The 70391-nt window shown below is 35.9% G+C and overlaps 1 protein-coding gene across 2 annotated transcripts; it reads left to right on the forward strand.

The window, feature by feature from the left end:
* Positions 1-31187: 31187 nt before the first annotated feature.
* On the forward strand, positions 31188-40559 carry LOC134847675 (uncharacterized). Of its 2 annotated transcripts, none has more exons than XM_063864841.1 (11): positions 31188-31364; positions 31584-32210; positions 32723-32984; positions 33418-33477; positions 33614-33720; positions 34179-34264; positions 37311-37421; positions 37707-37843; positions 38374-38524; positions 38791-39066; positions 40196-40559. In XM_063864841.1, exons 2-11 carry the CDS (start codon positions 32051-32053, stop codon positions 40469-40471), a joined length of 1626 nt encoding a protein of 541 aa, XP_063720911.1. In that variant the 5' UTR covers positions 31188-31364; positions 31584-32050; the 3' UTR covers positions 40472-40559. The 2 variants fall into 2 exon arrangements, with proteins under 2 accessions (XP_063720911.1, XP_063720912.1); XM_063864842.1 differs by having other exon boundaries at positions 31587-32210.
* Positions 40560-70391: the final 29832 nt, after the last annotated feature.

Consider the following 70391-nt stretch of genomic DNA (forward strand, 5'->3'; position numbering starts at 1 on the left):
CATCTTCTCGTGGTCGGCAAGAATTAATTTAACTGGCTTAGCACGGTTCGATGGTGAGTTGATGTGGGTCACTCTGACGTCGTACATCGATTTTTGCATTGGCGTCCAGAAAGACCTGCACGCGATATCGAGACGAGCGCCTTCTTCAATGTTTCCGCGAATAGTAATTTTTTCCTCATCGGTCAGGGAAATTAGCGGAGGCTCAATGCTTACATCTTTACATACACTATCAAGAACATCAGCAAAGAGATCCCGGAAGCAGTTATGGCGCATAATCACAAAGCCACCTAGATTACAATTTAATGAGTGGTCAATGCTGTTATTTTGTCCACATTCACACTTCATGGCCATGTTGACAAGTGGCCACTCATATCGCAAATTCAGACAATCTCTTTTCCTAATGACCCTTTTGGCCTGATTGTTGTGATAAACCTTTTAAATAGATTTGGTATGTTTGATGTTTGTGGAGCGCCCTCTGAGGGATTTTAGAGACAGGTTTGTCAAGTGGCTTTTTGTGGGGAGGTTGGAAACTGGAACTGGCTTGAAGTGTCTGGTGGTGCACCGCTGGACCTACTGAGCTCGGGTGAGATTGTTCCTTGCTTTTGATTTTTATAATTCGATTTTAAAATTTAAATTAATTTAATTGTCTTTAATTTTTTTTATTTGCTGATATATAAAATTCCCACTAACCGCTTATCATGGGTTAATTCAGTCCCTCAAATTCCAGTCAAAATCCTTTTTTTTAACCTTTACGCTGCGTCAAGATGAGGAAAAACAACAAAGAGTGTACAAGCAAAGATTGCTTAAAAACTCCAGGACTGATAAATTGGATTAGATGTGATTGTTTTTCTAGTTGGTATCATATCAGTTGTGTAAATTATTCTCTTAGCGACTCTAAGAAAACCTAATGGTTTCAGTGTCCATTATGCGTTGATGTAAAATCTGTTAATAAAGCAACAATAGTAAGGATTAAGTGCTAGAAAATTATGTTAATACAGCTATCTCAAACGTCCGAGTACTCAAGAGAGTACCAAAAACTCGCGTGTTCCCAGGCGGAAAGTCTGTCGGACAAAATAAATGACATCGTCTACAATGTAGAAGCTGTTACAAAATGGCTAATTTTTTAACGTCGTTCTTGTTTTTTTTGGAGCAACAGATAAGATGTGGACGCATACATACCACAAGCATGAGCTCTTTGATAAATAAAAAAAAAACGAGTAAATGACGTGTCACTTTCAAAACCCCATCCCCAAATTGCAAGCCCGCCTCAGAGTGACCTCGAACAGAGAATAACGTTCATAAGTAGTAAGCTCGATGAAGGAAATGTATGCTCGATGAAGGAGGAATAAGGCTTGCTGCTTCGGATGACAAAATTGCTCCTTTTTCAACTGATAAAATCAAAAGTTGTTGTCTAACTACCCTCCGCGAGCCAAATTTGCAGCTCCAAATCCAGAAAATTGGGATAGATTTTTTTTGTAACCGATTTCGATCTATACAAAGCGATAATGTCCTTTCCGAACGGATCAGCAGCAGGTCCTGATAAAACATTTCCTCAAATTTTCAGAGATCTTGTTAGTAAGTCGAATGGCAGTGCACGACTTAATTTTCTGAAATCGCTTTCTAAGCTGATAAACCTCATTGAAGATGGCAAAATGCCCGAACCCCTAAGAACTATTTTTTTTTGGCTTAAAGCTTATCGCCCTCATAAAGATAGACGGAGGGTTGAGACCGATTGCCATAGGCAACACCCTGATACGTATCGCGTCTAAATGCGCTGGAAGCAAGGCCCTCTACGAGCGACAAAATTTTTTCGTAAACGTGCAGGTAGGATGCGGTACCAAACGAGGAGCAGAAATAGCTGCACACTCATTTCGAAACCTAATTGAACGAGACGAAAATCCAGAATGCACTGTTCTTTTAAAACTAGATTTTAAGAATGCCTTTAACTCTCTAAATAGAGAAACAATGCTGAATCATGTTGATTCAAATCGCCCCGAATTGTATAATTCAACCCATTGCGCGTATGGTAAACCTAGTTACTTTTTTACGAAACCTCTGTCATAACGTCAGAAGACGGAACTCAGCAAGGTGATCCTGAAGCCCCAAACCTTTTTGCGGAAACAATTCATAGACTAGTCAAACAATTGGAGTCGAAAATTAACATTTGGTATTTAGATGACGGAAATTTAGCCGACAACTATAAGGTAGTACTCCGGGACCTTAAAAACATTCTGAAATTAGAACAAATTTACGGCCTGAGCTTGAACACTGAGAAGTGCGAACTTTGTTTTTTGGGACCGACTACTATTACACAGTATAATTCATTTTTAACACAATTTCAAAAAATTTGCCCCAAAATAAAAACAAAAACAAAAGAAGAACTCCTCCTTTTAGGATCTCCAATTGGCAAAGTTTGCCGAAAAGAATTGCTCGACGAAAAAATTAAGGAGCTTGAAAAAATCTCGGATGTCATTGACAAACTAGACGCCCATTATGGTTTTTAATTTCTGAAAAATTGCTTTAGCATGCCAAAACTCCTATATTTTTTTGCGTACGAGACCTTGTTTTTGGAAAATGATTTTTTGGAACGCTGCGACAATTTTCTGAGAAATTCGTTATGCAAGGTCACTAACGTGAAAATGGATGATAACCAGTTTTTACAAGCAGTTCTTTTGGCAGCCAAAGGTGGCTTGGGCGTTTTTTGCGCTCGTCTACTCGCTTTACCCGCTTTCTTAGCCACAGCAGTAGGAGCAAAAGATGCCTTGAGCAAAATCTTTGGTTTGGAGCATGTGGATAGAACCTATGATGATGCGCTTAAACGGTGGTTTGAACTTGGAAAAATTGAAATGGCTCCGGAAAATTAAATCCAAAAAAAATGGACGGAGCCAATTTATGACAGCGAAATTTGATTTTACGACTCAAACCATCGGATGTAAAGATTTTACGCTTTCCTAGATAAATTTGGCTCCCAATGGTTGAACTTCATCCCGTGCAAAAATTTAAGTTTAAAACTGTCGAACCAACAACTCAGAATTGCGATAGAACTTCGATTAGGCTCAAAAATACCCGAACGGCATAATTGCCTGTGCAGAAAAGACGTTACCAAGGATGATTGGCATGGTCTTTCTTGCCTCAAAAGTGCTGGGAGATTCTCTAGGCATTCAAACCTGAATGCCCTTATAAAGCACAGTTTTACTTCCACTCACATTCCGTCTGTTTTAGAACCACGACTATCTACACGACCAATCAGAAGCGACCAGACGGATTGACGCTCCTTCCATGGGCTCTTGTTAAGCAGCTCTTGTGGGATGTAACGGTGATAGACTCCTTAGCTCCCTGTTGGATTAATGCCGGTTTTGTTTGTAACCCTGGTACGGCTGCCGCTGAAGCGGAAGAGCAAAAAAATGACAAATTCAGGGCGCGGCCGGCCCCAGCACAGAAATTTTTTCGACCAAGCTTTGTATGAACCTAAGCATATGCACCGAGGAACACAGAGCAGGCAGCTTTTTAAAACAGAGAATCTCCCTGGCAATACAGATTGCAAACTTGCGTACTTGGAACAATAAATGACAAAATAACTTTCGAGGAAAATTTATAAAACAGTTATATTTGTATATTATATTTTTCGTGATGAGTTGCGTGATCTTATTGAAGAAACGTAACACTTATCGACTTTAATTGAAAAGGACTTAAACAATTGTCATCTTCTTAAATCATTTCCATATCTAGAAAATTCCAAGGATTTTGACTGGAATACGTGTTGAAGGGACTCCTGACTGTAACCTCGATTACTATGATACTTTTGACCTTCTGATTACCTTTATAAAAGAAAAACAAAAAAAAATTGATTGTTTCAAATATCTTTAATTCAGTAATTTTTTCCGCTTTGGTCAAGAAGAACTTTCTAATAACGCCTAAGAGACTTGGAATGATGCTTTAAACAGTTAGACATTTGCGAATTTTAAAAGTAGTACTTTTTAAAGCTATCATATAAGAGTAGTAGTAGTAGTAGTAGTTCGAAAAACGAAAAATTTTGTAACCCGGAAAAAAAAAGAATTTTCTATTGGAGAAAAGGAATAAAGTAAAGTATAAAATTAAGCACTTTACAAAAGTGAATCACTGAGAGAGTGCCTCCAAAGTACAGCCATTATTTCTTCGCTGAACTGCAAGATCCAGTCTCTGTTTAAGATGTTTAAGAGCGAGTTTCTCACCTGTCGCGTCCTTGATCTTACCTGCAAAGTCTTTGATGAATTCAATCGATGTTCTCCCAATCCCGCCTAACGTTTCTATGGCTATGGGTTCAAAAGTAACAGTTGAAGGGAGATCCGAGTAATGATTCTTTTTTCGCTCTTCGGCTTCAGAAGCAGCGCTGGAGCCAGGAATGATCCCTAGATGCACATTCGAGTTAGCCAGTCGGCTAATGCATGTGAAATCCCACCCTAGAACCCGTTCTCTAGACCAAGGCGTCAGAGTCAGCCCATCAGGTCTTCGACCATCTTTACGTAATAAACCTACTGGTTCAAGAGAAGATGGGTAGCCTGCTGCTTTAATTGCTTCTTATATAAGAACATAGCAATTAGTATGCCTGGTGAAACGGTGTTTGATCTTTGGACACACTAGTGCATGATTTGCGTCGGTGTGTGCCATTCCACCGGATTGGCACCATCGAAGATCGTATCCTTCGACGAGAAGAAAACGGACAAAATGACGTTAAAGACGAATTCGTGATGAAAACGAGGGTAGGAATTTTCTGGAATTCACAATTTTTATAATTTCGATTTTCAGCAGATTATTTCTGAGAAAAGCGGGAACGGCCATTTTGACCAGAAAACGGGATAAGAACACAACGAACGAGAACATCGAACGAACAAGTCAAGAAAAACAACAGCAAAAAACGGAGTAACTATCATGACTATCACACACAAAAAGGCAATTAACTGAGGCAGGTAAGAAGAAAGGAGGCTTCAGTGGGACAGCCGGAGTAGATCTGTACCCTCTCGTGCCACGAGATTGAGGAGATAAGATTGTTATCTCAGGAGGAGAACGGAATATGAGGTCTGGTGCCCAGAGACTCAGTAGACTGTAATATACACTTTTTAGCTGCTGTGATCCCCTGAATGGTTGAATTAACTTCGGTTTTATATAGTCTTTCAGAGCATGATTAGCTAGGAAGAGGAAAAGATCAATCCATCCCCAATGGATTTAGTATTTTACTGTCACTAAAAACATAGTAAATATTGGATTTTGAGCCGCGTTTTTAATGGTAGTCACGTATTCTGGAGATCCGAGAACCAGCTATGGGCAACGAAAGCTGGTCAAAGGTCGTTTGACTGATGGCCTAAAAATGGAAACTTTTCACTTAGCCCTAAACAGACCAGAAAACTAACTGGCTAGGTTTAGACGGTGAAAAACGAGTAGAATTAAGGTGCGTTTCTTTGCTCCGTCACTATGCAGTGTTTGGGCGAATGTTACATAAACGTTTTTATGGCGCTCCTGTGTGGGCCTGTTAAAGGCATGACAATCATAATCAGCAAACGTTTCAGTAACTAACACTCCGATCCGGGCGTATTACCGAATTAGAGGCCTTAAGATCTTGTATGGTATTAGGCGGGAGGTACCGACCCTCCACCTCTTACGATTTAGCTTTTTAACTTAGTTAAGACCAAAAATTCCGGGGCCGGAGGGTTAGGTGGGAAGTCATGAGCCCGCTTGTCACAAGGCCCTGGGACCAAAAATAATGAAAGAGAAACCGTAAAACAAAAACGGAGGATAAGCAACAAAAAAGCCAAAAACAAATTTATTTGAAAATAAAAAAGTACAAAAACCCAAAAAAAATTCAAAAACAGTAAAAAATGTAAAATGACAGTTTATGTACAATTTCCAGACGAGATGTGATCTGACCTTCCTACTTGTTGTTGTTTCAGATTAATTTATATCATTTCTGATCGAAGAATTGAGTGTTTTGGTGGTTGACTAGGTACCCTCCCTTGAGTGTTGTTTGAGTATTTAAGCACGTTTATGATAACTTTGCCGGTGACTGGAGGGTAGGTGGCAAGCTGAAAGACGTGTTCCAGACTCAACAAGAGGCAACAGGACAACATCCACAACGACTGCTGGGTATCGTTAACACAGTTTTGGTATCGTTCGGGTTTTGTTTCAATAAAACTTAAGTGGTGGGGGGCACAATTGGCGCGGTCCGATTGCACCCTCCATTGATTGCGAATTTCCGAGTTAAAGGTCCTAAGTCGGGTGTTTTGGTGTAAAGGAGGGTATAGTAATATTGATTATCGACTACTAATAGGTTATTATCTTTGTTAAATATTACTTATCTCCCATTTGGAATTACTCTATGAGTATAAAAAATAAGTCATAACTCAAGAATTATAAGTTTGACCGGTTTATTTCTCAAAAACGGGAATAAGATCTGTTTTTGCAATTATTTCAAATAATTGAAAGATTAAATTTCTAATTGTCTCAAATTAAGCAGTGGATAAAGTAAATTCTTTTCTATTCGGTTCCAAAGCAAGCTATTGACTTAAAAATAATTTAATAAGAAAATGCGCTCGGTTTTTTTGAGTTCAACCACTTTCAATCTTATAGTTTCACTTAAGTGAAACATTATTCAAACTTTTTTTATACTTTTCAGGTTATCAATTCCAGAAAAAAAAAGATTTGAATCTAGGTCTTTTTAAGTTTCACCTGAAAACAAAAAGATGCAAGTGAGGCTTAATCAATAGTATGCATTAGGAAAGCTCGTTTATTTGTCAAGCCTTATAAACCGACAAAATTCCGATAAGTCCAAGTACTTTTGAGACCTAAAATAAATAAATTGATTTTTAAACTGAGAGATCTTAGATTTTGTTAGATTACTCAGAAGAAAGTGGCCGTGAAAAAGCACTGGTATAGAATGCTGATAAAGTTGTTGATTAGGAGAATATTAAAACTTGATTCAACATGATCCATCATAGAAGTACATAACTGAACCCAATAGTACTCCTCAAAGATGTAGGGTAATACTTTAAAGATGAATTACTAATTCGAGTTTTCAACTATGCAAGCTTTAGGCATTGAAAAAAAATTGATTGTTTCAAATATCTTTAATTCAGTAATTTTTTCCGCTTTGGTCAAGAAGACCTTTCTAATAACGCCTAAGAGACTTGGAATGATGCTTTAAACAGTTAGACATTTGCGAATTTTAAAAGTAGTACTTTTTAAAGCTATCATATAAGAGTAGTAGTAGTAGTAGTAGTTCGAAAAACAAAAAATTTTGTAACCCGGAAAAAAAAAGAATTTTCTATTGGAGAAAAGGAATAAAGTAAAGTATAAAATTAAGCAATTTACAAAAGTGAATCACTGAGAGAGTGCCTCCAAAGTACAGCCATTATTTCTTCGCTGAACTGCAAGATCCAGTCTCTGTTTAAGATGTTTAAGAGCGAGTTTCTCACCTGTCGCGTCCTTGATCTTACCTGCAAAGTCTTTGATGAATTCAATCGATGTTCTCCCAATCCCGCCTAACGTTTCTATGGCTATGGGTTCAAAAGTAACAGTTGAAGGGAGATCCGAGTAATGATTCTTTTTTCGCTCTTCGGCTTCAGAAGCAGCGCTGGAGCCAGGAATGATCCCTAGATGCACATTCGAGTTAGCCAGTCGGCTAATGCATGTGAAATCCCACCCTAGAACCCGTTCTCTAGACCAAGGCGTCAGAGTCAGCCCATCAGGTCTTCGACCATCTTTACGTAATAAACCTACTGGTTCAAGAGAAGATGGGTAGCCTGCTGCTTTAATTGCTTCTTATATAAGAACATAGCAATTAGTATGCCTGGTGAAACGGTGTTTGATCTTTGGACACACTAGTGCATGATTTCCGTCGGTGTGTGCCATTCCACCGGATTGGCACCATCGAAGATCGTATCCTTCGACGAGAAGAAAACGGACAAAATGACGTTAAAGACGAATTCGTGATGAAAACGAGGGTAGGAATTTTCTGGAATTCACAATTTTTATAATTTCGATTTTCAGCAGATTATTTCTGAGAAAAGCGGGAACGGCCATTTTGACCAGAAAACGGGATAAGAACACAACGAACGAGAACATCGAACGAACAAGTCAAGAAAAACAACAGCAAAAAACGGAGTAACTATCATGACTATCACACACAAAAAGGCAATTAACTGAGGCAGGTAAGAAGAAAGGAGGCTTCAGTGGGACAGCCGGAGTAGATCTGTACCCTCTCGTGCCACGAGATTGAGGAGATAAGATTGTTATCTCAGGAGGAGAACGGAATATGAGGTCTGGTGCCCAGAGACTCAGTAGACTGTAATATACACTTTTTAGCTGCTGTGATCCCCTGAATGGTTGAGTTAACTTCGGTTTTATATAGTCTTTCAGAGCATGATTAGCTAGGAAGAGGAAAAGATCAATCCATCCCCAATGGATTTAGTATTTTACTGTCACTAAAAACATAGTAAATATTGGATTTTGAGCCGCGTTTTTAATGGTAGTCACGTATTCTGGAGATCCGAGAACCAGCTATGGGCAACGAAAGCTGGTCAAAGGTCGTTTGACTGATGGCCTAAAAATGGAAACTTTTCACTTAGCCCTAAACAGACCAGAAAACTAACTGGCTAGGTTTAGACGGTGAAAAACGAGTAGAATTAAGGTGCGTTTCTTTGCTCCGTCACTATGCAGTGTTTGGGCGAATGTTACATAAACGTTTTTATGGCGCTCCTGTGTGGGCCTGTTAAAGGCATGACAATCATAATCAGCAAACGTTTCAGTAACTAACACTCCGCTCCGGGCGTATTACCGAATTAGAGGCCTTAAGATCTTGTATGGTATTAGGCGGGAGGTACCGACCCTCCACCTCTTACGATTTAGCTTTTTAACTTAGTTAAGACCAAAAATTCCGGGGCCGGAGGGTTAGGTGGGAAGTCATGAGCCCGCTTGTCACAAGGCCCTGGGACCAAAAATAATGAAAGAGAAACCGTAAAACAAAAACGGAGGATAAGCAACAAAAAAGCCAAAAACAAATTTATTTGAAAATAAAAAAGTACAAAAACCCAAAAAAAATTCAAAAACAGTAAAAAATGTAAAATGACAGTTTATGTACAATTTCCAGACGAGATGTGATCTGACCTTCCTACTTGTTGTTGTTTCAGATTAATTTATATCATTTCTGATCGAAGAATTGAGTGTTTTGGTGGTTGACTAGGTACCCTCCCTTGAGTGTTGTTTGAGTATTTAAACACGTTAATGATAACTTTGCCGGTGACTGGAGGGTAGGTGGCAAGCTGAAAGACGTGTTCCAGACTCAACAAGAGGCAACAGGACAACATCCACAACGACTGCTGGGTATCGTTAACACAGTTTTGGTATCGTTCGGGTTTTATTTCAATAAAACTTAAGTGGTGGGGGGCACAATTGGCGCGGTCCGATTGCACCCTCCATTGATTGCAAATTTCCGAGTTAAAGGTCCTAAGTCGGGTGTTTTGGTGTAAAGGAGGATATAGTATTATTGATTATCGACTACTAATAGGTTATTATCTTTATTAAATATTACTTATCTCCCATTTGGAATTACTCTATGAGTATAAAAAATAAGTCATAACTCAAGAATTATAAGTTTGACCGGTTTATTTCTCAAAAACGGGAATAAGTTCTGTTTTTGCAATTATTTCAAATAATTGAAAGATTAAATTTCTAATTGTCTCAAATTAAGCAGTGGATAAAGTAAATTCTTTTCTATTCGGTTCCAAAGCAAGCTATTGACTTAAAAATAATTTAATAAGAAAATGCGCTTGGTTTTTTTGAGTTCAACCACTTTCAATCTTATAGTTTCACTTAAGTGAAACATTATTCAAACTTTTTTTATACTTTTCAGGTTATCAATTCCAGAAAAAAAAAGATTTGAATCTAGGTCTTTTTAAGTTTCACCTGAAAACAAAAAGATGCAAGTGAGGCTTAATCAATAGTATGCATTAGGAAAGCTCGTTTATTTGTCAAGCCTTATAAACCGACAAAATTCCGATAAGTCCAAGTACTTTTGAGACCTAAAATAAATAAATTGATTTTTAAACTGAGAGATCTTAGACTTTGTTAGATTACTCAGAAGAAAGTGGCCGTGAAAAAGCACTGGTATAGAATGCTGATAAAGTTGTTGATTAGGAGAATATTAAAACTTGATTCAACATGATCCATCATAGAAGTACATAACTGAACCCAATAGTACTCCTCAAAGATGTAGGGTAATACTTTAAAGATGAATTACTAATTCGAGTTTTCAACTATGCAAGCTTTAGGCATTGAAAAAAAATTGATTGTTTCAAATATCTTTAATTCAGTAATTTTTTCCGCTTTGGTCAAGAAGAACTTTCTAATAACGCCTAAGAGACTTGGAATGATGCTTTAAACAGTTAGACATTTGCGAATTTTAAAAGTAGTTTTTTTTAAAGCTATCATATAAGAGTAGTAGTAGTAGTAGTAGTTCGAAAAACGAAAAATTTTGTAACCCGGAAAAAAAAGAATTTTCTATTGGAGAAAAGGAATAAAGTAAAGTATAAAAGTAAGCACTTTACAAAAGTGAATCACTGAGAGAGTGCCTCCAAAGTACAGCCATTATTTCTTCGCTGAACTGCAAGATCCAGTCTCTGTTTAAGATGTTTAAGAGCGAGTTTCTCACCTGTCGCGTCCTTGATCTTACCTGCAAAGTCTTTGATGAATTCAATCGATGTTCTCCCAATCCCGCCTAACGTTTCTATGGCTATGGGTTCAAAAGTAACAGTTGAAGGGAGATCCGAGTAATGATTCTTTTTTCGCTCTTCGGCTTCAGAAGCAGCGCTGGAGCCAGGAATGATCCCTAGATGCACATTCGAGTTAGCCAGTCGGCTAATGCATGTGAAATCCCACCCTAGAACCCGTTCTCTAGACCAAGGCGTCAGAGTCAGCCCATCAGGTCTTCGACCATCTTTACGTAATAAACCTACTGGTTCAAGAGAAGATGGGTAGCCTGCTGCTTTAATTGCTTCTTATATAAGAACATAGCAATTAGTATGCCTGGTGAAACGGTGTTTGATCTTTGGACACACTAGTGCATGATTTCCGTCAGTGTGTGCCATTCCACCGGATTGGCACCATCGAAGATCGCATCCTTCGACGGAAGAAAACGGACAAAATGACGTTAAAGACGAATTCGTGATGAAAACGAGGGTAGGAATTTTCTGGAATTCACAATTTTTATAATTTCGATTTTCAGCAGATTATTTCTGAGAAAAGAGGGAACGGCCATTTTGACCAGAAAACGGGATAAGAACACAACGAACGAGAACATCGAACGAACAAGTCAAGAAAAACAACAGCAAAAAACGGAGTAACTATCATGACTATCACACACAAAAAGGCAATTAACTGAGGCAGGTAAGAAGAAAGGAGGCTTCAGTGGGACAGCCGGAGTAGATCTGTACCCTCTCGTGCCACGAGATTGAGGAGATAAGATTGTTATCTCAGGAGGAGAACGGAATATGAGGTCTGGTGCCCAGAGACTCAGTAGACTGTAATATACACTTTTTAGCTGCTGTGATCCCCTGAATGGTTGAATTAACTTCGGTTTTATATAGTCTTTCAGAGCATGATTAGCTAGGAAGAGGAAAAGATCAATCCATCCCCAATGGATTTAGTATTTTACTGTCACTAAAAACATAGTAAATATTGGATTTTGAGCCGCGTTTTTAATGGTAGTCACGTATTCTGGAGATCCGAGAACCAGCTATGGGCAACGAAAGCTGGTCAAAGGTCGTTTGACTGATGGCCTAAAAATGGAAACTTTTCACTTAGCCCTAAACAGACCAGAAAACTAACTGGCTAGGTTTAGACGGTGAAAAACGAGTAGAATTAAGGTGCGTTTCTTTGCTCCGTCACTATGCAGTGTTTGGGCGAATGTTACATAAACGTTTTTATGGCGCTCCTGTGTGGGCCTGTTAAAGGCATGACAATCATAATCAGCAAACGTTTCAGTAACTAACACTCCGCTCCGGGCGTATTACCGAATTAGAGGCCTTAAGATCTTGTATGGTATTAGGCGGGAGGTACCGACCCTCCACCTATTACGATTTAGCTTTTTAACTTAGTTAAGACCAAAAATTCCGGGGCCGGAGGGTTAGGTGGGAAGTCATGAGCCCGCTTGTCACAAGGCCCTGGGACCAAAAATAATGAAAGAGAAACCGTAAAACAAAAACGGAGGATAAGCAACAAAAAAGCCAAAAACAAATTTATTTGAAAATAAAAAAGTACAAAAACCCAAAAAAAATTCAAAAACAGTAGAAAATGTAAAATGACAGTTTATGTACAATTTCCAGACGAGATGTGATCTGACCTTCCTACTTGTTGTTGTTTCAGATTAATTTATATCATTTCTGATCGAAGAATTGAGTGTTTTGGTGGTTGACTAGGTACCCTCCCTTGAGTGTTGTTTGAGTATTTAAACACGTTAATGATAACTTTGCCGGTGACTGGAGGGTAGGTGGCAAGCTGAAAGACGTGTTCCAGACTCAACAAGAGGCAACAGGACAACATCCACAACGACTGCTGGGTATCGTTAACACAGTTTTGGTATCGTTCGGGTTTTATTTCAATAAAACTTAAGTGGTGGGGGGCACAATTGGCGCGGTCCGATTGCACCCTCCATTGATTGCAAATTTCCGAGTTAAAGGTCCTAAGTCGGGTGTTTTGGTGTAAAGGAGGATATAGTATTATTGATTATCGACTACTAATAGGTTATTATCTTTATTAAATATTACTTATCTCCCATTTGGAATTACTCTATGAGTATAAAAAATAAGTCATAACTCAAGAATTATAAGTTTGACCGGTTTATTTCTCAAAAACGGGAATAAGTTATGTTTTTGCAATTATTTCAAATAATTGAAAGATTAAATTTCTAATTGTCTCAAATTAAGCAGTGGATAAAGTAAATTCTTTTCTATTCGGTTCCAAAGCAAGCTATTGACTTAAAAATAATTTAATAAGAAAATGCGCTTGGTTTTTTTGAGTTCAACCACTTTCAATCTTATAGTTTCACTTAAGTGAAACATTATTCAAACTTTTTTTATACTTTTCAGGTTATCAATTCCAGAAAAAAAAGATTTGAATCTAGGTCTTTTTAAGTTTCACCTGAAAACAAAAAGATGCAAGTGAGGCTTAATCAATAGTATGCATTAGGAAAGCTCGTTTATTTGTCAAGCCTTATAAACCGACAAAATTCCGATAAGTCCAAGTACTTTTGAGACCTAAAATAAATAAATTGATTTTTAAACTGAGAGATCTTAGACTTTGTTAGATTACTCAGAAGAAAGTGGCCGTGAAAAAGCACTGGTATAGAATGCTGATAAAGTTGTTGATTAGGAGAATATTAAAACTTGATTCAACATGATCCATCATAGAAGTACATAACTGAACCCAATAGTACTCCTCAAAGATGTAGGGTAATACTTTAAAGATGAATTACTAATTCGAGTTTTCAACTATGCAAGCTTTAGGCATTGAAAAAAAATTGATTGTTTCAAATATCTTTAATTCAGTAATTTTTTCCGCTTTGGTCAAGAAGACCTTTCTAATAACGCCTAAGAGACTTGGAATGATGCTTTAAACAGTTAGACATTTGCGAATTTTAAAAGTAGTACTTTTTAAAGCTATCATATAAGAGTAGTAGTAGTAGTAGTAGTTCGAAAAACAAAAAATTTTGTAACCCGGAAAAAAAAAAGAATTTTCTATTGGAGAAAAGGAATAAAGTAAAGTATAAAATTAAGCAATTTACAAATGTGAATCACTGAGAGAGTGCCTCCAAAGTACAACCATTATTTCTTCGCTGAACTGCAAGATCCAGTCTCTGTTTAAGATGTTTAAGAGCGAGTTTCTCACCTGTCGCGTCCTTGATCTTACCTGCAAAGTCTTTGATGAATTCAAGCGATGATCTCCCAATCCCGCCTAACGTTTCTATGGCTATGGGTTCAAAAGTAACAGTTGAAGGGAGATCCGAGTAATGATTCTTTTTTCGCTCTTCGGCTTCAGAAGCAGCGCTGGAGCCAGGAATGATCCCTAGATGCACATTCGAGTTAGCCAGTCGGCTAATGCATGTGAAATCCCACCCTAGAACCCGTTCTCTAGACCAAGGCGTCAGAGTCAGCCCATCAGGTCTTCGACCATCTTTACGTAATAAACCTACTGGTTCAAGAGAAGATGGGTAGCCTGCTGCTTTAATTGCTTCTTATATAAGAACATAGCAATTAGTATGCCTGGTGAAACGGTGTTTGATCTTTGGACACACTAGTGCATGATTTCCGTCAGTGTGTGCCATTCCACCGGATTGGCACCATCGAAGATCGCATCCTTCGACGGAAGAAAACGGACAAAATGACGTTAAAGACGAATTCGTGATGAAAACGAGGGTAGGAATTTTCTGGAATTCACAATTTTTATAATTTCGATTTTCAGCAGATTATTTCTGAGAAAAGAGGGAACGGCCATTTTGACCAGAAAACGGGATAAGAACACAACGAACGAGAACATCGAACGAACAAGTCAAGAAAAACAACAGCAAAAAACGGAGTAACTATCATGACTATCACACACAAAAAGGCAATTAACTGAGGCAGGTAAGAAGAAAGGAGGCTTCAGTGGGACAGCCGGAGTAGATTTGTACCCTCTCGTGCCACGAGATTGAGGAGATAAGATTGTTATCTCAGGAGGAGAACGGAATATGAGGTCTGGTGCCCAGAGACTCAGTAGACTGTAATATACACTTTTTAGCTGCTGTGATCCCCTGAATGGTTGAATTAACTTCGGTTTTATATAGTCTTTCAGAGCATGATTAGCTAGGAAGAGGAAAAGATCAATCCATCTCCAATGGATTTAGTATTTTACTGTCACTAAAAACATAGTAAATATTGGATTTTGAGCCGCGTTTTTAATGGTAGTCACGTATTCTGGAGATCCGAGAACCAGCTATGGGCAACGAAAGCTGGTCAAAGGTCGTTTGACTGATGGCCTAAAAATGGAAACTTTTCACTTAGCCCTAAACAGACCAGAAAACTAACTGGCTAGGTTTAGACGGTGAAAAACGAGTAGAATTAAGGTGCGTTTCTTTGCTCCGTCACTATGCAGTGTTTGGGCGAATGTTACATAAACGTTTTTATGGCGCTCCTGTGTGGGCCTGTTAAAGGCATGACAATCATAATCAGCAAACGTTTCAGTAACTAACACTCCGATCCGGGCGTATTACCGAATTAGAGGCCTTAAGATCTTGTATGGTATTAGGCGGGAGGTACCGACCCTCCACCTCTTACGATTTAGCTTTTTAACTTAGTTAAGACCAAAAATTCCGGGGCCGGAGGGTTAGGTGGGAAGTCATGAGCCCGCTTGTCACAAGGCCCTGGGACCAAAAATAATGAAAGAGAAACCGTAAAACAAAAACGGAGGATAAGCAACAAAAAAGCCAAAAACAAATTTATTTGAAAATAAAAAAGTACAAAAACCCAAAAAAAATTCAAAAACAGTAAAAAATGTAAAATGACAGTTTATGTACAATTTCCAGACGAGATGTGATCTGACCTTCCTACTTGTTGTTGTTTCAGATTAATTTATATCATTTCTGATCGAAGAATTGAGTGTTTTGGTGGTTGACTAGGTACCCTCCCTTGAGTGTTGTTTGAGTATTTAAACACGTTAATGATAACTTTGCCGGTGACTGGAGGGTAGGTGGCAAGCTGAAAGACGTGTTCCAGACTCAACAAGAGGCAACAGGACAACATCCACAACGACTGCTGGGTATCGTTAACACAGTTTTGGTATCGTTCGGGTTTTATTTCAATAAAACTTAAGTGGTGGGGGGCACAATTGGCGCGGTCCGATTGCACCCTCCATTGATTGCGAATTTCCGAGTTAAAGGTCCTAAGTCGGGTGTTTTGGTGTAAAGGAGGGTATAGTAATATTGATTATCGACTACTAATAGGTTATTATCTTTATTAAATATTACTTATCTCCCATTTGGAATTACTCTATGAGTATAAAAAATAAGTCATAACTGAAGAATTATAAGTTTGACCGGTTTATTTCTCAAAAACGGGAATAAGTTCTGTTTTTGCAATTATTTCAAATAATTGAAAGATTAAATTTCTAATTGTCTCAAATTAAGCAGTGGATAAAGTAAATTCTTTTCTATTCGGTTCCAAAGCAAGCTATTGACTTAAAAATAATTTAATAAGAAAATGCGCTTGGTTTTTTTGAGTTCAACCACTTTCAATCTTATAGTTTCACTTAAGTGAAACATTATTCAAACTTTTTTTATACTTTTCAGGTTATCAATTCCAGAAAAAAAAAGATTTGAATCTAGGTCTTTTTAAGTTTCACCTGAAAACAAAAAGATGCAAGTGAGGCTTAATCAATAGTATGCATTAGGAAAGCTCGTTTATTTGTCAAGCCTTATAAACCGACAAAATTCCGATAAGTCCAAGTACTTTTGAGACCTAAAATAAATAAATTGATTTTTAAACTGAGAGATCTTAGATTTTGTTAGATTACTCAGAAGAAAGTGGCCGTGAAAAAGCACTGGTATAGAATGCTGATAAAGTTGTTGATTAGGAGAATATTAAAACTTGATTCAACATGATCCATCATAGAAGTACATAACTGAACCCAATAGTACTCCTCAAAGATGTAGGGTAATACTTTAAAGATGAATTACTAATTCGAGTTTTCAACTATGCAAGCTTTAGGCATTGAAAAAAAATTGATTGTTTCAAATATCTTTAATTCAGTAATTTTTTCCGCTTTGGTCAAGAAGAACTTTCTAATAACGCCTAAGAGACTTGGAATGATGCTTTAAACAGTTAGACATTTGCGAATTTTAAAAGTAGTTCTTTTTAAAGCTATCATATAAGAGTAGTAGTAGTAGTAGTAGTTCGAAAAACGAAAAATTTTGTAACCCGGAAAAAAAAGAATTTTCTATTGGAGAAAAGGAATAAAGTAAAGTATAAAAGTAAGCACTTTACAAAAGTGAATCACTGAGAGAGTGCCTCCAAAGTACAGCCATTATTTCTTCGCTGAACTGCAAGATCCAGTCTCTGTTTAAGATGTTTAAGAGCGAGTTTCTCACCTGTCGCGTCCTTGATCTTACCTGCAAAGTCTTTGATGAATTCAATCGATGTTCTCCCAATCCCGCCTAACGTTTCTATGGCTATGGGTTCAAAAGTAACAGTTGAAGGGAGATCCGAGTAATGATTCTTTTTTCGCTCTTCGGCTTCAGAAGCAGCGCTGGAGCCAGGAATGATCCCTAGATGCACATTCGAGTTAGCCAGTCGGCTAATGCATGTGAAATCCCACCCTAGAACCCGTTCTCTAGACCAAGGCGTCAGAGTCAGCCCATCAGGTCTTCGACCATCTTTACGTAATAAACCTACTGGTTCAAGAGAAGATGGGTAGCCTGCTGCTTTAATTGCTTCTTATATAAGAACATAGCAATTAGTATGCCTGGTGAAACGGTGTTTGATCTTTGGACACACTAGTGCATGATTTCCGTCAGTGTGTGCCATTCCACCGGATTGGCACCATCGAAGATCGCATCCTTCGACGGAAGAAAACGGACAAAATGACGTTAAAGACGAATTCGTGATGAAAACGAGGGAAGGAATTCTCTGGAATTCACAATTTTTATAATTTCGATTTTCAGCAGATTATTTCTGAGAAAAGAGGGAACGGCCATTTTGACCAGAAAACGGGATAAGAACACAACGAACGAGAACATCGAACGAACAAGTCAAGAAAAACAACAGCAAAAAACGGAGTAACTATCATGACTATCACACACAAAAAGGCAATTAACTGAGGCAGGTAAGAAGAAAGGAGGCTTCAGTGGGACAGCCGGAGTAGATCTGTACCCTCTTGTGCCACGAGATTGAGGAGATAAGATTGTTATCTCAGGAGGAGAACGGAATATGAGGTCTGGTGCCCAGAGACTCAGTAGACTGTAATATACACTTTTTAGCTGCTGTGATCCCCTGAATGGTTGAATTAACTTCGGTTTTATATAGTCTTTCAGAGCATGATTAGCTAGGAAGAGGAAAAGATCAATCCATCCCCAATGGATTTAGTATTTTACTGTCACTAAAAACATAGTAAATATTGGATTTTGAGCCGCGTTTTTAATGGTAGTCACGTATTCTGGAGATCCGAGAACCAGCTATGGGCAACGAAAGCTGGTCAAAGGTCGTTTGACTGATGGCCTAAAAATGGAAACTTTTCACTTAGCCCTAAACAGACCAGAAAACTAACTGGCTAGGTTTAGACGGTGAAAAACGAGTAGAATTAAGGTGCGTTTCTTTGCTCCGTCACTATGCAGTGTTTGGGCGAATGTTACATAAACGTTTTTATGGCGCTCCTGTGTGGGCCTGTTAAAGGCATGACAATCATAATCAGCAAACGTTTCAGTAACTAACACTCCGCTCCGGGCGTATTACCGAATTAGAGGCCTTAAGATCTTGTATGGTATTAGGCGGGAGGTACCGACCCTCCACCTCTTACGATTTAGCTTTTTAACTTAGTTAAGACCAAAAATTCCGGGGCCGGAGGGTTAGGTGGGAAGTCATGAGCCCGCTTGTCACAAGGCCCTGGGACCAAAAATAATGAAAGAGAAACCGTAAAACAAAAACGGAGGATAAGCAACAAAAAAGCCAAAAACAAATTTATTTGAAAATAAAAAAGTACAAAAACCCAAAAAAAATTCAAAAACAGTAAAAAATGTAAAATGACAGTTTATGTACAATTTCCAGACGAGATGTGATCTGACCTTCCTACTTGTTGTTGTTTCAGATTAATTTATATCATTTCTGATCGAAGAATTGAGTGTTTTGGTGGTTGACTAGGTACCCTCCCTTGAGTGTTGTTTGAGTATTTAAACACGTTAATGATAACTTTGCCGGTGACTGGAGGGTAGGTGGCAAGCTGAAAGACGTGTTCCAGACTCAACAAGAGGCAACAGGACAACATCCACAACGACTGCTGGGTATCGTTAACACAGTTTTGGTATCGTTCGGGTTTTATTTCAATAAAACTTAAGTGGTGGGGGGCACAATTGGCGCGGTCCGATTGCACCCTCCATTGATTGCAAATTTCCGAGTTAAAGGTCCTAAGTCGGGTGTTTTGGTGTAAAGGAGGATATAGTATTATTGATTATCGACTACTAATAGGTTATTATCTTTATTAAATATTACTTATCTCCCATTTGGAATTACTCTATGAGTATAAAAAATAAGTCATAACTCAAGAATTATAAGTTTGACCGGTTTATTTCTCAAAAACGGGAATAAGTTATGTTTTTGCAATTATTTCAAATAATTGAAAGATTAAATTTCTAATTGTCTCAAATTAAGCAGTGGATAAAGTAAATTCTTTTCTATTCGGTTCCAAAGCAAGCTATTGACTTAAAAATAATTTAATAAGAAAATGCGCTTGGTTTTTTTGAGTTCAACCACTTTCAATCTTATAGTTTCACTTAAGTGAAACATTATTCAAACTTTTTTTATACTTTTCAGGTTATCAATTCCAGAAAAAAAAGATTTGAATCTAGGTCTTTTTAAGTTTCACCTGAAAACAAAAAGATGCAAGTGAGGCTTAATCAATAGTATGCATTAGGAAAGCTCGTTTATTTGTCAAGCCTTATAAACCGACAAAATTCCGATAAGTCCAAGTACTTTTGAGACCTAAAATAAATAAATTGATTTTTAAACTGAGAGATCTTAGACTTTGTTAGATTACTCAGAAGAAAGTGGCCGTGAAAAAGCACTGGTATAGAATGCTGATAAAGTTGTTGATTAGGAGAATATTAAAACTTGATTCAACATGATCCATCATAGAAGTACATAACTGAACCCAATAGTACTCCTCAAAGATGTAGGGTAATACTTTAAAGATGAATTACTAATTCGAGTTTTCAACTATGCAAGCTTTAGGCATTGAAAAAAAATTGATTGTTTCAAATATCTTTAATTCAGTAATTTTTTCCGCTTTGGTCAAGAAGAACTTTCTAATAACGCCTAAGAGACTTGGAATGATGCTTTAAACAGTTAGACATTTGCGAATTTTAAAAGTAGTTCTTTTTAAAGCTATCATATAAGAGTAGTAGTAGTAGTAGTAGTTCGAAAAACGAAAAATTTTGTAACCCGGAAAAAAAAAGAATTTTCTATTGGAGAAAAGGAATAAAGTAAAGTATAAAAGTAAGCACTTTACAAAAGTGAATCACTGAGAGAGTGCCTCCAAAGTACAGCCATTATTTCTTCGCTGAACTGCAAGATCCAGTCTCTGTTTAAGATGTTTAAGAGCGAGTTTCTCACCTGTCGCGTCCTTGATCTTACCTGCAAAGTCTTTGATGAATTCAATCGATGTTCTCCCAATCCCGCCTAACGTTTCTATGGCTATGGGTTCAAAAGTAACAGTTGAAGGGAGATCCGAGTAATGATTCTTTTTTCGCTCTTCGGCTTCAGAAGCAGCGCTGGAGCCAGGAATGATCCCTAGATGCACATTCGAGTTAGCCAGTCGGCTAATGCATGTGAAATCCCACCCTAGAACCCGTTCTCTAGACCAAGGCGTCAGAGTCAGCCCATCAGGTCTTCGACCATCTTTACGTAATAAACCTACTGGTTCAAGAGAAGATGGGTAGCCTGCTGCTTTAATTGCTTCTTATATAAGAACATAGCAATTAGTATGCCTGGTGAAACGGTGTTTGATCTTTGGACACACTAGTGCATGATTTCCGTCAGTGTGTGCCATTCCACCGGATTGGCACCATCGAAGATCGCATCCTTCGACGGAAGAAAACGGACAAAATGACGTTAAAGACGAATTCGTGATGAAAACGAGGGTAGGAATTTTCTGGAATTCACAATTTTTATAATTTCGATTTTCAGCAGATTATTTCTGAGAAAAGAGGGAACGGCCATTTTGACCAGAAAACGGGATAAGAACACAACGAACGAGAACATCGAACGAACAAGTCAAGAAAAACAACAGCAAAAAACGGAGTAACTATCATGACTATCACACACAAAAAGGCAATTAACTGAGGCAGGTCAGAAGAAAGGAGGCTTCAGTGGGACAGCCGGAGTAGATCTGTACCCTCTCGTGCCACGAGATTGAGGAGATAAGATTGTTATCTCAGGAGGAGAACGGAATATGAGGTCTGGTGCCCAGAGACTCAGTAGACTGTAATATACACTTTTTAGCTGCTGTGATCCCCTGAATGGTTGAATTAACTTCGGTTTTATATAGTCTTTCAGAGCATGATTAGCTAGGAAGAGGAAAAGATCAATCCATCCCCAATGGATTTAGTATTTTACTGTCACTAAAAACATAGTAAATATTGGATTTTGAGCCGCGTTTTTAATGGTAGTCACGTATTCTGGAGATCCGAGAACCAGCTATGGGCAACGAAAGCTGGTCAAAGGTCGTTTGACTGATGGCCTAAAAATGGAAACTTTTCACTTAGCCCTAAACAGACCAGAAAACTAACTGGCTAGGTTTAGACGGTGAAAAACGAGTAGAATTAAGGTGCGTTTCTTTGCTCCGTCACTATGCAGTGTTTGGGCGAATGTTACATAAACGTTTTTATGGCGCTCCTGTGTGGGCCTGTTAAAGGCATGACAATCATAATCAGCAAACGTTTCAGTAACTAACACTCCGCTCCGGGCGTATTACCGAATTAGAGGCCTTAAGATCTTGTATGGTATTAGGCGGGAGGTACCGACCCTCCACCTATTACGATTTAGCTTTTTAACTTAGTTAAGACCAAAAATTCCGGGGCCGGAGGGTTAGGTGGGAAGTCATGAGCCCGCTTGTCACAAGGCCCTGGGACCAAAAATAATGAAAGAGAAACCGTAAAACAAAAACGGAGGATAAGCAACAAAAAAGCCAAAAACAAATTTATTTGAAAATAAAAAAGTACAAAAACCCAAAAAAAATTCAAAAACAGTAGAAAATGTAAAATGACAGTTTATGTACAATTTCCAGACGAGATGTGATCTGACCTTCCTACTTGTTGTTGTTTCAGATTAATTTATATCATTTCTGATCGAAGAATTGAGTGTTTTGGTGGTTGACTAGGTACCCTCCCTTGAGTGTTGTTTGAGTATTTAAACACGTTAATGATAACTTTGCCGGTGACTGGAGGGTAGGTGGCAAGCTGAAAGACGTGTTCCAGACTCAACAAGAGGCAACAGGACAACATCCACAACGACTGCTGGGTATCGTTAACACAGTTTTGGTATCGTTCGGGTTTTATTTCAATAAAACTTAAGTGGTGGGGGGCACAATTGGCGCGGTCCGATTGCACCCTCCATTGATTGCGAATTTCCGAGTTAAAGGTCCTAAGTCGGGTGTTTTGGTGTAAAGGAGGATATAGTATTATTGATTATCGACTACTAATAGGTTATTATCTTTATTAAATATTACTTATCTCCCATTTGGAATTACTCTATGAGTATAAAAAATAAGTCATAACTCAAGAATTATAAGTTTGACCGGTTTATTTCTCAAAAACGGGAATAAGTTCTGTTTTTGCAATTATTTCAAATAATTGAAAGATTAAATTTCTAATTGTCTCAAATTAAGCAGTGGATAAAGTAAATTCTTTTCTATTCGGTTCCAAAGCAAGCTATTGACTTAAAAATAATTTAATAAGAAAATGCGCTTGGTTTTTTTGAGTTCAACCACTTTCAATCTTATAGTTTCACTTAAGTGAAACATTATTCAAACTTTTTTTATACTTTTCAGGTTATCAATTCCAGAAAAAAAAGATTTGAATCTAGGTCTTTTTAAGTTTCACCTGAAAACAAAAAGATGCAAGTGAGGCTTAATCAATAGTATGCATTAGGAAAGCTCGTTTATTTGTCAAGCCTTATAAACCGACAAAATTCCGATAAGTCCAAGTACTTTTGAGACCTAAAATAAATAAATTGATTTTTAAACTGAGAGATCTTAGACTTTGTTAGATTACTCAGAAGAAAGTGGCCGTGAAAAAGCACTGGTATAGAATGCTGATAAAGTTGTTGATTAGGAGAATATTAAAACTTGATTCAACATGATCCATCATAGAAGTACATAACTGAACCCAATAGTACTCCTCAAAGATGTAGGGTAATACTTTAAAGATGAATTACTAATTCGAGTTTTCAACTATGCAAGCTTTAGGCATTGAAAAAAAATTGATTGTTTCAAATATCTTTAATTCAGTAATTTTTTCCGCTTTGGTCAAGAAGACCTTTCTAATAACGCCTAAGAGACTTGGAATGATGCTTTAAACAGTTAGACATTTGCGAATTTTAAAAGTAGTACTTTTTAAAGCTATCATATAAGAGTAGTAGTAGTAGTAGTAGTTCGAAAAACAAAAAATTTTGTAACCCGGAAAAAAAAAGAATTTTCTATTGGAGAAAAGGAATAAAGTAAAGTATAAAATTAAGCAATTTACAAATGTGAATCACTGAGAGAGTGCCTCCAAAGTACAACCATTATTTCTTCGCTGAACTGCAAGATCCAGTCTCTGTTTAAGATGTTTAAGAGCGAGTTTCTCACCTGTCGCGTCCTTGATCTTACCTGCAAAGTCTTTGATGAATTCAAGCGATGATCTCCCAATCCCGCCTAACGTTTCTATGGCTATGGGTTCAAAAGTAACAGTTGAAGGGAGATCCGAGTAATGATTCTTTTTTCGCTCTTCGGCTTCAGAAGCAGCGCTGGAGCCAGGAATGATCCCTAGATGCACATTCGAGTTAGCCAGTCGGCTAATGCATGTGAAATCCCACCCTAGAACCCGTTCTCTAGACCAAGGCGTCAGAGTCAGCCCATCAGGTCTTCGACCATCTTTACGTAATAAACCTACTGGTTCAAGAGAAGATGGGTAGCCTGCTGCTTTAATTGCTTCTTATATAAGAACATAGCAATTAGTATGCCTGGTGAAACGGTGTTTGATCTTTGGACACACTAGTGCATGATTTCCGTCAGTGTGTGCCATTCCACCGGATTGGCACCATCGAAGATCGCATCCTTCGACGGAAGAAAACGGACAAAATGACGTTAAAGACGAATTCGTGATGAAAACGAGGGTAGGAATTTTCTGGAATTCACAATTTTTATAATTTCGATTTTCAGCAGATTATTTCTGAGAAAAGAGGGAACGGCCATTTTGACCAGAAAACGGGATAAGAACACAACGAACGAGAACATCGAACGAACAAGTCAAGAAAAACAACAGCAAAAAACGGAGTAACTATCATGACTATCACACACAAAAAGGCAATTAACTGAGGCAGGTAAGAAGAAAGGAGGCTTCAGTGGGACAGCCGGAGTAGATCTGTACCCTCTCGTGCCACGAGATTGAGGAGATAAGATTGTTATCTCAGGAGGAGAACGGAATATGAGGTCTGGTGCCCAGAGACTCAGTAGACTGTAATATACACTTTTTAGCTGCTGTGATCCCCTGAATGGTTGAATTAACTTCGGTTTTATATAGTCTTTCAGAGCATGATTAGCTAGGAAGAGGAAAAGATCAATCCATCCCCAATGGATTTAGTATTTTACTGTCACTAAAAACATAGTAAATATTGGATTTTGAGCCGCGTTTTTAATGGTAGTCACGTATTCTGGAGATCCGAGAACCAGCTATGGGCAACGAAAGCTGGTCAAAGGTCGTTTGACTGATGGCCTAAAAATGGAAACTTTTCACTTAGCCCTAAACAGACCAGAAAACTAACTGGCTAGGTTTAGACGGTGAAAAACGAGTAGAATTAAGGTGCGTTTCTTTGCTCCGTCACTATGCAGTGTTTGGGCGAATGTTACATAAACGTTTTTATGGCGCTCCTGTGTGGGCCTGTTAAAGGCATGACAATCATAATCAGCAAACGTTTCAGTAACTAACACTCCGATCCGGGCGTATTACCGAATTAGAGGCCTTAAGATCTTGTATGGTATTAGGCGGGAGGTACCGACCCTCCACCTCTTACGATTTAGCTTTTTAACTTAGTTAAGACCAAAAATTCCGGGGCCGGAGGGTTAGGTGGGAAGTCATGAGCCCGCTTGTCACAAGGCCCTGGGACCAAAAATAATGAAAGAGAAACCGTAAAACAAAAACGGAGGATAAGCAACAAAAAAGCCAAAAACAAATTTATTTGAAAATAAAAAAGTACAAAAACCCAAAAAAAATTCAAAAACAGTAAAAAATGTAAAATGACAGTTTATGTACAATTTCCAGACGAGATGTGATCTGACCTTCCTACTTGTTGTTGTTTCAGATTAATTTATATCATTTCTGATCGAAGAATTGAGTGTTTTGGTGGTTGACTAGGTACCCTCCCTTGAGTGTTGTTTGAGTATTTAAACACGTTAATGATAACTTTGCCGGTGACTGGAGGGTAGGTGGCAAGCTGAAAGACGTGTTCCAGACTCAACAAGAGGCAACAGGACAACATCCACAACGACTGCTGGGTATCGTTAACACAGTTTTGGTATCGTTCGGGTTTTATTTCAATAAAACTTAAGTGGTGGGGGGCACAATTGGCGCGGTCCGATTGCACCCTCCATTGATTGCGAATTTCCGAGTTAAAGGTCCTAAGTCGGGTGTTTTGGTGTAAAGGAGGGTATAGTAATATTGATTATCGACTACTAATAGGTTATTATCTTTATTAAATATTACTTATCTCCCATTTGGAATTACTCTATGAGTATAAAAAATAAGTCATAACTGAAGAATTATAAGTTTGACCGGTTTATTTCTCAAAAACGGGAATAAGTTCTGTTTTTGCAATTATTTCAAATAATTGAAAGATTAAATTTCTAATTGTCTCAAATTAAGCAGTGGATAAAGTAAATTCTTTTCTATTCGGTTCCAAAGCAAGCTATTGACTTAAAAATAATTTAATAAGAAAATGCGCTTGGTTTTTTTGAGTTCAACCACTTTCAATCTTATAGTTTCACTTAAGTGAAACATTATTCAAACTTTTTTTATACTTTTCAGGTTATCAATTCCAGAAAAAAAAAGATTTGAATCTAGGTCTTTTTAAGTTTCACCTGAAAACAAAAAGATGCAAGTGAGGCTTAATCAATAGTATGCATTAGGAAAGCTCGTTTATTTGTCAAGCCTTATAAACCGACAAAATTCCGATAAGTCCAAGTACTTTTGAGACCTAAAATAAATAAATTGATTTTTAAACTGAGAGATCTTAGACTTTGTTAGATTACTCAGAAGAAAGTGGCCGTGAAAAAGCACTGGTATAGAATGCTGATAAAGTTGTTGATTAGGAGAATATTAAAACTTGATTCAACATGATCCATCATAGAAGTACATAACTGAACCCAATAGTACTCCTCAAAGATGTAGGGTAATACTTTAAAGATGAATTACTAATTCGAGTTTTCAACTATGCAAGCTTTAGGCATTGAAAAAAAATTGATTGTTTCAAATATCTTTAATTCAGTAATTTTTTCCGCTTTGGTCAAGAAGAACTTTCTAATAACGCCTAAGAGACTTGGAATGATGCTTTAAACAGTTAGACATTTGCGAATTTTAAAAGTAGTTCTCTTTAAAGCTATCATATAAGAGTAGTAGTAGTAGTAGTAGTTCGAAAAACGAAAAATTTTGTAACCCGGAAAAAAAAGAATTTTCTATTGGAGAAAAGGAATAAAGTAAAGTATAAAAGTAAGCACTTTACAAAAGTGAATCACTGAGAGAGTGCCTCCAAAGTACAGCCATTATTTCTTCGCTGAACTGCAAGATCCAGTCTCTGTTTAAGATGTTTAAGAGCGAGTTTCTCACCTGTCGCGTCCTTGATCTTACCTGCAAAGTCTTTGATGAATTCAATCGATGTTCTCCCAATCCCGCCTAACGTTTCTATGGCTATGGGTTCAAAAGTAACAGTTGAAGGGAGATCCGAGTAATGATTCTTTTTTCGCTCTTCGGCTTCAGAAGCAGCGCTGGAGCCAGGAATGATCCCTAGATGCACATTCGAGTTAGCCAGTCGGCTAATGCATGTGAAATCCCACCCTAGAACCCGTTCTCTAGACCAAGGCGTCAGAGTCAGCCCATCAGGTCTTCGACCATCTTTACGTAATAAACCTACTGGTTCAAGAGAAGATGGGTAGCCTGCTGCTTTAATTGCTTCTTATATAAGAACATAGCAATTAGTATGCCTGGTGAAACGGTGTTTGATCTTTGGACACACTAGTGCATGATTTCCGTCAGTGTGTGCCATTCCACCGGATTGGCACCATCGAAGATCGCATCCTTCGACGGAAGAAAACGGACAAAATGACGTTAAAGACGAATTCGTGATGAAAACGAGGGTAGGAATTTTCTGGAATTCACAATTTTTATAATTTCGATTTTCAGCAGATTATTTCTGAGAAAAGAGGGAACGGCCATTTTGACCAGAAAACGGGATAAGAACACAACGAACGAGAACATCGAACGAACAAGTCAAGAAAAACAACAGCAAAAAACGGAGTAACTATCATGACTATCACACACAAAAAGGCAATTAACTGAGGCAGGTAAGAAGAAAGGAGGCTTCAGTGGGACAGCCGGAGTAGATCTGTACCCTCTCGTGCCACGAGATTGAGGAGATAAGATTGTTATCTCAGGAGGAGAACGGAATATGAGGTCTGGTGCCCAGAGACTCAGTAGACTGTAATATACACTTTTTAGCTGCTGTGATCCCCTGAATGGTTGAATTAACTTCGGTTTTATATAGTCTTTCAGAGCATGATTAGCTAGGAAGAGGAAAAGATCAATCCATCCCCAATGGATTTAGTATTTTACTGTCACTAAAAACATAGTAAATATTGGATTTTGAGCCGCGTTTTTAATGGTAGTCACGTATTCTGGAGATCCGAGAACCAGCTATGGGCAACGAAAGCTGGTCAAAGGTCGTTTGACTGATGGCCTAAAAATGGAAACTTTTCACTTAGCCCTAAACAGACCAGAAAACTAACTGGCTAGGTTTAGACGGTGAAAAACGAGTAGAATTAAGGTGCGTTTCTTTGCTCCGTCACTATGCAGTGTTTGGGCGAATGTTACATAAACGTTTTTATGGCGCTCCTGTGTGGGCCTGTTAAAGGCATGACAATCATAATCAGCAAACGTTTCAGTAACTAACACTCCGCTCCGGGCGTATTACCGAATTAGAGGCCTTAAGATCTTGTATGGTATTAGGCGGGAGGTACCGACCCTCCACCTCTTACGATTTAGCTTTTTAACTTAGTTAAGACCAAAAATTCCGGGGCCGGAGGGTTAGGTGGGAAGTCATGAGCCCGCTTGTCACAAGGCCCTGGGACCAAAAATAATGAAAGAGAAACCGTAAAACAAAAACGGAGGATAAGCAACAAAAAAGCCAAAAACAAATTTATTTGAAAATAAAAAAGTACAAAAACCCAAAAAAAATTCAAAAACAGTAAAAAATGTAAAATGACAGTTTATGTACAATTTCCAGACGAGATGTGATCTGACCTTCCTACTTGTTGTTGTTTCAGATTAATTTATATCATTTCTGATCGAAGAATTGAGTGTTTTGGTGGTTGACTAGGTACCCTCCCTTGAGTGTTGTTTGAGTATTTAAACACGTTAATGATAACTTTGCCGGTGACTGGAGGGTAGGTGGCAAGCTGAAAGACGTGTTCCAGACTCAACAAGAGGCAACAGGACAACATCCACAACGACTGCTGGGTATCGTTAACACAGTTTTGGTATCGTTCGGGTTTTATTTCAATAAAACTTAAGTGGTGGGGGGCACAATTGGCGCGGTCCGATTGCACCCTCCATTGATTGCGAATTTCCGAGTTAAAGGTCCTAAGTCGGGTGTTTTGGTGTAAAGGAGGGTATAGTAATATTGATTATCGACTACTAATAGGTTATTATCTTTATTAAATATTACTTATCTCCCATTTGGAATTACTCTATGAGTATAAAAAATAAGTCATAACTGACGAATTATAAGTTTGACCGGTTTATTTCTCAAAAACGGGAATAAGTTCTGTTTTTGCAATTATTTCAAATAATTGAAAGATTAAATTTCTAATTGTCTCAAATTAAGCAGTGGATAAAGTAAATTCTTTTCTATTCGGTTCCAAAGCAAGCTATTGACTTAAAAATAATTTAATAAGAAAATGCGCTTGGTTTTTTTGAGTTCAACCACTTTCAATCTTATAGTTTCACTTAAGTGAAACATTATTCAAACTTTTTTTATACTTTTCAGGTTATCAATTCCAGAAAAAAAAAGATTTGAATCTAGGTCTTTTTAAGTTTCACCTGAAAACAAAAAGATGCAAGTGAGGCTTAATCAATAGTATGCATTAGGAAAGCTCGTTTATTTGTCAAGCCTTATAAACCGACAAAATTCCGATAAGTCCAAGTACTTTTGAGACCTAAAATAAATAAATTGATTTTTAAACTGAGAGATCTTAGATTTTGTTAGATTACTCAGAAGAAAGTGGCCGTGAAAAAGCACTGGTATAGAATGCTGATAAAGTTGTTGATTAGGAGAATATTAAAACTTGATTCAACATGATCCATCATAGAAGTACATAACTGAACCCAATAGTACTCCTCAAAGATGTAGGGTAATACTTTAAAGATGAATTACTAATTCGAGTTTTCAACTATGCAAGCTTTAGGCATTGACAATTTGTATCAGATTGATTGGAAAAAGTTCCATCTTTTAATAAAATAGTCAATCCCAAATTGTTGGCAGTATCGGTTCGGTGACCTTGAGCTGCAGAAAAAATTTTCAATTAGATATTCTTTTCTGCGTTCTTTTTTGTTTCTTTCACGTTCTCATCTTTAGAACATCTTTATTTATTTCTTGTAATGGACTCAATACTGTGCATGGTAATTCTGAGTCATTCTTTGCTATGAGTTTCTCACACGGCTCGTCGTGAGCTGTCTCAGTGGAAGAAGTTTTCTATCCAATTACTTATCCAAGGAATTGAGAGCTGTAGTTTTGATTTCATAGTTTGGTTTTCGTTTGCCATTTTACAGCCTCTGTAATTTTTAAATAAAAATTTTACAATAATTAGGCTCATAAAAATGATTTTGAAATAAATTTGAACACATGTATATCAATAACATTTTTCCAAAAAATGAGCGGAAAAGTCTGAGAAAGTTTTTCGTTGGTATGTTCCAGTCAACTCGCGGGTCTAGTTTAAAAATTAATTTCGAGATTTTTTGTCAGTCTTGCTACCGAGTAACCAAAAAATTCCTTTTTTGCCCTAGAAGGCAATACAAGAAAGATCGAACTGAAAACAAAAACGTTGTTTTCAGAAAATTTTGAACCATTGATCTTTCTATAAAAATCAGGCCTTATTTCCAGAATACTTTGAGCAACATAAAAAGAAAAATAAAATTAGTTCTGAAAGCTTACCTCCGGGCGCTCCATGATTTAACTTGGATCAAGTTAACATTCCCTCCGGATGGTCAAGGGCGGATCTAGGATTTTCTCGAGGGGAGGGGAGGATTTTCATAACAAACTTTCGAAATTTTTGTCTACTTTTTTTAGGTCGACCAAATTGATTATCTGAGCTCTCCTAAAGTATTAAAAAGACCGTGTTTGGGTAAATTTATCTGCGCCACGGGCAAAATTTTGAAAATACAGGACAAAAAAGCATTTTTAGGAACTTTTTGGACAATTTTTGACCAAAAAGTTGCGCTTTTTCGGCGCGCGCTTTCTCCTCAAAATATGTATATATTGGCGCCAAATTTTTAGGGTCCGTCACCAAATATGGATATCTCTAAATAGTACAAAGGGGGACCCTTTGGTTCGGCAAGGGGTCAAATCCCTGAGGGCGAGGCGTCCGCTCCAATCCCCCCCCCCCTTAAATCCGCCCCTGCGGATGGACCACATTAAGACATTACACCCAGCTTTTATTTGGATTGAATTTGCTAAGCGTTGCATGTATGTAAAGTACTTGATTATTCTGAAAATTTGAACTTAAAACCAACTTAAAACCAAGTTAACATCCCCTCCCCGAAACTGTTTTTTTTTGGAGGGGGGTGCAGATATTAACTTGGTCTAAATAGTTATCAAGAAACAATACCAAAAGTTAACTTCTGGAACAAGTTCTGTAATACTTTGAGTACTCGATTTCTATCGATGTTTAATCAGACAATGCATTGAAAGTTGGTCAATATTCGCTTGTAAGCACACAAATTGAAAACGCATGGTTACTTTTCGTGGTTAAATTGCTCGGCAAACTGATTGACAATGTTTTCTGTCATCAAACTACGCATTGACTGATTCTGTGCCTTAACATCCTACACCAAAAATTAGCTTCACCTTCTCACAATTATAGTTAATGCCAAATTGTTGACAATATCGGTGACCTCGTGGAATTTAATCGGTCAAAAACTATAGCATCTTAGGTTAATTAGTTTTTTAAGACAAGGTTTTTATGAAAGGAAATCAGTGAAAAACAGAAATCCGACGTCAAAATGAGCAGTTTGAGGTTAATCAACTTCGTTCAGATTCGTTGACCGAAAAGATGTTGCCAACAATTTGGAATTAACTGAGAAGATCAAACCAAAACAAGTGAAAAACTACTCGTAAACTTTGTTTGTCCAAACATTGAGTTGAACTCGCAACATCATAAAAGTTGCAGCGATTGAAAAACCTGGAATGTTCAGGAACAAAACAAGTCTTAGCTTACAAGAAAATCATTTTGTGAACGTTATCTTTCTATTCAAACTTTTCTGAACACGTACTATTTGGTTTCAAACACGTACTTTTGATGATAAAAGTTGTTTAAATAAAACTATGAAAAAATTGAATGAGAAAAACAAAAATTTTGCAAAATCTCGATACTTGTATTGTTCATTGTTACGAAATTTGTTTTGATTTAATGTTACCAATCACGAAAACATCAGAACTCTATCTCAATTCCATTAAAAGTTAATTGCTGCCAAGAATAAGGACAAAAGATAAATCATCGAACCGAAACTCAAGCCCAAAAACAGGTAAACTGATTTGGTTGAAGCGAGATGGAAGGCAATTTAACGTGTGAAGTTGAGAGTGCGAGTGAAGTAAACTGCAATGGAACGCTGTTCAGTTCAGCCGACCAATCAGAAGACATGATTGAGCCATTCAGTCTCTACTTCTGGATCTACCTGGGCATATATGTTGGACTCGTCATATCCGCTGGTAAGTGAGCATTTATTACTCTTTAAGGTCATTGTAACCCGGGATTGAAGCAAGCTGTTGTTTGGCTCGAGGCCCGCGACGCACATAGCTTTGAAAGTAGCATTGCATTTTTTCCTAACATTAAATATGAAGCTGGGTTGCAAAAGTCAAGTAATAAGAAACATTGGTGGCGCCGGGCGAGAAGACGATGTTCTTCTCGGTCGAGAAAGTCGTGCCGTTTTCTAGTGCAGATGTCTGATCGCGAAAGTCGAAAAGTGCCACTTTCGTGTCACGGAAGTCTGAAAAGGTCGAACTTTGATCGCTTAAGTCTGGACATAAACTGTGGAACTCAACCCAGGTAGACTTCGCTCGGCATTACTTGCTTGATCAAGCATAATTTTCATTGATATATTTCGCTACGTAGGAAACTGTCACTTGAAAAAATGAAACGTCAGATGAATCTATGCCTCTTTTTGCACAGGCATACATAAATCAAATCATCTGCATATTGGATCGTATCGTTTTAATTTGAGGTCTCGCTTCTGGGCTGACTTTGGGTCTCTTATCTCTCGACACCACCATCCTTCAAGTGATCTCTCGTGGCTCCTCTGACGAGAAAGAGAGAAAGCAAGCCAAGGCCCTCCTTCCCCTAGTGAAGAGACACCATCTTTTGTTGGTGACTCTGTTGCTGACCAATGCGGCTGCAGTTGAGTCTATGCCGGTGTTTCTGGATCGACTGGCTGGTCCTGTGACAGCAGTTTTGGTATCAGTCACTGCTGTGCTGTTGTTCGGAGAGTAAGTTCAGCAGACCAAATTAAGGCAATGCATATTAGGGAAAAGACCTACATACAAGATGTGTGGCTCTTTACGGTTAACCGTTGTAGTTCGCCTGCTTAAGAGCTACAAGCAGTTTTGATTACTTTTGCTTCCTCGCCCACATGTAACGATGACGGATCATTATGGGCACCTAGGACCTCTGATTTCTGCGTACTTTCATTTGTTTTAAGGTAATCGTTTTTTTAAGTTTTGGATTGTGTTAAATGATTTAATCTATTCTACCAAAAACTTCAAAATTTCAATCAGCCAGTCTTATGATTCAGTTTTATGATCAGCCAGTCTTATGAGTGAAATAAGTACTTAAAGTCCAGAACTCTGGCTTTAAATAATAAAAAGTTATGTCTGTAGTTGCGAGTGGAGCTTAAGATTATCACAATGAGTTTTGTTTTAGAGTAATCCCTCAAGCAGTATGTTCTCGTTTCGGAACTGCCATCGGATACTACGCTAGACCGTAAGTCACAGCTCTTGTTTTCAAATCCCCCACTCTGTGGTTGATATTGATTTATACGTAGTCCTTCTATAATTTAGCAATCCAAACATTATTGTTACACCTAGTTGCAAATAGAGTGCCTATCGTTTGTTTTCAGACTGGTGTACTTTTTGATGGCTGTGACCTTTGTGATTTCCTGGCCCCTCGCCAAGATACTGGACTGTATTCTGGGACACAACCATGGCACCTACTACAAGCGAGGCGGTAAGTTCAGTTCACTTAAATCACACTCAAAATAGATACCCGACGAAACTCCTCGTATCTCCAGGCAAAGCTGATATCGGGATAACCTTGGGCGTCAAATAAGGACTGTCAAGACAGAGGCGTCTCAAATTGGTATAATTTGTCCAGTGGGATCTCCCTAGATAATTTTCTATTTAAACGAATATATAATTACTATAAATACAAAAAAAGCTCAAAATTGTACAAAAATTGGAAACTGGAACCTGTTCATTTTTAGCTTGCATTGATTTTGAACTTGGATAGTTTTTAGAGTCGGAGCTGTAATTTTTGAAATAGAGTTATGAAAGTTTAGACGATTGATAAATATATTCTGACAAGTCACTTATCTAGTTCGAAATCAATTTCTCAAAACCCAGTGTTAACGAAAGCCAGACTCTAAACCTTAACTTTTACGCTCTTATCACGTTTCTTTTCTGCAGAACTGGGTGCTCTGGTGGACATATTAGCAGATGACAATTCTGAAAATCCAGAGCCACTCTCACAAGACGAGAAGTCCATCATCAAGGTACACAAAAATGCGTAAAATTATGGTGCAATGAAAATAATTGCTCCCTAGAGCAGTTTATTGTGAAAGTATCATGATGTATAAGATTGTAAATTTTATCTAGGCTTCAGAAATTTTTTTTGTGAAAAACAACAGAAGACCGAAGCAAAAATTTTGTATTTTGGTTTTCATAATCTACTAATTGTGTTTTGATTTTCACTATCTGAGATCAAGTCCGACAAGACAAAGTATAAAATTTTTGAAAGTGAAAACAAAAGTTTAACAAGACTGCTCGTATACCAGGGCAAAGTCCTGAGTGTTCCGACTGTCCTTCAATCCGTATCGATTAGATTTGGGAAAAGAAAACATTAAAAAACTATCAATTTTGGACAACATCAATGATCAAGTGTGAAAATTCAATTTACAAAATAATACGACCGATTAGTTTAGGTAGCATCAATTCATTTTGGAACAATTTTGTTGCGCGGGATAAGTCGTCACGTATAAGTTGTTCGCATTACGCCTTCATGATGAAAGAAATCTTCAAAGCGCGCATGGTCGTATTGACAATTTAGAGCCTGGTCATATTGGCAATTTTCAAATACCCAAAACTTTCGGAGGTAAAATATATTTTGAATTTGATTTCGGGAGGTGATATCTTTGATGAGACATAAAATTTATTTGCTTAAAACGATTATTTCGATCACCGAAAATTGACTGATTGAATATAAAAAACCTTACCAAGCAAATATGCCGTTTCTTTTCTCAAAATCTAGATCAATAAAAAATTCATAGAACAAAAAATAGAATAAAAAATGAGATATTATTATTGACAACGCTCTTGCATATCAAAAGCATGTAAAATAAATACTCAAACAAGTCTGCCCCGAGTCTTCCGATTGCAATTTAGGAGTAACTTCTTCGGAGTAACTTAATTCAAAGTATTTGAAGAATTTTATAGAAAAAATCAAAACTCCAAAATTGTTTTGAGGTTTGTTAACATTGCACCACACACTATGTAAGAATCCTAAATATAAAATTTTGCATATAGCAAAATACTGAATAGACCATGGAGCATGCCTCGTTAATTTTCACCTATCGGCCAAATTGCAATATTTAAATCCATATAAATTTACCACAAAAAATTCGGGTTGAAAAATTGAATTTTGCCTAGAGAACAAAAACCAACCCGAGCTAAAAATTCTGTCGTTTTCTGCGAAAATAATCGGAGAAAAAGTAATTACGAATAAAAGCCGAAATTAACATTAGAGAAAATATCCAAAAATGGAATAGAAGACTTCAGAAGAAATCTAAATAAGGATAGCCGGTTTCTGTGGAAGTATATAAATTGAATGACCTGCATTTTGCGGCGAAAAAAAAGTTTAAAAACGTCCCAACTCTTTAACAGTTTTTCTATCGCTAATTCAAATCTATATTCAAGCAAATTTTTTAAAAAACTGCGAGCAGTGATATAATTGATAAAAGATTTTAATTCCGTTTTTTTTACACGCAGCAACTTTTTGTTTCTGATTAGTAGAATCAGTTTTAGTATCTGAAAATCATTCATTTACATCTGCGAAAAAAAATCATAAAAACTTTCCAGCGCCCATTATTAGAATTTGAGTAATAGTTTTGATTCGGAGCGTTTTACTACTTCCTGAAATAATCTAATAAAACAGTTTACTTTCAGAATTTAAACGTCGCTGGAACTTATGGGCATGTATTATCCAGGGTAATTGTGTAGTGAAACAAACACAAAAAATTATATGGGCGGCCAAATTATCTGCCTTGTGATTTCTAAGCGGATCCGCAAGTTGAACGCGCTTTTTGATCTTTTTTTGATACTTTTCTTTGATTGTTCCGACAAAACGTTACCATGTCCAAGAACTTTTCTCTGTATGCCAGAGAGCTACACACAGCAAATTGTGCAGAGTTTGGCCAGCTATCCAGGGCACAGTATGACCACCTAAGTTTATAGGTTTAAAATTAATTACACAAAAAACTCAATTTTGTTTTTTGTTTGTTGAAATTCTAGTATAAAACTTCCATTCATTAAAATACACTATTCGTACAATTTTAATATGTTGAAACATTAATTCATAGAGCTATCTGCTTATTAACATTTAGCTCATTAATTTTTATATTGACCACAGAATATCTACAAATATCAGATTATTTATGAATATCCCTAAACTAGCCGGTTTTTTTAATAGACAGCTTTACCCAATTTTCAATTATTTTTGTTTTAGATTTTGTCGTAAATTGTTGTAAATTTTTGTGCAAGGAGCCATGGTATATTCATTTTTTTGATGAAATTGTAACAAAAAATTTAGACAATACTGCTCGTATCAGGGCAAAATCCTGAATGTTTTGACTGCACTTTAATTTCTATGGATTAGTTAAAATGAAAAAAAAAACGATAAAAATTTCAAAAAAATGAAAAACGTTCAAAAAATGTAGTTGCACAAAGGTATGTAATTTGCTTGTAGCAAATTATTAAATAGACCAAAGAGCATGCCTCAACCCAAATCAGAATATAACTTCATAAATAACTTAAAAATGATCAAAATGATCACGAAAAATGATCACATTATCGTTTTAAATTTGAGCTCAAGACAACAATACCTTTCGAATGATATAGAAAAAACCGCCAAAAATCGCTAGTTAAACAATCAAATTTTGTCTACAGAAAAAAAATCACCCTGAGCACAAATAATCCGTCATTTTTTTCGAAAAATAGTTGGACCAAGATAATACAAGAAACAAATAATAGAACAAGAAATTACTTTTTTTTCTTTAAGACAATGCAACCAGGCCATTTATTCAGCAGGAATATTAAAATTGTTCAATGTTTTACGCAGAGTCGTTTGCTGCGCCTCTCGGTAGGATTTACAAAGGAAATAACAAAAAGTGCGAGGAAAAACTTATGAGCATTGTGATCCTTTTCAAAGCGCTTGCAAAAAAAAGCGTTTTTTTTTTCAAAGTTTTATTTAACCGTGAAGCGACCAGCACAGATCCTGTTTGGCCTCGGACTCTTGATTATTCGATTTTAATGATTGATTTTTAGGGTGCTCTATTGATGCGTAACAAAGCAGTGGGCGATGTGAAGTACACGAGTCTGCGGGATGTTCACATGTTAGACTATGACTCAACATTCGACCAGGACACCGTTAATTATGTAAGAGAGTTCCGAACCTTAAGCTTGTCAAAAACTGTGAAGTGGAATTAGACGAACTGTTTTGAAAAAAAAACAGCCTTTGCCCTGGACTTTTCCTGTAATGCATATTGGTGTTTTGGGCTAGGTAACTTGTTTTCAGTTATCTGATTGGGTAATTGCTTTAAGAAGTATCTTCTCATTTGCAGTTTGACATATAATACTTTTCAACTTTTTGAAACTCATCATGATTCGCTGCTTTGGTTCTCTTTTTAATTCATTTGAGTTTCTGTCCCTCAATTGTTTCAGATCATCAATTGTGGCCACTCTAGACTGCCACTGTTCAGCAAGAGGAGGACCAATCTCCAGGGTCTCATCATCACCAAGCGACTCATAGGGTGTGACCCCACTGCTAACATTCCCATGCGAGACCTCAAACTCTACAGGTATGAACAGATCAAAAACACTTCGCTTTCTTATCAGGCCAAGATTGGTTATTTTGGATCGACCCTACAAGGCATTTGTTTTTGGGGTCCAAGTGAATTCTCAAGGAACCAACAACAATTAAAAATGCTTGAAAAAATAAAAACTGAAAAAATTAGTGGTGGATGATGGTAACAAATATCTCAATATAGAGTCAAAATTTAGTATGGGTTCACATAAGCACTCTTCGTGCTTTTTTTAAACAAAAAATTTGATTTTTTCCTTCCCAAATTTGGGTTATCAACTTATAAAATTGCGCAGCTTAATATTGTTTGCAATACTTAAATAGAACAAGAGCAAATACGTTTTAATGGACCTTTCTGTTTCAAATATCAATAGTCCAAAAAGAAAAAATTCTATTGTCGTGATGGGGCTAAAACTTTTCTGTTTCTAGGCTTGTAGGCTACAATAGATGGGTAGGCTACAATGACAAGAAGCCAGAAAATCTAACAAATAGTTTATTTTTAGAAAAAACAGCATCTTAATTTTCTAGGGGGCATGACATTAAGAGAGTTCATGAGAAACGGGCACTGTTCGATGCTCTGAATGACTTCCAGGCGGGGGAACATCTGGCTGTGGTGACCAGACCAGTCCAGGTCAAGACAGACACATTAGACACTGGAGAGGTGGAGTGGCTACCTTCTGTGAGTACACAGTTCATCAAAAAATCATCAAACCAGCCGCTGGAATCGCTCATCACATAAGCTGGACCAACTTTTTCAGAAAAGTGGAAAACTTTTCAAAAAGAAAATGTAATATTTATTTACTACAGTAACTATTTAGCAATTGGCCAAACTCCTAGAACTCAAAATCAGGTGACTTACCCTGCTTGCCTTCGTATCTGCTAACGAAGGCAAATATTTATGAAGATTGAAAAAGTAACATCGGTAACATCGTCGGGTTTTTGCAGACCGATGAAAATGATGTTCTGGGAATCATCACTCTTGAGGACATTCTTGAGGAACTATTGCAGGAACCCATCTACGATGAGTCAGAATTGAAGATGGAGGTTCTGAAGAGTCTTCATATATCTATGAAGTCCCCCGGCAACATCGCTGCTTCCCAGAGAGGGGGAGAGGACATGGCTTCCAGTTGGGCCAGTAGGAGCCAGAGGGTAGTCAGACAGCCCATGTTTGTGAGACAGTCTTCAACTGGAAAAATTGCAACACCGACTTCCAAAACACCAGTAATTATTCAAATTTTCAATTTTAACAAAACTTCTTTGATAGAAACTGTTTTTAAAAGCAAAGTTTGGCATTTAATGTTGGCTATAATATCCATATGCAGGTGAAAAGAAGAAAATTTTGTGTTTTTTTGTGCAATATTAAAACTTTAAACGAAAAAGAGAAGATATGAAAGTTTTCACTATTGCAATAAAATAAAACAAGACTGCTCGTATCAGGGCGAAGCCCTGAATGTTCCGACTGCCTATTAAGGTTTATGGAGCAGTAATAACATTAGAAAATTAAAAGTAATAAAACAAAATGAAAATGTTTTTTCTAAAATTTGAAAATTTTTATGAAAACCATCCCCCCACAAGCCATATAAAGTACAAAAAGAGAAATTTCGTTCCTTGTAACAAATCAATTATGGCAAATAAGCTTCGTTGAATCAATTTGGAACGATTTTAAGACGGATTAATTCTCCGCTCACGCGTTAATAGTGCGAAATATATATCGCGCGTTAATTGTCCCAAATTGGTCAAAATGGCAATCTTTAAACCCTCATAACTTTACGAAAAATGATCACAGGTGAAATATCTTTTCAAATTTAAACTCAGGACAACACTACCTTTTGAATGTAATAAAAAAATCCCATCAAAAATGGCTAGTTAAAAAGTCGAAATTTGTCTGAAGAAAAAAAAACCCACCCCGAGCACAAATATTCCGTTACTTTCTTATCGAAAGTCGGAACAAAAAGAGAGATTTCGCTCCTTGAAACAAATCAATTATGGCAAATAAGCTTCTTTCAACCACTTTGGAACGATTTCTAAGACGGATTAAATCTCCGCCTACGCGTTAATAGTGCGAATTATATCTCGTGTTAATTGTCCCAAATTGGTCAAAATAGCCAAAATGGCAACCTTTAAACCCTCATAACTTTACGAAAAATGACCACAGATGAAATATCTTTTCAAATTTAAGCTCAGGACAACAATAGCTTTGGAATGATATTAAAAAAATCCGTCATAAATGGCTAGTTAAAAAGTCGAAATTTGTCTGAAGAAAAAAAAACCCACCCCGAGCACAAATATTCCGTTACTTTCGTATCGAAAGTCGGAACAATTATGAAATTTAACTATGGTTTCATTTCAGCTACTGAAGCGAAAAAAATCTGCCGGCATGCGACAGCAGAAACAAAGCATAACGAGTAACACTTATTCAAGTGTGGGGGGAGGGGGAGAACAAAGCGACTTAGGGGGGTATAGCTACGTACAGTACCACTATAGACCCAGTTTGAACAGCTCTGGGGGTCATGTTAATTTTGGGTCAGCTATGGAAAGAGAACAGACAGCACATAATAATGGACCTGCTTTTAACTCAAATAACACTGATAGAGAAGCATTGCTACAAAATGACAATAAATGGTGATAAAAACTCGAGCTAAATTCTATATCTTATCTCATATTTTTATTTTTTTAAAAGTTTGTTTCATGTGAATAAAATAAGTTGATTTTTATGCAGCATACTTTTTGGAGCATCAATTATACGCTTAAGGTATCAAAATGGCCCATTTAAAAACGATAGGCAGAATATTCTAAGGCTGTGGTGACTATAATACTGGCTATGTACATCCTTAATTAGGGTTGACCATGTAGGGTTGAACATAGTGAAGCGGAAAAGTGTGAAGGAAAAGCACAGAATCTATTGTAAAAATGGAGTAATTTTCAGAAGTGAAAATACTAAAATTTTAAATTGTGTTGATAACATAGAGACAACTGAATGAATGGGCAAATAATCAAATTAAGTTTGAATTAGAAAAAAAAATCAGCACTCGGAAAAAAGATTAAATAAATTATAGGCCATTATGATGAAAATAGATTATAATAAATTGACAAAAAAGAAGAGAAAGTGATTCCTTTATGAGGCAAAAACTGTGTATATTGTGAACCGTAGCGGATTCCGCAATCATATAGTTCTCTTTGTCTTTTTAGTTCTTTAGTTTTTCGATTGTTCCGACAAAATTTTCAACACGTTTAAGGATATATTCTGGATTCTAGAGATCTACAATCACCAAGTTGTTCGCCCATGCAGTGAACAGTATAGCCTCGAAAGGTCATTATAAAATGTTTTTTGGCGAAGAAATCCAATTTAAATTCATTTCAAATCAACCATTTGAAAAGCAGTTTGAATCTTCAATTTCGCAATGTTTTACTGCACGATGTTACTAAAAATCGGCATAAAGTAAATCGGCGAAATTACGAATAATATATAATATTCACAGAAGTTCGGTTCGATGTGCTAATTAATCTAATCAGGATTATCTTAACGTAGTTCGTTTGTCACAGGAAGAGTTTTTATAAACAAATGAATGTATACTGTTTCTGATACTATGGTACTTAATAATAATTAACTGGTTTGAATAGCGGTAGTTAATAACGCAGTCTTTAAAATAGTTTACTGTTTTTTTTTAGTTTCAGAGAATATTTTTGGTATCTCAAAATAGTATCTCTGTAGTATTATTGTTGCTGAGCAACTGTAAATTTAAGTTTGAACTATAGTTGCATAAGGTACAAGGACAGTAGCCGAGCGTATACGCAATGCGTACCGGTGGATTCGGTGTAGGTTCTTATTCTGCCTAGGTCATTTCCTTTCTAAAACTCAAATATGTGCTGAGCTAGACTGGATATGAATTTTCGCTCAACGAACGGGTTCAAACCCCCAAAATCGTTTCTGTTTTTTAAAGATTTTTAAACTAGCTCATAAAACGGCCTTGGCCGACCTTGATTGACAGGTTCTCGTCCGTCAAAACCATGTTTTGCCACAGTGAACGCACTCACACGCTAAATCTTTGGTGGTGATTCAACTTGCCTTTATTGAATATGTTTTGAATATGTTTAACCGAAATACAGTTTGAAGAGATATCGCGTTTTTAAAGTCAGCTCGACCGGATCGCCTAAAAATTTCAGTCCAATCTATATCATTTCAGAAAACTACCCAGTCGTATAAATTAGTTTGAGCTCCGGTGATCTCAGGTTTACTCCGAGTGGTTAAAGTTTGGCTGGAAAAAATAGTCGTTTTTGATTTTGAAAGCCTCCCTAAAAACAAAAACAGTTTCACACAAAAAGCAATCTTGCGAATGTAACAAGAAAAGCTGGAATTCAAAAAACTTCAATTAGCCCTTATCTTTTTTTTTCTTAACGCAACTAGAAAAGCAAGCAGTCAGAAATACCACTGTGTTTTTAAGTGAGCCATCCTTTCTTGATTGGTTAAAAATTGAGCTGCAAAAAACCAGCTAACCAACAGATGTCGTTTCGTTCTATTTGGATGATATTGGATTGTCACTAAAAAGAACAGAAAAAATAGCTAAAGAGGACCAATATTTTAGCAAAAAAACTGAAAAAAAGGACGAGAAAAAAGCACTTGCCAAATGTCTGATGATTTTATCAAAAACAGTTGCATTTTCTTTTACACATCAAGAAGCGCTCAAAAAAGTATGCTTAACCGCGGCTAAAATTGGTTCCGGAAAAACAACAAAGAGTTCAGCAGGAGTAGGTAATAAACAATTCTATTACTACCTGAATATGTACAATTACTATACAATAACTAAAGAACTAAAAGACCAAAATGGCTGAGAATAAATTACGAATGTCTAATCCAAAAGAGCAATAAAAACTGAATAATCGACCGATGGTCGATATGAAACATACTTAGCAGGTATCTAATTAATGCTGAAGGTCAAACGGTGAAAACACAAGGAACAACTCGCAACATTCACTAACGGGAAAAACTCTAAATTTTTACAATTAGCTAAACTACATCTATATACACCCATTTCCCCCTTCAAAGTGGAGATAAACAAAATTTACATACCGCACAAAACAAAATGAAATGAACAGAACAAAAATTTGTTATCTACAATTAAGGTTGATATGTACAAATATGCCAAAATGGGCGATTTTGTTACATAAGCTACCTAATCTGCACTGAATATACACAGGGGTAAAGTAACTTTAGGATACAAACTGTACACAAAGTGCACACTGACTTAAAAAAGTATGACGAAAAAATAAGACGAGAAAATTATAACATGTGAAAAGGAGTGCCTTGTGATCTATCACAATTTCGAAATCCGAGCCATACAAGTAGTTTGTGAAGTGCTCGCATGCCCAAACTTCATCTAACAGTTCGGAATCGTTGGTTGAGTATTTGATTTTGTGGTTGTTCAAAAAGCTCGAGGCGAACGCTTTTGTTTTCCACTCTCCCCCTTGAACTGTTCAAGAGTGGCTCCTAGGCCATTGTATGAAGCGTCAGTTTTCAATTTTGTTTTTTCTTTGATAGATATTTACAATTTCCGATTTAAGTTTTTCGAATGCGATGGAATGACTGTTGTCCCATTAGTACACTGACTTTTTGTTCAAAAGAGGGCTTAGTGGACAGCTTAAATTAGACCAATTTGGAACGAATTTAATATATTGATTAATCGAGCCGAAGAATGAACGAAGTTCTGAGATATTCTTTCGAATTGGTAGGTTTATAGCATCAGCTTTTCCGACCAATGGTCTAACCCCCGCTTCTAAAATCTTGAACCTGAGCCATTCTATCTCTTTCTGGAAAAATGCGCAATTCACCCAATTCACTGCTATATTGTGTTTGTCCAGAGTATCCAGAATTCTTTTTACAGTTGCATTATGTTCTTTTCATAGTTCCTTTGGAGGCAATTATTATGTCGTCTATGTAACAATTTGTAAGAGGGATTCCTTTTAAAAGTGAGTCCTTGACCCTTTGGAACTAGTTAGGCATATCGCCCAATCCATAAAATCCCGTTAAAAATCTGTAAGTTTCAGTAGTTTCTCCCCCCTACTATGCTAAAGTTGCATTGTTTACTTGGCTTTTCGCATAACTGAAGCTGACTATACGCGTTCTTTAAATCCAAGTTAGTGAACCAGACCTGCCCGTAGGTCTTCTCTTATAATTGTAAGGCTACATTATCTATCAATTCGTGGATATTGGGCATCTGGTAATTATTTTCAAAGATCTGGTCGTTCAATAGTTTTGAGTCTAGTGCAAGTTTTTTTCTAGTTTTAACTATTGGACGTATAAAACAATCTTTGTCGCATTTGGCCAGTTTTTCAATGTGGCCTTCTTTTTCCATCCTTTTTAGTTCCTCCTTTACTCCCGATAACCAAGGTAATGGTACCCTTGTGCCTTTTACTTGGACTGGTTTAAAAGGGAAATAGAAATATGTAACTTTACGATCGTTTGGTATCTTTCCGATTCTGTTAAAGAGGTTCTTAAAATTCGTAAAAAGTTCGTTTGTTGCATAATCTAAGTAATTTGACTTACTCTTCACCGATGGATTGCTGACTGCACAGATCGGCACTGGACACTTCTTCTGTTTCACTTCAATCCCTAGTTTCGGAAGGTTGTCGTTGGCCAGAATGTTTCTTTCATGACCTCCCGTAATAAAAAAGAGGGTCTCTTGGCATATCCACCTTTGGATTGTGTTTGGACTAATATTTTTCCCAATACATTGATTGTGTTGTCCGTAAAACCGCAGTACAACTTTTTTGTACGTTTATCCACCGGATGGATCTTTAAGTTGGGGTACTGTAATTTCAATTCATGTAATACATCCTGTTTTTAAAAACTCATTGGGCTGGCCGAGTCTACAGATAAAATCATTTTTACAATCATTTCCCATCCAAGACCTATGTTCAATGTTTTTTTGTTTCCAGTCCATTTTGGTCATAAATTGTCCTCACGCTCAATACTGAGTAATCGTCTTCGTCGCTCTGACCGCTTTTGTTCCAGGCGTTTATAACTCCACAAGTTTCTTGGTTCTCACTACAGGAATTGTCCGACGGGACGTATTTACAATTCTCGATATTGACAGAGTCAACTTACAATATTTACAGTTTGTCTTTTGTTACTTGATTTACATAATTCTGCGAAATGGCCTTTATAGATACAATTTTTACAGATGATCTCTCTTGTCGGACAAACGTTTAGATGGCCTTTGGTGAAAGGATTTCCGCATATCATGCATGAATTATTTCTTTCGATGTTTAAACTTGTTTCCTTCTTGACATGATTAGTTCCGTGAAATGATTTAAAACTTGACCCGTTGGTCGCTTTTGCCATACTAGTTAACTTCTGGTGATTAAAGAAGCCTTTGTCATCTTTTAGTGCCTGGGTCAGGGCTTCCGATGGGCTGATGGTTCACGACAGGTGTTTCCGTTGGGTCTCACTATTCCTCATGTTGCTAGATCCGTCAATGCTCCCCAGAACTTTTCAAAGGAGTCTCTTTCTCTTTGCTTTCTATTTAGGAGTTTGTACCTCTTAAATGTGACGTTAGGAGGTTTGTTAAAAGCAAGATCTAAGAGATCTCAAAGTTCTTTAGGAGAGATAGAACAATATTTTTCTCGAGGGTTTCTCTGAGAGAATACACTTTTCCCTTCATTTCCGAGAGCTAGAAATAAAATAGATCTGAATTTTTTGTCCGTTTCCGCTTGTCTCAATCCTCCAAATTTCTTTCTTTCATCGGATATGCTTTTGTATTCGGCGGTTTCGTAGAACTTCATAGTTGATCTGTTTCTCGCCTCCCGGCTGGCTCGTTCAGTTTCCGACTCACTTCCTCCGGACTAATCGAGGATTGGAATATGACTTTCTGGTACCTCTGGTCCGCTTAGATTATCGGTGTCAAGATTCTCCTTCGCTATGATGGCCAATTGAAATTTGGTCACTCCAAAGAGTCCAGGATTGTGTTGGTGCCATTGTTTGGCTCGGCCAGAATGCAGAAATTACCCACAGGTTCGATTCGTTTGACTGCGCCATAATAAACAGTTCTAATACTACTCCCTGAATATGTACAATTATGTACAATAACTAAGGAATTAAAAGACTAAAATGATTCAGAATGAATTACGAATGTCTAATCTAAAAGAGCAATAAAAATTCAATGATCGACCGATGATCGATATGAAACATGTATAACAGGTATCTAAATAATGCTAAAGGTCAAAAAGTCAAATGGTTGAAATCAAATGAACAACTCACAACAGTAGGAATCTCACCGGACGTGGGCCAGCAATCATTTAAAAGGATTTTGACAGGTAAGTAATGTAAAAAACCTGTTTTGAAAAAAATTTATATGGTAGTTGCTAAAATTGAACTACAAATGCATGATAGTTTTAATGCGATATCACTTTTTTTTTCTAATTTGACAGTTCTGCCTATTATATTTATTCAAACTAACACGTGATATTCAGAACCTTAGCGTTCATGAATTGAACTCAAATCTTCTGAGAGTTCGAGTGATTAGTACGAGCTGGCTTCTGCATGTAATTCTAGATCCACAAACATCACGTTTTGTGCATTCTAAAATTGTAAAGGAACCAGGGTCTCCGATATCTTACTTAGAAATTTTCAAAGCACATATAGAAAAAAGTTCTAAGTCATCCTGTTAAAATACGTTTTCATATAGATAAACCTCTGCGCAGGTCCAACCACAAAGTTTTTGTCCAAATACAAAAACTTGATAAAAAAGTGTGCTCCGCAATAAAATTTTTATCTCTTAAATCTTGCTCCGCACTAATATCCGTTTTATTCTTGGAAATATGTCATTTGCATTAGAATGTTCGCGCAGGTCATAGATACTTAACCTCCGAGCAGTTTTGTTAGTAGCAGAGTTTTTTCTCCTTTCAAAAACACCAACCTGAAAGACCAACCTTAATTACCAGCCTCATTCACTCAGTTTACCAAGGAAAAATACAAAAATTACAAAAAATTAATACAAAAAATTAAAGGCTGCAGTCTTTTTCTGCACTCAATAGCAAATATTGAACTATAGTATACGAACACACAGAAATGTGTACTTCACATGAAAAACGCAGCATTCTTAGCAGATACCGTTTGCAAAAAACTTCACGATCAAAAAAACTTGTTCGCCGTTTTAAGCGTTTATATTGAGAGCGCTGATTTTTGAGCAGTTGGTGATCAAAAATATACCACTGGTGGTTACAGCTGCGCATATAAAAATCTGGACATTCAAAACATTCCATTCTGTATACAAGTGCTCTAGCAACAACAAGACGTGCTCTTGCCCCTTTGCTACCCTCCCCCACACCACTCTGAAGCCCCCCCCCCCCCCACTGAACACCCCCCCCCCCCCACCTGAAGAAACCCCTTCTCCCCGCACCTGAAGAACACCCCCCTTCCCACCACATAAACCCGCAACCCCTTCCCCACCTGAACCCAAATCCCTGCCCCACCTGAACCCACCCCACCTCCCTCCCCCACCTGAACTCACCCCATCCCCCCCCACTGAACCCCTCTGAACCCCTCACCTGACTGAACACAACCACCCCCCCCCACAACATGAACCCACCACATGAACCCACCAGTAGTGAAAAAATATCGGATAAAAAATTAGAAATCAATGAAAACAAATTGAAGGAAAAACCTCACTCTGTGCATTTATAAAAATTGTTTCGCCAGGCAAAATTTCATACTTATTCAGCATTTGAAATGATGCCCTGCGTCCTACTCGAAGTTTTTGGTTTTCAGTGAACAATAAAAAAAAGTTTTTGAACAATTAGGCTGAGTTCATCGAAAAAAAAATCCGATCGTTTTCAAAACTCCAAGCTAAAACTAATACTTTCAAAAATAAAACTAATGAAAGAAATATGAACCAGAGATCTGTTTTTGAATTTTTTCTCATCCAGAGTTTTTTTTCTCGAGTTACTATTTGGAAACCTTGGTTTTTATATTAAAAAAACGTTATGCTACCAGTTCTTTAGGCTGCGTGACGAATAGGATTTAAAAATCTGCATGATGAGGCTATTCTGTTTCAAGAGCTTTTCTTTCCAGTTCTATACAAGCGGAAAGCTTTTTTTTCACGCGAAGATATATTTGCTTTTCGCTTAGTAGCAGCAGGTTTTTCTCTCTCAAAGTGTTCTTTGTTCGCCATTATATAAAAAAGAGAGTCTACGTTTTGAGTTAAGGTCCGATGGGTATAACTCATAGAGTAATTTCGGATAGGGTACACCGTCTGCTCGTCACGCTATCTTATTTTCGGCCGGATAGATTCGTGCAACTTCTTAGTCTAATACCGATCCTAATCTTACTCTTATACTATCTAGTCTCAGGTTGTTTAACTAGTCTCTGCTAGGCTCAATAGATCTAGGGTATACTGGTTTATTGCGGCTGCTGAAGTACTCGGGAGAGTTCAACTAATTTCTAAGTTAAATTCAAATCTCTCTGGTGCTGAAATTACAAGTAATTTCAGCACTTACAAATAAGTGGATTGTTAGTTAGATGGATCATGATTGGTTAATATTAAATACTTTACATTGGTAAAATATCTAATTTATCCAATCATAATATGTAGTTTAGATCAGGTTCCACCCATCCGGGTTTTACAGAGTTTTTTAGAATAGTTTTTCTGCAATTCGAAAGATGGATGATGGACGTTGGTATTTGGCGAACATCTTATTTCTTCTGGGTTTTCTTATTAGAGAAGTCCCAGATTCAATCATTGTGTCTTCTCAAGACAACGACTGGGTTTTCGCAACAAACTCAAATCTGATTTCAGAATGGTTGGCTATGTCAGGTTTTTCTGTTTCATTGGTGAGAACTTCTTTGTGTTTGACCTTGTCTGGGAATGGCGTGGAGATTGTGCGTGGTGGGGATGCCTGGTTACTCGGATCTGTACGTATACTTGAACATCGAGGTGGTCATTGGTCTAGTTCAATGAAGTCCTTTTCTGCGAAGTCAAGTCGTACTCTAAATCCTTTGAGTTGTGATTGTGGGCGGCATATTGATTGTAGTTGGCCATTCTTTCTCGAGTGTAGTAGGGTCATTTTGTCTTTGGATGTTCGTCCTTGGTGTTGTATTCTGATCTATGTATTGCATAATGTAATTTACATTTTATAAAACTTTTATTAGTTTAATATTTTTTAATTATGATTTTAGTTAGTTGTTTTCACAAAAGCTTTTTGTTTTAGTTCAGTTATGTTGAAGAGTTACTCACCCTTGAGTAGCTCTCATTAAAAATAGGAGTGTGGTCACAAAGCGTGGATGTAGCACGGTGGGTTAGGCCGGCTATAGAGCATGCTCAGGACGTCCTTCCTGGTGGGTTAGGCCAGGAGTGGGAGTATGATTGCATGCGGTTTTTGTGAGAGGTCATGTTATGTGACAACGTTTTATGTTGGGTTTGTTGTGGTTTTTCTTATGTTTTGTTGGTTGTGTCCTTTTTTCAAAAATCAAATTGTTTGTGGTATGGGTTTGTCTTTCGACTTTTTTGTGTTTTATTATTTCTTTCTTAGACTTTATAATAGTCTTCAAAAGAATAAATTATCCAGTTTTAAACTGGGTTAATCCGGTTTGGGTACCGTTGGGTTCCTTTTCTTAGTCATGCTGTTATGCTATGTGTTGTGGTGTTTAGTAAGCTGCATTGGTTAGTTTTGTTTAGTATATAATTCCTTTCCAACCGGGTTAAAGGAAAGTTTGAAACGTGTTATCTTGTGTTAGAGCTATCGAGTGTGAAATCTTGAAACTGAAATTCATTATTTTAAACAATTCTTCGTGGGCGAGCTGTGCGAGTGTGGATAGAATTCTTATGCGAGTGAATGAAAATATCAAAAGGTTAGTACTGCTTTTGCTTCTTATGAATTTACTACATAGAATTTTAATTTTACTGCTAGTTGTTGGGGGAAATTAAGTTACAAATTTTCATCATTATTAGATTTACTGCTGGTGGGGGAAAAATTTATAAATTAATTTACTGCATTGGTATTATATTTATTTAATTGTTGGTGCAAAAATTTAATAGGGTCTTAAACAGTTTTGAAGAAGTTTGCTATTTTTTACTTTTCTTTTGTGAATTTTTCAGATGATCTAGGATGAAGGCTAAAATTCTAAAGAAAACATGGATAAAGAATGGTGAGTTTCTATTGTTTGAATTAATTAGTAATATGTATAATTCATACTTACCTGTTAGTCGTCGGGGAAGAAACCGTGGGGGAAAATGTCGTGGATGAGATCTGAAGTTGTTAGTAGTTTGGCTAATATGCGGATGATATTTTTAGTTTGAAGCAGTGGCCAAAGCAATTGAAGTGCCTTAATGGTGGTTAGTTCTTCAGTGCCAACTGCAAATTCATAAGGTGTGTTTTGGATTAGATTATATAATTTGTGGTTGAATTTAGTGTTATGGATGAATTCTAAAATGGGGATTTCTATAGGTTGTACAAACTCGTGTGGGATGAGGAAGGGTCGGGATTCTTCTGCGTTGAAGGTCTTGGTGATGGGACAAAAGATATACATTTGGGTTATGGGATCATAATTTCAAAGAATACCATGAAGGTTAGTATCTTTAATGCAATATGTGAAGTTAAGAAAGAATGGTGAGGTGTATTTGGAATTGATGAATTGAAAACGATGGTGTGGTTGTCTGGAGGGAGTGTGTAGGTCAAAGTGATTTTGGATGAAACGATATATGTGTGTGTTTGTTTAGTGCGCAACATAATATCGTGTGAGCAGTGCAAATCTCTTTCATGTGGTGCAAGGAAACGAAAGGTTAGTGAAAATATTTGGAAGCGTTCTTTAAAACTTTCGTAGGCTTGCGTGTCTGTTAGTGCTTCTGAGATAATGTGGTCAAACTTGCGATCGAAGATATTTAGTGTAAATACATATGGTGTTTTAATGAAAAATTTCTCGGTGATTTGTGGGTTAGCGAAGCGATCGTCGTCTAAGAATTGATCTTGGTTAGTTCTGATGATGTTATGATCGTAATATTCTAGTGTATATTCATTAGCTCGGGGTGCAGTGTGTGTTTTTAGTGATTTTTTGTATCCAATGTAAGTAAATTGTCTAGGTGTTAGTGGTGTAGTGAGTCGATATAGCATGTCCTTATTTCGTTCTATATCGATATGAGTTTTAGATAAAGGTAAGCAAAGGGGATTTGTAAAATGATAATATGAGGTCCAAGGAAGGGTAGGCATTAAAACGTATTCGTCTACAAAGTTACGTGTCTCGTTAGTGTCATGAGGGGTGTTTAAGGTGTATTGTGGAAATGAGGGTAAGGTGATAGCTAAAAATTCTTTTGTGTTAGTGTGTTGTGGATGGTTGATATATTCACGGGCTGTTCCTGGTTTCGCTGGGAAAGGATGGTTGGGGAACTTTCTTTTAAAAGTGCGGTAAGCTCTATTAGTGCTGAGTGAAGATACAGTAGTTGTGGATGATGGTGCTAATGAATCAGTATAAATTGAAGAGGGTGTAGGGGTAGGAGGGTTGGATGAATCTATTGTGGATGAGATTTGGTTTATGGTTGGGGTGTCAAGGTGATAGGATTGTTGTTGTAGGGTAATGAAATTATCTAGTTCTGGGGAGATTCGGGGGGTGTCTGAAGAATGAGATGATTGGTTTGAGTGAAGTGAGGAGTAGGTTGGAGTGACTTGGGAAGCATAAGAGGGTGTAGAATTGGTTGGGTCAGGGTTATTTGGTAGTATGGGTTGAAAAGGGGGTTGGGAAAAATTTAAGGGATTGGTGTGAAAATTATTTGATGGAGATGGTTCGGAGTCGGCAAATTCATCGGGGGTTTCAATATTCGGGTTATTGAGTTGTGATATGGAGTATAAAACTGAGATGTGTGAATTAGTATCGGAATTCATGCCGGATGTTACATTACTGGATGGGAAATCGGGTGGCGGAAAAGCAAAAAGTGGTATTATTGGGATTGGAGTGGTGAGGTTGGTTGGGTGGGAATTTGATCGGTGTAGGGATCCAAGTTGTCGGCTCATCGTGGGCTAAAAAAATTATTATTTTGAGACTGAAAAGCGGTGGTATGGGGTTGTTCTATAATTTGTTCATAAGTATTTTTATCTTGTGAGTGGTGTGGCATTATATGTTGGATGGGACTTTGTGATATGGTTGGTCTAAAATTATTATGTGTTATGGCTAAATTTCGAAAATTACGTGGGACTAGGGATAATGGATGGTTATGTGGTAGGGGTGGTAACTGTGGTGCTGTTGGTGTTGTGTCTGCATTGTTATGTTCTTCGTCGTATGTGTTCTGTCTTGTTGCTATTTTTGTGTTATATTCTTTTATTTGTGCGTCTAAAAGAATTTTGTTTATAGATGTAGAAAATATTCCAAAGAATCCTGCAAATAGTATGCGTGCTACACTTGCTTGTCTATTGACTTGTGTGTGTATAGCACATGTGTTATAGATTCCTTTTAAGAGAGAAAAAAGAAATCCAATAAAGTTAAACATTGCGTATAAAATAGTTAGTTTTTCTAAGATGTAGTAGGGCCATCCTAGAAAATCAAGAATTTCATTCTTGAGTGTAACAAAGCTAAAAATATTGATAGGTGATATATCTTGGGGACGGTATTTTTCACCGTTTAGATATATATAATCTTTAATGTCTTTAAAATATCCGCTATAGTCTTGCGTATAGATGTCTGCAAATCCTGCGGTTTCGGCAAGTTTGCGTAAGTTTTGGTCAATTGATTGTCTTTGTATTGTGTCCATTTGTGTTAATAATTCCTGGAATTGTTGTGTTCTAATGTGATGTTGAATATCTGATTTTGAGTATATTCCTATTGATTGTAAGTCTATATTTGGGTTTCGAGCGATAGCGCGAATGCTTTCTGGTGAAAATTTTTTGAGTGATTGCATTAATGTGGGATATGGGGTGAGAAGGTAATATTTATCTTCATCAGGGTTTAGTTGTACTACGTTGTGGCTATTTTCTGATCCACATGGAACTGCGGTATCCCAGAAATGGGTTCTTCGTGAAAATGTGTCAACGAAATGTACTTTATTCTTATAAAAGATAGGGATTCTTTTATAACATCGTTTATCTTCAAAAACGTATAGTGGTGATACTTTTTTAGTACAAGTATAAAACCATAAGATGTTTCCTTCATAGTCTAAAAAATTTGATCTATTTCCTGATAGTAAATATCCTGCGTAGGGTATTTTTAATACTGCTAGTGCAAGTGATTGTAATATTTGTGTTCTTTCTAATTCGCATAGTTGGTGTAATGTTTCTAATTCGGAGAGTGACATTTCTTGAAAAATTTGGCTAATCGTGTAGTCTAGTTTCATATCTAAGTGAATATCATAGTGGATATTACCAAAATATGTACTATTCATTAGTGATAGTTCTTGTAAACGTGTGCTTTGATCGTTTTGGGGTTTTAAATGTCCACCAGGTTGACCTGTATTCTTTTGAAAATTAACTGGTATATATGATGTTCCTTCGTTTAGGGGATGACTTGTGGCGTATGGGTCGACTTTTATTTTTCCAGTGGTCATGTCGAATCCATTTTCGTATTCAACTAATATTTCAGAGTATTGTGTTTTGTGAAGTGGGTTTCTGTATTTACATGCAAGTTCTGTTTCTTGATATATTTGAAAACGTGTTAATTTATTTTCTATATTATGAATGTTTCGAAAATTAGAACTTATTTTTCGTAATGGATTTACTTGTTCATATGGTATTGATTGTATAAAATATTTTTAGTGAAATTTTATCATACGAGCGTGTATTTTTGCTACTTGAAATGTTGTACATGTGTCTTCGGGGAACCAAACAATTGTTGCCTGTGTTCTGGTTGTAGGGTCGCAATAACCTTGGTCGTTTTTACAAGGTAATCTAATTCCTTGATAAATCATTGTGTTGTCTGATAAATCTCGTGTGAGTTGTATTTTTTCGAGTTGTATTTTCCAATCGAAAAACATTATTTCTTGGTATCCTTTATTTTTTGTGTCTGCTTTGCAGTTTGATGGGTCATTTATACCAATGTGCGGTATCCAGTGTTTATCGTGCATGTCATAGGTTAATCGTCCGTGTGCGCCGTTGTATGGGTATTTTTCATCTAATTTTATATGTCCTTGATATCTTTCAAGTTCTGCTTGATGTACAGAATCTGAAAAAACTTGGAAATATACTAAATTTCTATCTGTGTTTTTATTTTTTGTTATGTTTAGTCGGAGTAACTCGTTTTTACAATCTTCGGGATTGAGATGTAAAAGTCGTTCTATATTACTCTGGTAGAATGATTCATGGTCAAGTCGGTTTTTATTTCCGTTTGAGACTTGTGAACAATGTACTTTCTTTTCAGAAAATGTTGCTGTGAATTTATATCCTATAACTGTAGTTGCTCGGGCTTTTGAATAAAGTGTTGCTATGACATTTGTAGTTTCTATGGCTTGGGGTTCTGTTTCGCACTGTGATACTTGATTTATTGCATACTTGTGTAGTGTTTTTTGTTCGTTTTCTTCACAATCGTAATGTGTTACTAATAAATCTTGGGGTCCTGTGCGGGGAGAAGGGTTTATGTTTTGATTTGAGATTATTAGAAAAAGGAGTTGGAGAAAAATTAATAATTTTAGAATATACATGTGTATGATAATCCTGAGTATGGGTTATAAAATGTGATGTAACCAATTGTGTTTTTGGTATATCTGTCGTATTTATATATTACTTCAGTGGTTATAAATGGTGGTGGTAGTGATTGAGCTGTTATGTTTGGTGGGTTTAATGGGTAGGGATGTTGAGTAATGTTGTTTAATTTAACTGTGATTTCAAACTTTAATTGTAAACTGTTTTGTTGGAGTATTTGGATATTGTGATCACGGATATCGTCGTGAATGTCTTGTCGGTATTGTAATCTATTAAGTGCCCAGTTGTGGAGGCGATTACTTTCTGGATGTTGTCCAAATAATGGTGGAGGGGCTGTAAATGTATTCCAATCTAGTCTTAAAGGGATATTTGTTGATGATTGTTCTCGATATCTGGCGTCGAGATTATTTGGAAAATTTAAGTTAAAAGGTGGTGGTGAAATCTGGCTTATTGATGGTGTTGACGGTAGTGATAATGTTTCTGGTAGTGATGAGGATGTTGTTGTATCCGTAGAAATATCTATTGGATCATTGACTAAATTTAATTCACCTTGTGTAAATGAATGTGTTGTCCAATATGGTAGTCGTGATGCCTGGTTTGGGGGGTTAAAGGGATTTTCCCGTATTTGTTCAGATGTTGGTGTTGAACCTAAGTAATCTGATGGTAGGCTTGAGGTGCTACGTTGTGAAAGAAGCGTAGGGGTTTCTGGTAATATACCAATGGGGTTTTCTGGAGTGTTTTGTGATGGGGATTGAGGTATATCAAAATGAACTCGGGGAGTTAGAAAATTTCTGTTCCGTCGAGGATGTATAATTTGTCTATTTATTTCGACTGTATTTTGGTTTTGACTAGGATTTCTTATTCTACTTAATTCTTGTGGTAGTGTTGGGTATAAGTTATATGTTGGTTCGCTTAGAGGTGCTTGTCGTTGAGCTGGTTCTAGTGGTTCTGATAAACGAGCGTGTCGTTCTTCAAAAGTGTATGGGTTATCTTGAAAGGAAATTCGTGTAGATGTTTGAGGATTATTGGTAGTTGAAGGTGTTGTTGGGTTATCTTGGGATGATGTCGGTGAAGACTGACTTGGTGACTTTTGGGTAGCAATTTTTGATAGCTTTTTGGTCTATTCTTTTATTGAAAAAGTTAATGTTTATTAAAGTATTCTTCTAAGAAAAGAATTAGGAGGATTGTTGCTAGAGCAAATGTGATGATTGCTTTCTTTATACATTTGCATATAGTCAAAATGAGGGATGATAGAAATGTTATGAAAATTACAAATAGTAGAAAAATATCAGTTCTACTGAAAATAGTTCGTATCATTTAGACAATTTTATAAATCGTACCTGTGGATATAATCAAGGGTTTTTGAAAGTTGGAGAAATATTTCGAATATAGTGTAGAAAATTAAAAAAATATTACAAAAAATGATTAAGAGTATTAGAAAAGATTCAAGGATATCAAAAAGAAATATTATGAAAGTTTCAAGTATCGTAAAAAATTGTTTGAGGTTTGTGATAATTTTAGTGACTGTTTGATAGAAGAGCATTTAAGAAATGGCTTCGTGATCGATTATTTTTTGTTGTTTGGGGCAATTTTCAAGTGTGGTCGGATTATTTATTAGTTTTTTGACAAGTGGGTTGAGTTTCGTAAAAAAATTGTTGGGGGCAATTTTTATGGTGATCGGGAGGTCTTCCTTGTCTTTATTTTCATTTGTCAAATGATCTGGGGTATTTTTGAGATTTTTATACTTTAGGCTAAATAAAATGGTCGTTCTTTTACTTTAGGCTAATTTAACATATTTGTTTGGGGGGTATTTGAGGGCTGAGTTGGGGAAATATTGTTGATCTTTGGTTTATTAGATAAGGGAGGGTTATGATATTATGGTGATATTTATTTTAGTTGTCAAGTTGGAGTGGTTTGCTTATTTTTGACCTGGAGGTCGTAGAGTTATAGTTATAGATATGCCTGGAGTTTAATATTTTTCATCTAGTTTGTTTGTGTTAAAGTTATAGAAGGTGACGGATTGGATGAATCCTATTGGCTAATTTTGAACTAGAATCGCTGCGTGTTTATCAGCATGTTATCTTGAAAAATGAAAGTGTGAAATGTTTCAGAGGTGCAAAGATTTTTAAATGTAGAATTTAAGGTTGTTTTTGAAATTCAACTTTCTTTAATATTTTAGATTGTGGGATGAATACTTTATAATTTTTACGTGGTTGATTTCTAAGTCGTGAAGACTCTCTATGTTCTGATTTGTCGATTTGTTTTTGGGGTATTATTTGTTCTGTCATTTTTCTATTTTTTCTTTCTTTATGAGATGTATTTTGATCGAGATTTTTTGTATTGTTTTTTGTGGTGTTTGATTTTGTATTTTGATTTCCGGGATGAATATCATTTTGTTCCTTTGTTATGGTGTCCGTATGTGGGTTATTTTGAATAACTTTTAAACCTGTAAAAGAATATAATTGAGTTAGTTCGCGGAGTGCGTATTCTTTTGGATAATAAGGTAATAGGTTATTTCGGTGTTGAATGATTTCTTTTTTATCTGAGTCGGTGATTTTATATGTGACATCAGTGGGTTTTGCAATTATTTGGTATGGTCCTTTACGAAGGGGTTGTAACTTTTTTGAAATTCCTTTTTGAGTATTAAAATTGGGTATTAAAACAAATGTTCCAATTTTTAAATCGGAGGCTGGTGTAAAGCGTGAATTTATTTGTTCATTAATATTTTGCCTTTGTAACAACTTTTTTGTTACCTTTTGGTAAATTTCATTGTGTTTTTTATCTCTGTTTAAAATCCATTCGGTGTGTGTACCGGAGGCTAATTTAAGAATTTGTGGGTGATGAAAATGATCTTCATCGTGTGTATGTAATGGTAGGTTATAACAAATTGAGTCTTTATTTGGTTGACAATAACCTTGTGCGTTTTTATGAGAGTTCGCTGTAAACATTATTGGTTTGCGTGGCTTTTGGTTAAAAACCATTTCATATGGTGACATTCCTAAAGTTGTCGTGATTTGTGAATTATATGCTAAGGGAAATAGTTTTACATCTGCTGACCATTCGGTATATCTTGTATCATTTCCATTGATGATACATCTGAGATATTCTTGTAATGAACGGTTCATACCTTCGACTAAGCCGTTTGTCCAAGGTGCGTGAGATGTACGTGGTTTGTGTTTAATGTTATATAAATGACATAGTGTGATGATTTCATTATTTATGAATTCTGTACCGTTGTCTGTAACTAAAATTTCTGGTAGTCCGAATTTTGCTATCCAGTGTTCATAGAGTGTTGTGTAAGCGTAATAAGCGTTACAATGTGGTACTGGGTTAAGTGCTACATAATGTGTAAATGCGTCAACAATTACCATAATGTAGGAGTTTCCTTCGGATGAGGGTGATATTGGTCCTTTGGTATCAAATGAGATACGATGATTAAAGTACAAACTTTGTCCTTTAAAATCTTGTTTTTGTGCTATTTGTTTTTGATTTGGGTAAGGTTTATTTAGTTGACATACTATACAGTCATTGCATAGTACTTTTATCCAAATTGGTGCATTTGGGAAATAAAAGTTTTGTATAAAATTTGAATATGTTTTTTCTGATCCAGAGTGTCCTTTAATATTTTGTGTATGTGAAATATTAAAAGCTATAAGAATCATACTTAAAGGGAGACAGGGAACTGTAGATTCATTTAGTTTGTATTCTAGAAGGTCTGTGTTTTCGTTAATTGTTGTATTGTTGAATTTTCGAAAATATCTGAGGAGTGTTTTGTTTCCTAGAATAGTTGAATCTGCTTTGATAGGTTTAGTTTTATATTTGTGCCATGATTTCAGTTGTCGAATTACTGGGTCAAGGTTTTGATATTGTTTCAGTGTTGAAATTGTAATTGTTTCTGTTGGGGGGAGAAAATTGTTTTCGATTTCTAATTTAGATAAGGGTATTGTGTCAAGTGGGTCATGGAGGTCAAAAACTTGATTTATTGTGTATTTTGAATCGTTTGTTTGTGGTCCTGATAAGTTTATTTTATCAGTCAGATTTTCTTTTTCAATTAGCGGAAAATGGTCTTTTTTAGGCGGGTGTTGTTTTATTCTTTTTTGTTGGGTGTTGTTTTTTATCCATTGTGAATATGGGATTGGTTTAAAAGTTGATGTTCCAAGTAGATCAACTTCATAGTGATTATTTTGACAATCTAAATAAAGTGGGAAATGTTGTAAATTATTTATTTGTGATTGTTCAACGTAAGTTTTTACTGCATATTTGCATTCCAATCGGGGTGATGTTTCATTTTCTGCAAGGTAGAATTTTATGTTTTTGGGTATTTCAACTGTGGTTTTTCGTGTAAGTAATTCAGGTGGCGTATTTCGACCTAAGGTGTCTGGTAATGCAAGATTTTTTCCTGCGGTCCAAACTATATGTAAATTTGGGAATTTCATTAAAATGAGTTGAAATCTATAAACTCGGTGGTTTGGATTAGACTTTTGTGTAAAAAGAAAGATGATTGGTTTACGGTCTGTGAATAGAACTGTGGGATGTTTTGATCCAAGTATCAGAAATTCATATTCTGTTAGTGTATATATTATGGCTGTACATTCTCTCATTAGAGTTGAGAGTCTTAGTTCTGCTTGAGTGAATAATCGAGAATTTGCTGATATGAGGTTCATTTTATTTGTACTATTATGTGATTGTAATAATGCTGCGCCGATGCCAAAGTTCGAAGCATCGCACATTGCATAAAATGGTTGATTTGAATCTGGAATTGTGTTTGAAATTTGTTCAGTTAGAAGTTTTTTAATTTCTTCAAATCGTGCTTGATGTTCTATATTCCATTCAAAATTATTTTGTTGTCTAAGAATGTTATAGAATGGTCGTAGATATAATTGCATTTTATAAACATATTTGCTTAAAAAGTTTAACATTCCAAGGAATTCTTGGATTTTCTTTTTATTTGTTGGTGGTTGGAGTTTTTGAATAGCGTCTATACGTGATTTCAATGGAGTGATTGTTTTTCTTTCTATATTATGCCCTAAGAATTTAACTTTTGTCAAAAAGAAGTGTGATTTATCGGGGAGGCCTTCAGATTTTTGTTCTGAAGTATTTGGTGATATTGTTCTAAAACATTGAACATTTCCTCTTTTGTTTGTGATTGCATAAAAACATCGTCTAAATAGGTGATTGCGTTTTTCTTGAGTATTAGTGGTCGAAAAATTTTGCTCATAAAAGCTGAAAATGCTGCTGGTCCTATGGATATTCCATAGAATAAGCGGTTGAATTCGTATTGTTGATTTCCAATAACAAATTGTGTTAAGCGTCGTGATTGTTCATCTAATGGCATTTGATTATATGCACTATTCATATCGGCGGTGGTAAAGTATTTTCCGTTTATTTTTGTTAAAATAACTTGTATTGGTTCAATGGGCCAATTACACTTTGATTCATCTATGAGTGAGTTGAGGTATCTAGCATCGAGAACAATTTTTAATGATTCTCCTTTGGCTAGAATGATAACAGGGTTGATAAATGTGTTGCCTTTTGGTTGTTCCTCTTTGTTTACTGGTGATATAATGTTGTATTGTTCTAAAATGTCGAGTAATCTGTTCACTTTATCGTGTAAGTGAATTGGTACTTTACTTGCTCTTTGTTTTTTGAAAACTGCGTCTGGTTTTAATGGGAGATGTAGTGATGAGCTGATTTTGCCAACATCAAATTTGGATGTTGCATAGACTGATGAATATTTAATTAGCTGTTTTGCTAGTTTTTCAAATTCGTCTTGTGTTATTTGTGAATGTTGGAAATTAAACATTGTTAAAAATTTCTGTTGATTCTCTGTGTAGTTACTTATGTTGAATGTAGGTTTGAAATATGGGGTTTTTGTGAAATAATCCGTATTTCTGTTTTCGTTACTTATTATATTATTTATAGATAATTCTTCATTAAGGATTGTGGATTGGCAAATATCTAGTAATTGGAGTATATTTTTTACACGATATGCTTTTTCGTGTATTGGTAATATTGTAGCGTTGGTTTCGCAATAGCCTAAAAGTCCTAAAGGTAATGTTACTTGGTAAGGTGTATTGTTGTATACATGTAAGGAAATAATATCTGAATTCGAGTTTTTCATATATTTTATTGATGAGATTGTGATTTTGAAAAATTTATGAATAGGTTTGAATTCAAAATCTGACATATAAAATTTTTGTTTGTTTTGTTTTTTATCATATTGGTGAACTTGTTTGATTGAAAAATTATAGATGTTTCCTGATAGTGGTTTCAAGTGTTTTCTTTGTTGGTTATATATTGGGTAAAATTTTGAAAAAAATGGTGGTTGTTTATTTAATCTTTGAAAAAATGTTAGGGATGTGTCTTTTGTTTTTGTATATTTATCTTTGATTAATATTTTACTATTCAAGATGTTGAATGTTGGTATATATTTAGAGATAAATGGTATTCCAATGATATTATGTTTAATATCAGTGATATGGAATATTTGTTTAAATGGTTTGGTTAAAATTTTGTTTTGCTCCATTGTTCTTGTGGGGAGAAGAAAGAATTGAATTTTTCCGTAGTTTATTAATGTTGATCCTTGTGCTGTTGCTAGTTTGCTGGAGGTTTCAAGAGGTGTTAGCTTTGGGTGTAAGGTTTTTATTTCATTCCATGTGGGAATGTTTATTATATTTGATTCTGCTCCTGAATCAATTAAAAAATCAATTTCAAGATCTGGTGGTTGAAATTCTTTGCTTTTTGGGCTTTCCAAAAGAAATGGTATTGTCCAAATTTTTTCTTTGGGTTGTTCTTTTTGTATGTTTTGATAGATGTGATTTGTATTCAAGCATTTTGTTTTTTCTTTCTCTTTGGGTTGGTTTGTAGTGTTAATTTCATTAGTTTTTTGTGTCGTCGGTATGGAATGGACGGGTTCAATATAATAATTGTGAAGGAGTTCTGATTGATTCTCATATATGTGTGATGAAAAAGGTTCTTCATATATAACAGGTTCATAGTCATTTTCGACTTTTATCATGTTGATGGAGAGAGTGTTTTCTACATCGCTTTCTGAATCTGATGATCCACAGTTTATTTGGTTGAGTTATAACGTATCAGTTACTGTGTCATCAATACCTGGAGGGTCTGATGTTGTTTTTGGATTAGATTGTACTTGATTAATATGTCTTTGATGTTTAGGTGTACTACTTCTGTGGCGATTATTAGAATTATTATAGTTATTATTATTCCGGTGTGGTGATTGGGAATAATTTCTATAACGATTATTATAACTTGAGTGTCGATTTTGTGAATTATTTCGCGATCTGTTTTGGTAATTATTGTTTGGTCTGTTATAGTTCGATCTATTATATGAGTTATTCCTTGATTGATTGTTCGGGTAATTCTGGTTTCGGTTGTTTGAATAACTTCTATTCCGATTATTTGAGTAGTTTCTATTCCTATTGTATGATGAATTTCGTGATTGATTGTTTGGATAATAATTATTTCTTGATTGGGAATTAGATCTAGAAACAAATCGTTGTGTATTCGAATGTGATCTGGAGTAGTTATTTCGACTATTTGGTCTATTGTAGTGATTTTGTGATGAATTATGCGTGTTTCTTCGTTCTGGTGATCTTCCTCTATAACTTGAGTTATATGGTGATTGATTTCTTGTATAGTTTGTATTGTTCGGGAGTGGTTTTCCTGAACTGTTGTTGCTGTAGACTGTTTTGTTCGGTAGATTTTGATCTTTTTTCATGTATTGATAGAATGATTTATTTGGTTCTTTATATTTTTGAGGTTTATTTTGATTGTCTTGCTGTTTTTGTCTACATTCAGAAATACTATGTCCGTATCGTCGGCAATAATTACACCATTTTTTGAAAGATGGTTTGCCTTTAAAGTTTGGGTGTTTTTCGTAAATATTGAGTATTTCAGTGATTTTTTCAACGAGATCTGTATCTGATTCTTGTATATTGTTTATATTTGTGGAAGCTGTTTCAATTCTGTTAACGTATTGTAATTTCAGATTTTCCGTTTCTTCGAGTTTCATTGTGATTTCTGCTTGTTCTAGTTTGTCTACTAGTTTTCGAAAATCTAAATCGGGTTCTCGAATTGACGAAGGATGGGATGCTCTCTTTTTTATTGCTATTTTCCTTAATTGTGGTGTTAAGGTCATCATTAAGATTTCTGTCATCTTTGTGTTTTTATAGTCATGTGTATTTAATGAATATGCTTTTCGAACTAGTGTTTCGATTCGTACTGCTAATTGCTTGATGGTTTCGTTTGGTAATCTGCGAATTTCACTACATAAAACTCTTTGTTGTTGTTTGTTTCTTTCGGAGTCAAACATTTTTGAAAATTCTTGTGTAAATCTTTTCCAATTTGATTTTATTTCTATAGGCAATACTGAAAACCATTTTTGGGCTGCGCCATCTAGAGTTGTTTGTATTAACGCTGTGCGTCGATGTATCCAGTTTTGATGTAGTGGCGTATTAATTGGTTCAGGTCCTATATTTAAAATCAAATTTGCTGTGACTGCATTTAAATAGTCTTCTACAGAATATTCAGGGTCTGTTCCTGTGAATACCATTAAAGGTTTATTTGATGTTATTGATGATCCACCCATAAGGTATGGATTCATTGTCATTTGTAATGATTCTGCTGCATTTGGCATTTGAGAAAAATTTGAAAGTTGATTTCTTGTTATTTCGTGTTGTTGAAGATAATATGGGAGTGGTATTTCATTTTGCATTTGTGCTGGTTGGTACGAGTTTGCAATCATTGGGTTTTGTTGCTGAATTGGTTGAAAAGATTTATTAATTGGGTTTTGTTGTTGAATTGGTTGTTGAATTTGTGTATCTATTGGTTGTGGAGAAAAAATTCTATGATATGTATGTGGTTTCTGTATTCCTTGTCCACGATATTCTTGATTATAGGGTGTAAATATATCTGGTTGTAAGAAATCATCATCTGAGGATAAGTAATCCATTTGATAAGATGTTTGTTTTTTATTTTTATTTTGTTGAAAAAATGGATAGTTTTCACTACGATCCTGTGGAGGATGTAAATTTGTTTGGAAATTTACTGAATTAGGTGGTGCCATTGGGTTATCCCAGTTTCGAGATCTTGTATAATTACTAAAATTTTTTCGTGGTTGATAATTTGTTTTTGATGGATGTGTGTAATTATAATTATGGTCTGCAAAGTTGTTTCTAGTGAACGTTTTGCGTGTTTTTGGCGGTATTGTCATGGGTCTGTATGTTGGGTAATCCATGTGTGAATATTTTGGAGCAACCGAAGGTTTAACGGTTAATTGTAATGTTACCTGTGTTTGTGAAGAATTTGTATTTCTTGGTGTTGTTAAGTTTGGACGTATTGGTGAAATACTTTGTTGTGTAGTTGTTGTGTGTACGATTTCTTCATTTATGAAGTGTGATGGTGTCTGGATATCTTGTTGAGTAAGATTCCTAGTTCCATTGAGGTTTTCATTGTGTATGACTGTAGAGTTTAAACTATTATTTTGCATATCGGGTAAAAATGTATTATAGTTTAATGGTGTTGCATCAATGGTTAATGGTATTACTCGTACATAATCTCTTACATAAGATATCGTACTTATTGCTTGACTTGAGATTGATTGTGGGAAGTTTATGAATGCGGGATGAGACCATTCGGGGTCCCAAACATAGTCTGATTGTTCTGCGATGGCAGTATAATCGTTTGAGTTTTGGGATCTAAAATTTTTTCTTGCTTGTGAAATTAAATCAATATTATGTGTGAAATAATCTATTATGAACCATGCCAAGATTTTTTGTAAGTCGTGTTTTGTATGTTGTGAAACTTCATCTTTCGTGAAATTTTCTTTAATTATATTTAGAAAACTAGAGAGTAGTGTGATTTCATGTCGTACTCTTATATGTTTAGATGTTTCTGTCGGTGAGACATTTGGTATCTGGATTTCGTTTTCTAATATCGAGATATAACTATATATTATCGCAAAAACTTCATTGGTGAATATGGAGTTTGCTCTTTGTGAGTTATGATATTGGATGCTTTTTATATATTCTGAGAATATTTTTGAGAATTCTAAATCAAGGTCGTCTGTTTGAATTATATATTTACTGTGATTCTGGTTTGGTGAGCTGAATTCTATGGAGTAGATTCCGTATTGTTGTGTTAGGTTACATATATCTTTTAGATAATGATCGATAATTTGTCTTTTGATTTTTACATCTGGGAACTCTGTTTTACATGGACTGATTCCGGGTTCAAACAAATTTAAGAGTAAATTTTTGCAGAATATATGCTGTCCTCTATCAGTGGTTGCATCTACGATAAAGGGGAAAATATCATCATCATCTGGACTTTCTTCACCTGGGGTGTGCGTTGAGCTCATTTTTTCGTTCGATGACTGTTAATATGTAATTATCAATGTGTCTAATTGGTTGATTCCAATTGTATAAATGTACTGGTTTGTGTTTATACTGCTTTTTTATTCTTCTTTTTCCTCTTTTTGATGAATTTGAAGTTGTTTCTGAGTCAGAGAAATATAATTGATCGTGAATTGGGCAATTTTTATCTATTGATTCTTTTAGTTTATAAAGTTCGTCTAAACTGTTGGTTTCTGATTCTGAAAATGCGTTTCGATTTTTTGAAAATCTTTTTCGTGTTATTTGTCTTTGTTTAGTTATTATTTTTCTCTTTAATGTTTGTCGTTTTGTTCTAATGTATCCAACTGTTTGTGTATGAGGTGTGATTACAAGATCGTATTTTTTGTTATTTATTTCACAATTGTGTAAAACGATTGTTTGTTTATTTCCTAGGTTTTTAAATGACATAAGGTTTAGGATGACGGATGCAAAAGGTTGTTAAATGATTTCTATTTGCTTAAACTGTTAGTCCTTACGATTTTTTTGTTAGCCTAACCTGGGTCTATTTGTTCAGGGTTGGGGAGAAAAGTATATCGATTCCGAAGAATGATTTTATACTTTCTCGTGGCTAGTATAAGCTAAGGTGTTAACTTACTTAATCTTACTTAAGGGTAGTGATTGTGTTCAGGGTTGGAGAATAGTAAATCGATCCACAGGGTTCAGGTATAATTAGAACGCGAGTAGTTCGTTAGATACTATTTTAAACTTACTAAGTCTAAGATTTATCCTGGGTCTGGTAAGAGGGGGGATCAAGTGAAGGATGAATAACCGAAGTTCTTCACTGTTTATCCTAATTTGAATGATTAGTTTTGTTCAAAAATTTCTATTAGTCCTGGGTTTTTAGAAAGGGTTGGATAGTGAATCGACGTTTGAGGTCGTTAGACACTCGTTTAAGTGTGTGGGGGAGAACAAAGTTGTTCTTTTTGATCCAAGGATAGGCCTTGATGATCAATTTTTAAATTTAATTAAATAGAAAATGATTTAAGATCCAAGGATAAGCCTTGATGATCTGATTTTAAAATTAAGTGAGTTTAAGTTTAAAATGTTTTAAATTTGTGTAAAGAATAGATTTAGTATTTTTATGATATTAGTGAGCTTAAGATTGCTGTTATGTTTAGGCGATGAAGCTGGAACAACAGGATGATTTATAATTACTAATCATTTATTGTCATGCTACTAATTTTTATTTTGATTTTTCAATAAATATTTTTCAAACATGTTTTGTATATTACTGCAGAATTTTGGAAAACGATCTGAGATCTTTTTATCAATCGTTATTGTATATTAATAATTTTGTTTAGCGCCTGAAATGATTTTGAAGATTGACTTCAAAATTTTATGTTTGCAAATGAAAATCTAAATTCAATGCTAGTAGTATTCTAAATACAAAAGTTTGTTCTGGCTTTTGCCGAACTATCATATAACTATATGGTAAGTTTCTGCTTTGTCGTATGTCGTCTCTGGTTCGAGGTCTTCTTCCAATTCCGGGTAGTTCTGTTATCGTTCGGAATATTGGCTCTGATCTATTGAGTCGTAGAGACATTTCGATTAAATTATTGTCGTATAACATTTTGTAAATGTTTTGTCTAATTTCTAATCTATTATTGGTTAATGCTAAGCTATTAAGGTCTTGTTCGAGACTTATGGTCGCACCAGATGAGTTAAGGTCCGATGGGTATAACTCAAAGAGTAATTTCGGATAGGGTACACCGTCTGCTCGTCACGCTATCTTATTTTCGGCCGGATAGATTCGTGCAACTTCTTAGTCTAATACCGATCCTAATCTTACTCTTATACTATCTAGTCTCAGGTTGTTTAACTAGTCTCTGCTAGGCTCAATAGATCTAGGGTATACTGGTTTATTGCGGCTGCTGAAGTACTCGGGAGAGTTCAACTAATTTCTAAGTTAAATTCAAATCTCTCTGGTGCTGAAATTACAAGTAATTTCAGCACTTACAAATAAGTGGATTGTTAGTTAGATGGATCATGATTGGTTAATATTAAATACTTTACATTGGTAAAATATCTAATTTATCCAATCATAATATGTAGTTTAGATCAGGTTCCAGTTTGCTGCAACTTTTTTTATTTGCGTTTCTATTATTTTAATTCAAAAATTCTGTTCGATTTTTAAAAAATGATTGCGCAAAATTTTGGCGCATATTTCAGGTCCCGAATTAGTTACTAATTTTAGATATAAGTTCATTTTAAAGGTAACAAAATTACTTATTAAACACAAATTTGAAGTTAAATGAACTTGAGATCAGTATTTACAAAAGCAAAAACCTGATTATTTCTTAGAAATTGTATAGATTATATGTATATTCCGAAAATAGGTTCAAAAATAAACTTTTCGATTATTTTTTTTTCAAAAATTAAATTGGTTAATAACAGTTGTGGATCTTAAACATGGCCACTGCAGGCATATCAATAAAACAAACGGAAAGTGATGCACCAAACTGTTCTATATGCACGGAGCTTTTAGTTGATCCTCGCGCATTACCTTGTGGACATTCTTTTTGTGGTTCATCAAAAAATTGTTTGGGAGCTCTGAAGAAACCTGGTGGGTTACTTAAATAAGCAATATGCAGCACAGAATACCGAATGAATATCGAAGATGTGAAACCTTTATTCGGAATTCGAGAGCACTTGGAAGGCTACTCATCGGAAATTGGCGCCTATCAGAAAGAGATTGATGAGCTTCGGAAAAAAATGGAAGATCTCCAAAACGCTTCGTCATTTAAACCTCCAGTTTGCTCTCAATGTTTATGCGACAACTCAGTGTCTTTTTGGTGTAAGGAGTGCGAAAAAGAAATGTGCGACGATTGCTTGGAAACGCACCACGACAAGCACTCAGTTGTGGCTATCAAAAAGCATTTGAGACGGGAAGTCGAGAAAAAACTAAGCAAGGTTTCCCTGAAAGAGAACTATACAAAAACTGGTGAGCATTATGAAAAACTATCTTTACGTGGGCACAAATTTTTTAAGCTCAAAAAATTAATTTTTGCATCAGCATTACATTTCTCTGAGCCATGGTTGCTCATAGGAATGTTTGCTCGTGTTTTTCCGAAATTGCGTTCTATAAGTGTTGATATTAAAATGAACCATTGATTTTCTGAGACAAAAGTGGTGAAAAAATTGTTACGCTGTGATTTTAGTATTTTCATTAAAAATATATAAAAGAAACACTCAAAAACTAAAAAAAAGTTGCATCAACTTACTCGTGAAAATTCAAAAACTGCTGAAAAATATTAGTTAATTTGCCCGCTAAAATTGGCCCGCATTTAGAGTCTTCTTTGCTCTTAATTAAGCGATTCATTAAATGTTTTTGGAGCTCAAACTCAACCATCACCGATCAATTTCATCCATTCCCTTTTCCATCACAGTGTCCATAACTTTTTAAAAAAAGTATAACAAATACAGGAAGAAAGAATTTGGCATCAAAAAAATTAGTCTGCTCAGTTATGTATCTACATATAAATGTAAAATACGTAATTGTTGCCTGTTTTTCTTGCCGTTTCTTGCCATTTTTAGTTGTTGAGAAGTTCTCCAATAAAATCTTTTATTCACAATACTTAAAAACTATACCAAATTAATGTGCGGAAAAATGGGCAATTAATTTACTTGTTTTTACATGAATCGCATGCGGCTTTTTGAGGCGATCTTTTTTTTGTTGTTGACTGGCCGAACTTCAGTTTGCTGTCTTTGTGTTTTTCTGCTTTGAATAGCCCAAATCATAATTGCTAAATGATTTAAATAGACCGAATGTGTGCGCTCTCTAACATAAATCGTTGTAAATGGGAGATTAGCCTAGGAAAATCTGGACAAATACAGTGAGTAGCCGATGCTCCAATTTTTGAGAGTTTTTAAAACGGAATAAGTTTACAAAATTCATAAAGAAGGCAAAAAAGAACCAGTAAAAAAAACATATTTTGATTTTGAGCATTTTTGATTTTGTTTTTGGATAAACGCATTTTTGATTTGTTTTCGGATAAAAAGTTTTGACTCATATGGTCATCAAAATATTATAAAGTAATTTTTGGATGTTCAGTTCCAATTTTTTTAGTCTAGTTTCCGTGCATAAAAACAAAAATTTTGTCAAAAAACTAAAAACAAGCATAATCTGAGGTTTAATTTTTAAAAAAAAAAACTCCCAAAACAAGAAAAAAAGCAATGTCGAAATTGTTGTGCGATATTTCGTAATTGTATTCTAAAAAAATTCGTTTATATACAATCTGCGTGACCCTCCGAACACAAAAAATTAGGGAAACTTTGAGTTCCTTTTTTTAACCAGAAACAAACGTCACCCCTCGCGAACACTCCTTTAAAATCAAATGATATTTTTTTAATTTCAAAAACGACAAAAATTACATAAAGCGAGAGCAATTTTAAAACTTTTTTTCCGTTTTTTTTCGCAGTAATGACCGTTGCCGGAGAGTCCTTCCCGCACCGAAGTTTCTCCGATTATTATCTATTATCTGGCGATTTTGTGGTCGAACCAAAAATTATTCTTTTAATAATCAATTATCTGGTGATTTTGTGGTCGCAGAGTAAAATAATCGATTATATGGAGAAAACAATCCATTAAAAAGCTTTACTTTTATGACCATTATGTTGGAATTATAATAGATTATAATAGATTATAATAGATTATAATAGATTATAATATAAACAAAATGGATATAAAAATTCGATCAAAAACACAAAAATGTGCGACGTCAACTTTTTCAAATTCTTAGTTGCCTGAGCATGGAAATATAAGATTTTTAGCAGCAAAACAAGCTTTTAAGTAAATTTCGAACTGAACTTCAAGTTTTGTTACGTGTCTTGTTCTTACATCATTCTCAATCCCATCAGAACTCGAAATAATAAATTTGATTTGAATTGGCGGGATGAGCAGCAGGTATGAAAAATGACTCAACTCAACAAAAAAGACTTCGTAAATTTGTTTAATTTGCATCGTATTGTAATGGGGGAGTTGGATAATGTATCTTAGAATAAAATCTAAAAGTCTTTTTTGTTGAATAAATTCATCTTTCATGCCTGCTGCCAATCCGACCCATATTTGATTTGGTGAATACTATGATGTTTTTCTAATGTTTTTAATTTTCAGATCAAGTTTTAATGTTCACGATAATCGCAGCTGTTTTCTGGGCGCAGCTGTTTTCTGACGATTTTGACCTGAAAGGAGACTACTCCCTCTGTTGTTCTGGGCAGGAATTCTCGTTTAGTATGACGTTTCTTCCTACGCTTTTCGATGAAGATGGTGATCAACTGAAAAGGTGTTCTAGGAGGTCAAACTATTGTCCTTTGGCTTGGCTTCTTACAGATTGTAACCGATTAAGTCGGGCGAGGGGTCGGGAACATGGTGGACTTGTAGAGACCATTTGTACTATCTCAGCTGGTGGGGTATCCTCGTTTTGATTTTGTTAAAAAGTTTTGATTTTATTGAGTATTTGTTTCGCTGAATCTTGTCGGAAGAGTTTACACCCAGACAAATTTTATCTCTGTGATAGAAGGCAC

The sequence above is a fragment of the Symsagittifera roscoffensis genome, chromosome 6 (genome assembly GCF_963678635.1).
Source record: "Symsagittifera roscoffensis chromosome 6, txSymRosc1.1, whole genome shotgun sequence".
NCBI classification, from domain to species: Eukaryota; Metazoa; Xenacoelomorpha; order Acoela; family Convolutidae; genus Symsagittifera; species Symsagittifera roscoffensis.

Coding starts and splice junctions, on each gene's coding strand:
- LOC134847675 (XM_063864841.1), top strand. CDS start 32,051: ATGGAAGGCAATTTAACGTGTGAAGTTGAGAGTGCGAGTGAAGTAAAC. Junction 37,422..37,706: donor ACCAGGACACCGTTAATTAT/GTAAGAGAGTTC, acceptor CAATTGTTTCAG/ATCATCAATTGTGGCCACTC. Junction 39,067..40,195: donor CACCGACTTCCAAAACACCA/GTAATTATTCAA, acceptor GTTTCATTTCAG/CTACTGAAGCGAAAAAAATC.